Below are 60,948 nucleotides of genomic sequence, written 5' to 3'. Positions count from 1 at the left end.
TATATATAAATTTATACACTTTATTTCTGGTAAGTAATTACATATACCAATATATCTAATTTTACGTCTTAAATTAGATGAAAAACATGATCAGACATGTGTAATATATTTGTCAATAATTAACTAAGAAAATGTAAATCACAAAATGTATGTGCATTGTCACATTTGCTTGAAAGATCATGATAATTATATTTTCGGTGAAAACATGCAAATCATGAATATTCATGCGATACATTGAACTGGTTTTTCAACTGGTAAATCAACTGGTATTCGTACTGGTTTTCAACTGGTAAATCAACTGGTAATTATCTACTGGTTTTCAACTGGTAAATCAACTGGTAATCTTACTGGTTTTCAACTAGTAAATCAACTGGTACTCATCTACTGGTTTTCAACTGGTATTCATCTACTGGTTTTCAACTGGTAATCATCTACTGGTTTTCAATTGGTAAATCAACTGGTGATCATCTAGTGGTTTTCAACTGGTAAATCAACTGGTAATCATACTGGTTTTCAACTGGTAAATCAACTGGTAATCATCTACTGGTTTCAACTGGTAAATCAACTGGTAATATCAACTGGTCTCAGATGTCAACTGGTATTTCTATTGGTTTCCAAATTGTATCAACTGGTATCAACTGGTACCAGTTGAGACCAGTTGAGACCAGTTCAAACCAGTAGATACCAGTTGGAAATCCTTACTGGTTTCAACTGGTATCAACTGGAATTTCGACCTGGGAAACTATCACTTCCTCGGTGATCTGAATACGCTTTCTTTCCTCAGCTTCGCTTTGCTACATCCATATCGCCTCGGAGGTGATAGTTTGTCCCATCACCTTAACCAACGGTAATTATTTGCTTAATAAAAATAAAACATGCACATCATTTCTGATGAAGAAATTTCTTACTTTTTCTTACTAATCATTTGATTTTGTTTAAGGCGCCACCATGAGGCAAAGAATAAACAGTATTTCTTTAAACTTATTCTGAAACCAATCTTGTCCCCTTTTTCTTTTGGTACATTCTTTATATCATTCGCATTAATTTGTAAAAAAACTTATAAACAAATTTGCCCTACGACGACGTTACTTAACTTTTGTCCAACGAAATGCTAGTCCGGCTTTTTTTTTCCGGCAGAAATTTTTAATGAGAGATTCACTTTCATCAAGCATTTTAACTCAATAAAAAAACATTTTTTTTTCATTTTTATTAAAAATTTACACGACCGTAAAGACTTACGAAAAATCAACCCAAGCTAGGCCGTTGGAAGGGGAAGTCCTGTGTATTACAATTACATATAATGCAATCCGGACGCGATTTCTGTAAGATATGGTATTGAAATCGTCCTTGAGTTGAATTCTCCCAAGTCTTTATGATCATATTTACAAGAGTATATGGACTTTCATTAAACTGTGTATGTAATCCTACTGCCATGCTGCTCACACTGAGATCGAGGTTCGCCCATATGGAAACGTGTATCATCCGCTCAATTTGACTTGCGTGAATAGAACAAAATTTGGCCTAAGCATTTATGCATGAAAAAGTGAAGTTTTTTATTTAAAAAAGTGCGTTTCTTTCCAGCATTGCATGGGGTGCCCGTAAGTTACTTGGGTAGGCCTAACCTTTAAAAAATATAATATAACAAAATATTATGAACTTTCTTACTTTTGTCGGAAAAAAACATAGTAATCCAGCACAATGTCGTGTATTTTTTGCGTTGGAGATGAGCAAAATACCCGCCCCCAACCCCAATCAGTGTCATTTAGGGTACGCATATGCGTGTTCCCTCCTTTTGAAAACACCCCCTAGGGGGTCGGGGGCCGGGGCAAAATAGCGAGTTTCATCTGCGCTTCGGCCGCTCTCGCAAGCCCTCACTCGTTCCATTGTGGTCAGGACGCTTTGGGTGAGCGGCTAATGAATATACTAATCGTTAGCTTTCTTCTGGTATTAAACTTGTTTTGACTGGTTGTATATTGTTGTCGGACTTTACCCATTCACATAAACATAATGGAACTACATGCGCGATGAAGCCGTCCGTGACCCCTGCACTCAATGCTATGTGGTAGTTAGTTTTAAGTCACATTCTTTTATATGAGACAATCCAAGCAAACTTTTCCATATTATGTAATGCTAGGAGTCCACTGGGCCGGCGCCAGTTGGCGCCAGTTTGCGCCAATGCAATTTACTGTGGCGCCTAGTGTCGCCAATAAGGTGCCTAGTGGCGTGTAGTGGCTCAAACTGCCTCCCAACTGGCTCGTGGTGGCCCGTAACGGCACCAAATTTGAATTTGGCGGCAAGAAAATTTCAAAATGTTTGAAATTTTCGTCGCGCCACTCAGTGCATCGAGCAATCAGCGCCAAGTGTCCGCCAAGTGGCACCAAATGGCGCGAACATATCGCCCTTTGGCGCAAACAATCCGCCTATTGGAATCCACTGGAGTGTAATGGCGCGCGCCAAGTTGCGCCAATGAGATTTCGCGCCACATGGCGCCACTTGGCGCCAAGGGGCACCTTGTTTGCGCCACTACGCGAGCCAAACGGCACCCGATTGGTGACTAATTCGCGCCAAATGCCACCTGATTGCCCGCCATTCGGCGCCACTTGCCGCCTATAAAAGCAGGGCGGCATCGCAGGACTTTCTCCTATGCTTTTGGTGGAAGTTTTACCTATTATATTTCTATATCAATACAATATTAGTTTTATTAGTAGTTCTATATCAATACAATATTATTATATTATCATAATTCAATATATTAAATAGAAGGAACAACTTTTGAGAGCTGACACTCTTTCTAAGGGACCTTCTTTTTGTTTTGCCTTGGGGTGACCTCTTTCCTTATATTTTTTCAATTATATTTCGATAAACAATATAATACTATAATAGAATCATAGTAATCGTAATCACTGCCTTCAACACTGGTCGTATTAGATAATAACTAATTATAGCTTATGAGAGCGGGCATGCTTTCCGAAGGTACTTCTCTGTTTTGGGTTTTGGTTACATTGCCTACACATTTATGTTTCTATATCGATATTATAGTAATATCATCGAAATAGATACTACTGGTTCATATCAAGATAATGACGAGGATAAGCTTTTGAGAACTGATATTCTGTACATGGGTACTTTATATATATATATATCTTTTTCTTTTTGTTATGCTTTGGGTATAATTATATAACTTATATCAACTCTATACCTGTATAATACCAAGATCATCAAATTCGATGATACTGGTTAAAATGTGGGTTTATTTTTAGAAAAGGGGAAACATCTCACGAGAGCTGGAAACCCTTTCATAGTTACTGCACTATTTAACCCATGGTTAATCTCTTTCCTAGTAAATTTTCTATATCACGGCATTGATCTTTTTTGAATAGTCGGCAAAGACTAACTCAACGTTATTTGATGTTAATCATTTTATTAACAGTATAAGAATTTAACAAATGCACCTCCCAATGTACACCTATTGTTTTGATGTTTATGTTATGTGTCACCGTTTTACGTCTACTTGTTCCCCATTTTGTTTTCTCTTATCCAAAAGAGCTGCATAATTGTATCGAGTCACGGCTCTTATAAAAGAGTGTACCACATCATTTAATTTCGAATTCCAAATATATAACAAAACAAAAAAATGAGCACAAAAAAAAAAAAATAATAATAATAAAAAAATATTATATATATATATGAATATATTCAAATAAATACCGCTTTTTTTAGCTGGCATAAATAGTCATTTCTGACTGCAATGCCAAAACAAATTTTAAATTAACAACAACAGGACTTTCTCACAGTGATGGCGGCAGTTCTCCAAGCTCCAGGGATGAGGTTGTGCTGGGCATCCTCCTGGTCCAACATGCGGACGTCCACTGCCTGATAGCGCTTCCTGATGAGGTTGTGCAGCATGACGGCAGCTTCAATGAGCAGGCGGACTGTGTCTGGTTCCTGTCTCATCTGGCCAAGGAAGCACTGGAACCGCAGAGCCAGAATACCAAAGGCATTTTCAACCACACGCCTTGCCCTGGACAGCCTGTAGTTGAAGATCTTCTGCTGTTGGTCCATGTTACGACGGCCTTAGGGCTTCATCATGTACGTCCTCATGGCAAAGGCATCGTCTCCCACGAAGAAGTACGGCATAGGGTGCTCTTCATCATCATGGGGAAGAGGAGCTGGATCTGGGATGCCTAAAGTGCCAGCTTCAATGCACTCCTTCAGTTCACTGTTGTTGTAGATCTGGGCATCAGACTGATGGCCAACCCCACCCACATCGATCCACAGGAACTGGTACTTTGAATCTACCAGAGCCATCAGGACAACTATCGCTCTGGCTACATCAGGGACAAACTTCTGGATGGTTTCCTTGCCCACTCGGAAGTGGTAAGACAGCTCGGCATTGGTGGCCCCAGTCGCGAGATGACAGACAACTTGAGACCAGGGAATGGACCAGTAGCGCCAAGCGGCGGCGAGTTCAAACCAATTCGGCGACCTTTGGCACAAACTAATCACCAAGTGGCGCAAAGTAGCCGTCTATTGGCGCGAATGGCGCCAACAGGGTGAATTTTGGAATCAAATGGCCGTGTAATGGCGCGAACTGGCTCGAACTGGCGCAACATTTTGGAGCAAGCCGGGTGGCATTTGGCGCACGCCATATGGCACCCAGTGTATTCCACTTGGCGACACATGCCGAGCGGACATTAATTCGGCGCCACTGCGAGCCACTACGCGCCAATCACATAATCTTTGGCGCGAACTGGCACCAACTGGCGCCGGCCCAGTGGACTCCTAGCATTATATGCTGTGTCAGACTTGACAAGCAGTATATGCACCCAAAGTCTACGTTCACCCACTCGAGGTAAACCGAGGAGATTTACCGCGACATATACGTAGTAAGCCAGAAGGGCATAAACTGCCATGTCATGAGTATATGTGGTATACACCTAGCCCGTCTGGCTCTCAACAGAACTTGGGGATTTCCCCCTTGAAAATTATTTTATAGGTTCTCGGAAGATCTCACGGATGTGTTGTTTTAAAGCCTGATTTATCTGGCAGGGGAATGTTAAAAATACATTTGCATGAGAAAGTCAAAACTGAAAATGTCTTCCTGTGCGTTTCACTGTTTCAGGACAAATACCCCCTGGAAACCCCCGAGGACGACTAAAAAATTAGTTTGTAATCAACACACTAGACATGATTTAAAGTACTCTATCTGGGCACCTCGCCGCCGAATGTATACATCAATGACCTAGTTTGAGGGTATTCGGGCCAATTGTTGCCCTTATTTATCATGTTTCTATAATGAGTGTGGTCAAATTTCGAAATAAAAGATATAATATATATTCGGGCGCCTTGCTGTCAGGATATTTTCAGCGAACGAGGAAGAAAGACACTTTATTTTCTTTAACATTTTATTTTCTCATGTAATTACATACTCTAACCGCTTCTGGTATTTGTTTTTCACAAAATCAACGTTTTCCGCTGCTCAGTTACAAAATCAACTGAGATGAATGTACCAGAGAGCGGATATTTATTATATTTTGACATGGCACCGTAGATATAACTTGAAGGCAATTTCTATTTCAAAATAAATTACAGTACAAGAAAACAAATTTTACTTCAGCATGACAACAGAAATAGAATGTGAAGAAAAACATAATTTTGGATCATGGATGAGGGTCCATTATACATACAATGACATACACGATCAGCTGATTAGAAAAGTTACAGAAGATGCATAAATTAAATCTTACATCCTAATTTCATTGTCGGGCCTTTGTTGGGGAGACAGACTAAAACTCGCAAATAAGCACAGTCCGTCATTGAATGTTAGTTTCTTTTAAAACATAACAATCATTGTTTATGAAAGCTTTCACTTTATAATGTATAAGTTTCATCAGCTGTTTTTTAATCTTGCGCCCCTATAAGATACATTCGGATAAAATAGCAAAGGCGCAGCGCTCGGGGGGGGGGGGGGAGCAAGGGGGCATAGTGCCCCCACTTTTTTAAGTTCCCCCCAAATGCCCCCTTTTAAGTGGGAAAAGAAAATATATTTTTGTCACACCCCCACCCCCGACCCGTCTCCCCTGAAACAACAGAATTCGCATAGCCTTCCTAATATTATGTGCTCCGTAATCTAAAGCGAATGAGGGTATTTTCCCCTCCAATTTCTCACAAGCTCGCCCGCTACGCTCATTTGCATTTTAGTTTATATAATAATGTAATTTTATAAGGGTCTTATTCATTCTTTCGTTAAGAGATTATACGTATTAAAAACGAGAGCATGACGGTTTTTTTTTCTATCAATAAGAACTAATCTGTCGCAATGCGACATCATACATCTATACATCATACATTTATCATACATGTATCTTCAGACCATCACACACACAACTGCAAAATATAATGCTCAATCAGTATCTTGTCCACGTAAAGAGAAACTATATCAATAGCATAATTGTATTTCCTTTAATTTAAGATAAAACTTCGTAGGTGCCCCTCCCCCCCCCCCCCCCCCCCGAAAATGCCCTTTTTTTGTTGGTGCCCCGGCCAACTTTGAAAGACGTTCCGCCGCCCCGATTAACTGTGTGCATTTACAAAGGTTCAACATTGAAAGAAATCTTAACTGTCGGTTGCTTACTGTACAAGATATCCCCCGAGTTTTCGTTCCTTTGCGCTCCATTCGGGAAAAATGAAAAGAAGGCCCACGTCGCTTATGGTTCAAAATTTAACAAAAAATGTAAACTTCGATTTTAGTATTACCTTTTGGATTTGTGCGTTAGGTAGCATGCATCTTTTTTTAAAAGGCGTAATCCTACTGTTAGTCCGCTTTGCTCTCTCGCTTGTAAATTACGTAGATAACTTTTGGAAGGGGGGAGGGGGGCAATTTCATTGTTTGACCCGGGCACCATAATCCCTAGATCAGTAGAAGGCCCTCGGTCTCGCGAAGCCTCTAATAACTTCCCAGAACCCGTGAGACCGACATTATCTGTCTCGTTGACTGTAACCATTCACTTTAACCAGGAAGCCACAACCATGAAAACTCCCTGCTTAAACAAAACCAACATCTTAAATTAACATTCTACATAATCTTCAAACTTTCATTTTTCTTTCTTTGAACTTTCAAGGCTATTTTCGTAAACATCTATAGATCATTCGAGGATAGTTTCCTTTTTAAGCAGAGAGAGAGAGAGAGAGAAAGAAAGAAAGAAGAGAAAGAGAGGAAATAGAGAGACAACAGGCGCTCATTGGCTGAAGGTATAGGGCCTATGCATAATTGTATCGAGTCGCTCCAGTTTGTAATCGGTGATTGTTTCCCCGTGAAAAACATGACAACATGCTTTAACAAAACCAACAGCTTAAATCAGGAGGTTTGTTAACATTCTTCAAACTTTCATTTTTCCTTCTTTGTACTTTCAAGGCTATAATTTCCGTAAACAGCTTGGTTATTCGAGGATGGTTTCGGCTTTATAGCAGATAGAGAGAAAGAAAGGAGGGAGTGAGAGAGAGAGAGAGAGAGAGAGAGAGAGAGAGAGAGAGCAGGGGTGGTATTCTGAACATTGTTGTAAGTTTTGTGTTATCTTTTGTTGTATCTTCCAGAGATAACAAAGCGCTAATATTGTTGTAAGTTGGTATTCTGAACATCATTTTATCCCTGTGTTATCTCTCGAAGAACCGCCTCTATCTTATCTTTGACCACTATTGACACGCCCATTTGTATGGACCCTACGAATCAAAATCTGTTTTATATAAGCATTATAAGTAGGTCAACCAATAGGAATAATTTAGGCCATATCTAAAGATGCGCCTAGCGCATACTAATCTTGAGCGTAATTAGTTATTTGAGCGCTTATTACGCGCGTCATCATTATGCGCTGTTAAGTTGAATGTGGATCATGAAGACAAATCACGCTTTCACCATATCGGTTAAGATGAGAGCATTAAAATCGTCATATCCTATCATGTAATTTCGTAGAAAGTTCTCATCTGTGATGTTTCCGGTCAACACACAATTTTCTTTTAACTCGTCTATTGGCACGAAGTTGGTTCTGGGCAAGAAATATTGCCGCCATTATATCACAATGAAAGATACAACAACCCCCTATCTGTTGTAAATATTGTTGTAAATACCATGCAAGATAAGATAAGATAAAAGATACAACAACTTTCAGAATACCAATTATCTCGACATAAATTATCTCTCGTGCGCATATGCAAATGAGGATTAAACGCCACTTTATTAATAATACGCACAATTACAAGCGCACCAAACTATGAGCGCAGGCGCGGCCAATGAGATGAGAGAAAAGAATATACAACAAAAGATAACACAAAAGTTACAACAGTGTTCAGAATACTTTATCTTATCTTCAAAGATACAACAATATTAGAGATAACACAGGGTTCAGAATACCGCCCCAGCAGGTGCTCATTGGCTGAATGTAGGGCCTATATATAATTATAGTAAGTTGCTCCAGTTCGTAATCGGTGATTGTTTCTGCTCTACAAAATGTTCTCCTGAATGGGGTTTGTCGTGATCATGGCATGGAAGAAGATCTCTTTGAGCTTTGCAGGTGTCTTTTTTGTTTTGGCGAGTCTTGCTTCTGGCTTCCCTGGTAAGAAACATTCTAGGGCATAAGGGATTCGTTTATATCGCTCATGATGGCAATAATATGAACAAACTTAAGCCTCCGGGTGAGAGAGTACCAAAATAACCAGGTATGTTTATGCCTAAGTCACATTTGCCGCGGCGGCCGTGCGGTCTAAAATATCTACGGCCAATAGCAAGTATAGGGCCGCCGCAGCATTCCCACGGTCACATACGGTAGCGGTCACACTATGTTAGGGTAGCCGCACAGCGTATTTTGAATTTGTGGAGACAGAAAATCTGTCATTTGAAGTGATGACGCATGGTCGCCTTAGGGCGTCGCTGCTGCGGCCGTAGCTTTTTGACAAATCCTAAGGCAGACACAAGGTAGCCGCAAGGTGGCCGAAGGGGGACCATACGGCGACCGTGCGACCAGACTGATGTTACCGCTTCACCCCTAGAGTATATAAAACGCAAGGCTACCGTACGATCTATTAATATCATGAATATCTATAGCACCAGGAGGCAAAGATAATGTTGCGCAAAACTACCGTTTTAATTATACAGCGCGTATCAATTAAAGTGTACTCTGGTAGCTCCTTATTGAAAAGTCGTAACCATATTATGATGAATAGTAATTCATTTTCTGTCGAATTATACCGTATTCATAATAGTTTGCATATATGAGCACCAGGGTCAATATAGAGTGTTTTAAAAAACGCCTTGTTCCAAGTTAGGGACCAACGTAGGACAGGCCATATGCATGTGCTTCTTTGGTCTTAAATCCTTTTAAAAGTTAAATTGTGCCTCGTGTTTCAGTGCTTCATTGTTTAAAATGAAGCACTGTAACTAGACTTTCACAGAACCTTGTTTCAATCTACAGGGTAACCTCTATTTTAAACGGCCTACTAACTTCTTGTCTTCTGATATCTAAGTTCTCTCTGCTCCAGGCCCGTAGCCACGGGTGGGAGGGGGGGCACGTGCCCCCCAAAAATGTCCAAGATCGGTTGAACTTTTTTTAGACCCCTCCCCAGGATGTCGATCACTTACATGTATGCGCCCCCCCCCCCCCCCCCAACATCAAACTCTGGCTACGGCCCTGCTCTGCTCACTGTCTTGCCCACGGTGACAGATCACATGCACTCGTAAGGATAAGGTGTTTATCTCGGATAGCGATCGAAAACTCCAAGGTTACTATTAAAACACAAATGCAAGAAAAAACATTTATGATGATAAATATTTGAAAAAGTGACAACAGACTTTCATTTAAAAAAGTATAACATCCCTGATTAACCTCCATTTTGTATCACTCAATCAGAAGGTCACAAGGGTTGCGAATGAAGTTAAGATTGTAATCACCATAACGAAGAGAATGTCATAAATGTTGCTTGTATTAAGCATTTCTTTGAGTTTGAGTTAATGTTAACGATTTTTTTTCTTCGACTGCCTAATATTTAATTTAAATAAAGAAGTAATTGTTTTGGAATGAGATAATGCACAAGTAATGACTTTTGACCCGCATTCATTGCTTCTACCCAAACTTGGTATACAGGAGGATTTCGACACTACCTTATGAAAAGCCTGCTGTTCAGTCCAACTTGGCAGCACAATTATGAAAATGGTATCAATAAACAGGGTATTAGTTCTTCTTTACAATAACATATGATTAAAGGTCACACACGTTATAACTTTTTAATTAGAAGCTACTAAAGTTGGGTACACATTTTGTGATACACACTGTAGTATGCATGTTAAAGCCGGCGCACACTACACGATCTGACTACAATCCGATTTTTGAAGAATTTGTGATAGCAATTTATATGAACATTTAAACATCTAAAATCGTAATGACCGAGGATCATTATTTTGATTGATAACATTTTAATTTCAAGATATTTATGCCCACTAGGTGTGGGAAAGTTAAATCGGCTCCGAATCGTTGTGATCTAGTGGATAAGTCACGAATGCAGATCCCAAATTCCGGTTGTTAATATTGAATTAAATATTATACCTAAATCAGAAGGATAAAGGTTGTTTAGATTTCCATATATATATACCGCCCTTAATAAAAATCGGATCGCACGAGAATCGGGAAGACAGTGTGCGCTTGGCTTAAAGTGGCACGTTCCCGCCAGTGTAGTTATCGCTGCTCTAGTCATCGCCATCTTGGTTCCGAAGATCGACTTCTAATTTGCATACAGCTGTCAATCAAAGTACGCGCGGCCTGGCCTGCCTTCGCCAAGCCAGCTGATCGCTGACGATCGCGACGTCACGAAAGTGGGCGGAAACAGCAGCCGAATCTTAGAGCCGAACTGCGATTGGCATTACTTCGGCACATGTATGCGATAATCGGTATTGTCCGGGCATTCGGAACATGCCATCTGCGTAAGAGCCGTATTCTGTTGGTGTCAATAGGCAGCTAGCACCGTCCGCCAGCGGGTACGTATTTTGAACGCCCTCTGGAATACGGGGAACATGCCTCTTTAAAGCACGAGGCGTCATTTGATTGCATAGGCAGGCCCGTAGCCAGACTTTTTTTTTTTTTTTTTTTATTTATTTTTTTTATTTATTTATTTATTTATTTATTTATTTATTTATTTATTTTTTTTTTTTGGGGGGGGGGGCACATACATGACAATCGATCGACGTCCTGGGGAGGGGTCTAAAAAAGTTCAACCGATCATGAAGATTTTTTTAGGGGGCACGTGCACCCCCCCCCCCCCTGTATATAGGAAGACAAATATCCCATAGGCCAGTAGTTCAATGCAATCTTTACACTGTGCATTTCACATTCACTTTGAAGGACCGTGTACGGTCGTTTGTTGACGCAGCCCTACGTCATCAATGACGCATTTTGCATGTGCAACATTCGTTGGGCCACTTAAAATTGATTCTTAGTTTCTCTTCCGGAATGATTGAAAATAAAGATAGGTTCTATTTTATGTTATATTTGTATGTACATACAAAGCCATTTTTTGTAATTTTCAAATAAAAAATAACACATAATGCACAATACAGAGGCAGGTGTAGTTGCTTATTATTGTGTAAATCCGTTGCCTAGATGTCCTCAGATTTCTCTTTTCAATTCTCAGATTTCAATTTAAAAAAGGAAAAAAGAGACTTGCCGATATTTAATTTGACCTTTTCATAAATCATTAGACCTATCCTTGCTCTAACGTTATCAGTTCACAGAGGATGGAGTGATTGGAGCGAATGGCCCGACTATTTCCAAACATTGCTACCGGCATTAGCTGATGCTCTCATAGGAGTTGGACCAACAGATCCGGTAGGTAGAAACTTTAAGTTCTTTTCATTTATTTATTTCACTCTCTTTTAAAAAACATTAAAAGTATATACATGTTTGTTCATTATCAACATAAGATAAAAGGAAGTGGGGAATCATGAAAGCCCAAATTGGCTCGATGAAAAGGATCCCCAACTCGTTATTTTGTTTGTAAGTATACACAGGGACGGAGCCAGGGGGCACAGGGGGCACGTGCCCCCCCCCCCCCCCGGCCCAATAAACAGAACACTAAAACACTTTTGGGAGTGTATTTTAAGTGATTTTAAAGTATGGTGACTTTTGAACTAGATTTATACGTTATCGACCCGTGCCTTCACATAAACAAAAAACGTACTCCTGTTCACGTTTTCATCTAACCTAAAAACCACCAATTTATCACGCGACTGGAGTAACGTCATTCCACTTACCTCTGTAACTCAAGTGTTTATGACCAAATAACCACTTAACCAAGCAACGAGTTTTTTGTCCGTTAACCGATGCTGGTGATAAATAAGTAATTATTTGGTCTTTTAAGCACCTATATCGATTGGTTTCACCGGCTAATCGTCTTATTGTTCTGTCCGTGAATCTTTGGTTGTATTAAATTAGTAATTTTGAGGTGTCTTACACACCTCTTTGGAATGGTTTCAAAGTTACCATAACTGTCTTTGTGATGATCACGTGGCTCAAGCTGATTACTAATCTAAGCTGTGAATCCGTGATATTTAGGAGTGAAAAATTAGTAATTATTAGGTGTCTTAAAACACCTTTTTAAATGGTATAGTCAAGGTTGCCATAAGTTCCGCGGTAATGATCTCGTGACTCAAACGGATTATCAATCTAAGCTGGGCATCCGTGATTTTTAGGTGTGAAAAATTGGTCATTATTAGGTGTCTTAAAACACCTTTTTAAATGGTTTCAAAGTTACCATAACTGTCTCGGTGATGATCACGTGGCTCAAGCTGATTACTAATCTAAGCTGTGTATCCGTGATATTTAGGAGTGAAAAATTAGTAATTATTAGGTGTCTTAAAACACCTTTTTAAATGGTTTCAAAGTTACCATAACTTTCTAAGAGGGTAAGAGCACTTTTTTGTTTTACTTTTTTTTTGGGGGGGGGGGAGGGGGGGGTCCCGGTAATTTGAAAATTTGACAGATATTTATTTCAGTTAGGGGGGAGGAGTAAGGTTAATTTTTGGGGCCACCCTGTTGCACCAAAACAAAATTTAAAAAGTTTTTTTTTGTATTATTATACACAAATTTGAGAGGAGGGTTTTCCTCTAAATCACACACATACAAACAAATTGAGGGGGTTCGACCCCCAAAATAACCCCCTGCGTACGCGCCTGGATATAACTGTTTTGGGATTGCAGAAATGGAAATTAGTAGATTGTCTGTAGGGTATGAGTTCACAGTCTAATGCATTATCCATACAGATTTTGATGTAGAATAGAAGAATTTAACAGGTCTAAACGAGTGGAAGTAACGATTCATTCAGTGTACTTTCCTTGTACCGGTATACACTTTATCTTCCGCTGCCCTTTCACAACAGGTCCATGAAGCTAGTCCTTCTTGGAGTTCCCTTGTAGAACCGTCCGAAAAGAGCCCATTCTCTTTCGTTGAATCTAGCTCGTTTGAATCTCACGTACGACCGATAGAAGTCATCCAAACTACCGCAAAGGCACCCGAAGAGAGCCCTGTTCCCATGTTTGAAGATCTTGCACGACTGGTAGAAGTCATCCAAACTCCCGCAGAGGTACTTCCCTTCTTTATGCACAACAATTCTCAATTTAAAAACAAATAAATGTAATGCTTCCTGGGAGAAGTTCTATCCCCTAGAAGAAAGAGTATATCGTAGATCTTTTCCAAATCATACCAAGAAAACTAAAACAGATTTAATACATTTGAACATGTTGTTGTTGTTGCTATTTTAACAACAGTTTTAAAAAATAATATCCACCCAATTTCAGCTGGTTGATGTTTATTCGTAATGCTTTTGCAAGCATGCCATTCAATTGTTTAAAATCAATTTGGCCTTCCTTACACACCTTAAACACAAAGTAGGCCTACTATAGTACTGCATCTTTGTTTGTTTGATCAGCGGTACTTGTTAAAATCACAATTAGGGGTTTTACGATGGTGGAAGGAAAAGATTGTTAAAATTACGATCAGTTTTACTTCTAAATTCTCTCTCTCTCTCTCTTTCCTTTTCCCTCTTTCTCTTTCTCTCTCTCTCTCTTTCTCCCTCTTTCTCTCTCTCTCTTTCTCTCTTCCTTCTTACATCCAGGTCGAAAATCATAGCGGATTATTGGGTTCGGCAGGTGGAAATGGAAATATCACGTATGAGAATGTACCCTACACCATCATAAAACAGCTAATCCACGTTGACTCATCGGGTGGACACACAAGGATATCCACAGCATGATTTAAAGATACTATGTCCCTTTTGCAGCCAACATCAAATTCTGTAGAACTTTGCATACGTCTGGGGCATGTGAATAAAGTCACCAACGGCCTTCCATACCTACACCATCAGAAAACAGCTGATCCATGTTGACTCATCAGGTGGACACACAAGGATATCCAAAGCATGATTTCATGTGGCTATCCCTAATCTTGAAACAAAAGAAAATACAGTTAACACGATCGCAAATACTTGCGAAGCAATTTCCGTAGCCTTGTCCCTCACCTGTTTGCATACCATGACTTTGGCGCAGATGGTTTGGTGTGACTCAAGGGTGACCTTGAGTTCTGGTATAGTTTGGTGCAACTAAAAGATGACCTTGAGTTTTTGTATGGTTAGGTACGACTCAAAGGTGATCTTGAGTTCTGGTATGGTTTTGGTGCGACTCAAGGGTACGTGACCTTGAGTTCTGGTATGGTTTGATGCGAATCAAAGATGACCTTGAGTTTTGGTATGGTTTGGTGCGACTCAAAGGTGACCTTGAGTTTTTGTATGGTTTGGTGCGACTCAATGGTGACCTTGAGTTCTGGTATGGTTTTGGTGCGACTCAAGGGTACGTGACCTTGAGTTCTGGTATGGTTTGATGCGAATCAAAGATGACCTTGAATTTTGGTATGGTTTGGTGCGAATCAAAGGTGACCTTGAGTTCTGGTATAGTTTGGTGCGACTCAAAGATGACCTTGAGTTCTGTTATGGTTTGGTGCGACTCAAATGTGACCTTGAGTTCTGGTATGGTTTTGGTGCGGCATAAAGGTGACCTTGAGTTTTGGTATAGTTTGGTGCAACTCAAAGGTGATCTTGAGTTCTGGTATGGTTTGGTGCGACTCAAAGGTGATCTTGAGTTCTGGTATGGTTTTGGTGCGACTCAAGGGTACGTGACCTTGAGTTCTGGTATGGTTTGATGCGAATCAAAGGTGACCTTGAGTTCTGGTATGGTTTGGTGTGACTCAAGTGTGACCTTGAGTTCATTTTGGTAACACGCATTCGGTCCTTCCGACCCCGGAGTGGGGGCGGGGGGGGGGGGGGGGGGGCCGGGGGCCGGGGCAAAATAGCGAGTTTCAACTGCACTTCAGCCGCTCTCGCAAGCCCTCACTCGTTCCATTATGGTCAGGAGGCTTTGGGTGAGCGGCTAATGAATATACTAATCGTTATCTTCTGGTATTAAACTTGTTTTGATTGGTTGTATATTGTTGTTGGACTTTACCCATTCACATAATGGAACTACATGCCCGATGAAGCCGCCGTGACCCCTGCACTCAATACTATGTGGTCAGGTACGTACGTAGGATTTTGTCAAGGGGGGGGGGGGGGGGGGGGGGTGTTTAACATTTATAAATCGGGCCGAAAATTTCGCAACGACTCAGCCAGCCGCTGAATAAGCGGGGGGGGGGGGGGGGGGGGGGGGGGGGGGGTAAGAGGACATTTTTTTTTTTTTTGGTCCCAAAAAAATCGCAACGACTCAGCCGACCGCTGAATAAGCAGGGGGGGGGGGTAAAAGGACACTTTTTTTTGTCTGACATTTTGCTCCGTTGGGGGGGGGGGGAGGTCAGCTTTTTTAGGACAGCCATGGGAATTTTTTTTTTTTAAATAAATAAAAAAAAAAAAATTGCTGAGGGGGGGGGGGGGGTTTACACACAGAAAAATACCAAAGTCCCCCCCCCCCCCCCCCCCCCCCCCCCCCCCCCCCCCCCCCCCCCCCCTGTGTACGCGCCTGTATGTGGAAGTTAGTTTTCGGTCAACTTCTTTTATATGAGACAAATCCAAGCAAACGTTTCCATATTATGTAGCTGTGTCAGACTTGACAAGCAGTATATGCACCCAAAGTCTACGTTCACCCAGTCGAGGTAAACCGAGGAGATTTACCGCGACATATACGTAGTAAGCCAGAAGGGCATAAACTACCATGTCTGAGTATAATGTGGTATACACCTAGCCCGTCTGGCTCTCAACAGAACTTGGGGATTTCCCCCTTGAAAATTATTTTATAGGTTCTCGGAAGATCTCACGGATGTGTTGTTTTAAAGCCTGATTTATCTGGCGGGGGAATGTTAAAAATACTTTTGCATGAGAAAGTCAAAACTGAAAATGTCTTTCTGTGCGTTTCACTGTTTCAGGACAAATACCCCCCGGGAAACACCGAGGACGACTAAAAAAATTAGTTTGTAATCAACACACTAGACACGATTTAAAGTACTCTATCTGGGCACCTCGCCACCGAATGTATACATCAATAAAAATGATATATTCGGTCATGACCTAGTTTGATACACGAATATGAGGGTATTCGGGCCAATTGTTGCCCTTATTTATCATGTTTCTATAATGAGTGTGGTCAAATTTCGAAATAAAAGATATAATATATATTCGGGCGCCTTGCTGTCGGGATATTTTCAGCGAACGAGGAAGAAAGACACTTTATTTTCTTTAACATTTTATTTTCTCATGTAATTACATACTCTAACCGCTTCTGGTATTTGTTTTTTTACAAAATCAACGTTTTCCGCTGCTCAGTTACAAAATCAACTGAGATGAATGTACCAGAGAGCGGATATTTATTATCTGTTGACATGGCACCGTAGATATAACTTGAAGGCAATTTCTATTTCAAAATAAATTACAGTACAAGAAGACAAATTTTACTTCAGCATGACAAAAGAAATAGAATGTGAAGAAAAACATAATTTTGGATCATGGATGAGGGTCCATTATACATACAATGACATACACGATCAGCTGATTAGAAAAGTTACAGAAGATGCATAAATTAAATCTTACATCCTAATTTCATTGTCGGGCCTTTGTTGGGGAGACAGACTAAAACTCGCAAATAAGCACAGTCCGTCATTGGATGTTAGTTTCTTTTAAAACATAACAATCATTGTTTATGAAAGCTTTCACTTTATAATGTATAAGTTTCATCAGCTGTTTTTTAATCTTGCGCCCTTATAAGATACATTCGGATAAAATAGCAAAGGCGCGGCGCTCGGGGGGGGGGGAGCAAGGGGGCATAGTGCCCCCATTTTTTAAGTTTCCCCCAAATTCCCCCTTTTAAGTGGGAAAAGACAATATATTTTTGTCACACCCCCATCCCGACCCGTCTCCCCTGAAACAACAGAATTCGCATAGCCTTCCTTATATTATGTGCACCGTAATCTAAAGCGAATGAGGGCATTTTCCCCTCCAATTTCTCAAAAAGCTCGCCCGCTACGCTCATTTGCATTTTAGTTTATATAATAATGTAATTTTATAAGGGTCTTATTCATTCTTTTGTTAAGAGATTATACGTATTAAAAACGAGAGCATGACGGTTTTTTTTTTCTATCAATAAGAACTAATTTGTCGCAATGCGACCTCATACATCTATACATCATACATTTATCATACATGTATCTTCAGACCATCACACACACAACTGCAAAAATATGATGCTCACCATGTATCTTGTCCACGTAAAGAGAAACTATATCAATAGCATAATTGTATTTCCTTTAATTTAAGGTAAAACTTCGTAGGTTCCCCTCCCCCCCCCCCCCAGAAAGTGCCCTTTTTTGTTGGTGCCCCGGCCCACTTTGAAAGACGTTCCGCCGCCCCGATTAACTCTGTGCATTTACAAAGGTTCAACATTTGAAAGAAATCTTAACTGTCGGTTGCTTACTATACAAGATATCCCCCGAGTTTTCGTTCCTTTGCGCTCCATTCGGGAAAAATGAAAAGAAGGCCCACATCGCTTATGGTCAGGCGCGTACGCAGGGGGATGTTTGGAGGGTTAAACCCCCCCCCCCCCTTGGTATTTTTATGTATACACTTTGATTTCAGTATTCCCTTTTAGATTTGTGCGTTAGGTACAATGCATTTTTTTTTAAGGCGTAATCCTACCGTTAGTCCGCTTTGTTACGTAGTTACGTAGTTACTTTTGGAAGGGGGGAAGGGGGCAATTTCATTGTTGGACCCGGGCACCATAATCCCTAGATCAGTAGATGGCCCTCGGTCTCGCGAAGCCTCTAATAACTTCCCAGAACCCGTGAGACCGACATTATCTGTCTCGTGGACTGTAACCATTCACTTTAACCAGGAAGCCACAACCATGAAAACTCCCTGCTTAAACAAAACCAACATGTTAAATTAACATTCTACGTAATCTTCAAACTTTCATTTTTCTCTCTTCGAAATTTCAAGGCTATTTTCGTGAACATCTATAGATCATTCGAGGATAGTTTCCTTTTTAAAGCAGAGAGAGAGAGAGAGAGAAAGAAAAAAAGAGAAAGAGAGGAAATAGTGAGACCACAGGCGCTCATTGGCTGAAGGTATAGGGCCTATGCATAATTGTATCGAGTCGCTCCAGTTTGTAATCGGTGATTGTTTCCCCGTGAAAAACATGACAACATGCTTTAACAAAACCAACAGCTTAAATCAGGAAGTTTGTTAATATTCTTCAAACTTTCATTTTTCCTTCTTTGTACTTTCAAGGCTATAATTTCCGTAAACAGCTTGGTTATTCGAGGATGGTTTCGGTTTTAAAGCAGATAGAGAGAAAGAAAGGAGGGAGTGAGAGAGAGAGAGAGAGAGAGAGAGAGAGAGAGAGAGAGAAAGAGAGAGAGAGAGAGAGCAGGGGTGGTATTCTGAACATTGTTGTAAGTTTTGCTCATTGGCTGAATGTAGGGCCTATATATAATTATAGTAAGTTGCTCCAGTTCGTAATCGGTGATTGTTTCTGCTCGACAAATGTTCTCCTGAATGGGGTTTGTCGTGATCATGGCATGGAAGAAGATCTCTTTGAGCTTTGCAGGTGTCCTTTTTGTTTTGGCGAGTCTTGCTTCTGGCTTCCCTGGTAAGAAACATTCTAGGGCCTAAAGGGCCTATCTCACTGAGCGGCGAATGCTTGCGAACGTAGCGAATTTGGGGTTTCGCCAGAGTTTGTAAAGTGTTGTAAAAGGTTGCAAGAAAGATCGCAAACAGTTTTCTTTGTTGTAAACAGTTTTTCTTGTCGCAAAGAAATTTTGATCATGTTCAAAATTTCTTTGCGAATTTATTTTTCCGCAAACAGTTGCAGGCGTTTGCAAAACAGTCGTTAGCGTTTGCAAAACAGTCGTAAGCCTTTGCAAACGGTTGTTAAACGGTTTTGCTCTTTGTTTTCGTCAGTTCTCTGTGTTTCGCCAAAGCTAGCGACCACGTTACCATATGGTTCCTTTATAAAATCGACCCATTTAGTACCAGTAGTTAGCAAAAGGTCTCAAACGTTCACAAATAGTGGCAAAGGATTGGCAAATAGTTGCTAATCTTCGCAAAAGTTGTCACTAACATTTGTTTACAGTCGCTAATAGTCGCCAACTGCCTTTCGCAAACACTTTCGGAGACATTCGCTCAAATGTTGCTAATTGTCGCTAAACTTCACTTAATGTCGCTGATTTTCGCCAACATTCGTCAGAAAAGTTGGCGAATCCAAATTCGCAACGTTCGCAAGCATTCGCTGCTCAGTGAGATAGGCCCTTAAATAGGGATTCGTTTATATCGCTCATGATGGCAATAATATGAACAAACTTAAGCCTCCGGGTGAGAGAGTACCAAAATAACCAGGTTTGTTTATGCCTAGGTTACATTTGCCGCGGCGGCCGTGCGGTCTAAAATATCTACGGCCAATAGCAATAATAATAGGACCGCCGCAGCATTCCCACACGGTCACATACGGTAGCGGTCACAATATGTTAGGGTAGCCGCACGGCGTATTTTGAATTTGTGGAGACAGAAAATCTGTCATTTGAAGTGATGACGCATGGTCGCCTTAGGGCGTCGCTGCTGCGGCCGTAGCTTTTTGACAAATCCTAAGGCAGACACAAGGTAGCCGCAAGGTGGCCGAAGGGGGACCATACGGCGACCGTGCGACCAGACTGATGCCACCGCTTCAACCCTAGAGTATATAAAACGCAAGGCTACCGTACGATCTATTAATATCATGAATATCTATAGCACCAGGAGGCAAAGATAATGTTGCGCAAAACTACCGTTTTAATTATACAGTGCGTATCAATTAAAGTGTACTCTGGTAGCTCCTTATTGAAAAGTCGTAACCATATTATGATGAATAGTAATTAATTTTCTGTCGAATTATACCGTATTCATAATAGTTTGCATATATGAGCACCAGGGTCTATAAAGAGTGTTTTAAAAAAACGCCTTGTTCCAAGTTAGGGACCAAAGTAGGAGAGGCCATACGCATGTGCTTCTTTGGTCTTAAATCCTTTTAAAAGTTAAATTGTGCTTCGTGTTTCAGTGCTTCGTTGTTTAAAATGAAGCACTGTAACTAGACTTTCACAGAACCTTGTTTCAATCTACAGGGTAACCTCTAAGGATTTTAAACAGCCTACTAACTTCTTGTCTCATGATATCTAAGTTCTCTCTGCTCCAGGCCCGTAGCCAAGGGGGTGGGGGGGGGGGGGGGGGCACGTGCCCCCCAAAAAAATTTCCAAGATCGGTTGAACTTTTTTTAGACCCCTCCCCAGGACGTCGATCACTTACATGTATGTGCCCCCCCCCCCCAACATCAAACTCTGGCTACGGCCCTGCTCTGCTCACTTATTGTCCACTGTGACAGATCACATGCACGCGTAAGGACAAGGTGTTTATCTTGGATAGCGATCGAAAACTCCAATGTTACTATTAAAACACAAATGCATAAATAAATGATGATAAATATTTAAAAAAGTGACAACAGACTTTCATTTTAAAAAAAAATGTAAAAACATCCCTGATTAACCTCCATTTTGTATCACTCAATCAAAAGGTTACAAGGGTTGCGAATGAAGTTAAGATTGTAATCACCATAACGAAGAGAAGGTCATAAATGTTGCTTGTATTAAGCATTTCTTTGAGTTTGAGTTGATGTTAACGATTTTTTTTTCTTCGACTGCCTAATATTCAATTTAAATAAAGAAGCAATTGTTTTGGAATGAGATAATGCACAAGTAATGACTTTTGACCCGCATTCATTGCTTCTACCCAAACTTGGTATACAGGATTTCGACACTACCTTATGAAAAGCCTGCTGTTCAGTCCAACTTGGCAGCACAATTATGAAAAAGGTATCATTAAACAGGGTGTTAGTTCTTCTTTACAATAACATATGATTAAAGGTCACACACGTTATAACTTTTTAATTAGAAGCTACTAAAGTTGGGTACACATTTTGTGATACGCACTGTAGTATGCATGTTAAAGCCGGCGCACACTACACGATCTGACTACAATCCGATTTTTGAAGAATTTGTGATAGCAATTTATATGAACATTTAAACATCTAAAATCTTAATGACCAAGGATCATTTGATTGATATCATTTTAATGTCAAGATATTTCATGCTCCCTTGGTGTGGGAAAGCTAAATCGGATCGGAATCGTTGTGGTCTTGTGGAGCACATTTTGTATTTTTTTTTTTCAAAAAAAAAAATCGCAACGTCTCAGCCATGCAGCCGCTGAATAAGCGGGGGAGGGGGTAAGAGCACATTTTGTGTGTGTGTGTGTGTGTGTGTGTGGGGGGGGGGGTCTCGGTAATTTGAAAATTTGACAGATATTTTTTTCAGTTGGGGGGGGGGGGGTAAGGTCAAATTTTTTGGGTCACCCTTTTGCACCAATTTTTATAAAAAAAATCTTCCTCATGTTATCAATTACGAGCCACTAGAATTACGTTCAGTTTTACTTCTCTTTCTTCTCTTACTCCAGTAAAAATAACCGAAGAGACCCTATTCTCTTCCGTTAGCTCCGAGACCTCGTTTGAATCTCCCGTACGACCGACAGACGTCATCCAAACTCCAGTAAACGCACCCGTAGAGACCTCATGCTCTTCCGTTAGCTCCGAGACCTCGTTTGAATCTCACGTACGACCGACAGACGTCATCCAAACTCCAGTAAAGGCACCCGTAGATACCTCATTCTCTTCCGTTAGCTCCGAGACCTCGTTTGAATCTCACGTACGACCGACAGACGTCATCCGAACTCCAGTAAAGGCACCCGTAGATACCTCATTTTCTTCCGTTAGCTCCGAGACCTCGTTTGAATCTCACGTACGACCGACAGACGTCATCCAAACTCCAGTAAAGACACCCGTAGAGACCTCAATCTCTTCTGTTAGCTCCGAGACCTCGTCTGAATCTCATTACGACCGATAGAAGTCATCCAAACTCCAGGAAAGGCACCCGAAGAGACCCCATTCTCTTCCGTTTGCATAAAAAGGTAATACAAAGTTTTGGGAAATTTTGAAAATTGGGTGAATAGTAATTCTTTACAATTTTTATATATTTGGATGCCCCTGTGGATGTTTTGTAAGCACTCGAAAATTTAGCCCCTAAAACACTTCTGCTTTCAAAAAAAATTGAATATAAAAGTGCACCGGTGCTACCAGGTAAATGTTGATAAATTTCAAATAGCGCCTACGGCCGTACAATGGTAGCTGCGACCATGAGAATCTCAGAATATGTAGTTGTGATATATAATTTCGAAACAGGAATAGCTAATCTGTCGATTTTTGTCAAGAAACATTGTTTTTAAGCTTAATTAATATCTTGACCTTCAGAGGGAACTAAATAACACAAAGAGTTTATTATTTACAATATCATAATCAGTTTTGTAATTATAGACCGGTGTCACTCTTGCCCGTTTTCTCCAAAATCTTGGAAAAATTATTTTACTCTCGATTATTGTCTTACATTGAGAAACGAGGGATTCTGTCAAATTTTCAATATGGCTTCAGATCTGGTCATTCAACTATATTGGCCTTGACATATTTTTTGGACCAAATACATACTTCCCTTGACGATAGCAAACATTCACTTTGTTTGTCATTGGATATTTCAAAGGCTTTTGACTCAATTAATCATCAAGCCTTATTATCCAAATTGGAGTACTATGGTGTGAGGGGTCTGCCATTACAGTGGATAAAGGATTATTTAAAGGAAAGAAAACAATATGTTGTTTATGATAATGCAACTTCATTTGAAAAAGAACTTGTATGCGAAGTGTCCCAAGGGTCAATAATCGGGCCACCGTTGTTTATTCTATATATATAAACGATTTGCCAAATGTTTCCTAAACTTTGTCATACATTATTTTTGCAGACGATACCAATGTCTCTTTAAGCGAGAAGAAACTAGATACTCTTGTCCATAATATGAATAAAGAAATACAAAAGGTTATTATTTGGTACAAAGTGAATGGGTTAAGGATAAACACTGAGAAAACAAATTTTATGCATTTTGCACCATTGAATAAACAATATAAGAACTTACTTACTCTTAAGTTTGTTGATTCACTACAGCCCTTAAAGCAAGTGCATAGTGCCCGCTTCTTGGGAGTTAATATTGATGACAAGTTATCATGGTCTTTACATATTAATGATATTGCATTGAAGATCTCGAGAATTACTGGAGTTATGTCAAACTGAAATTTTTATTACCGTCAAAAGTACTGCTTTTACTATACAATTCATTATTTCTACCCCATTTGCAATATGGGAATATGCCAGGGATAAATGCATCAAATACCTTGTTAAATCGTTTACATTTGTTGCAAAAACGTGTAATACGCATAGTTGCCATGTCTCATTATTTGGCCCATACCAACAATATATTTAAACAATTAAGGGTTTTGACTGTATATGAATTAGGTAGATTACAACTGGGAGAATTTATGTACAGGTCTGAAAAGGGAATATTACCAAACTCTCTTCAAAACTGGTTTAGATGCAACAATTATGTACATTGTTATAACACCCGAAACTCCAAGAATTTGCATAGCATTTATTACAGAACTGCTACTGGCCAAAGAAGTGTCAAGTACCAGGGTTACCTTACATGGTCTGCTTTAGATGACAGTCTCAAACAATCCGCATCATTACGACAATTTAAATTTAAATATAAAAAATACCTCTGCAATTCTAAATAGTCATATCAATCTAAAAAATAATTATTATTATGTTTCATATCGCAATTATGTTTTTATCGGGTCAATTTAATCTAATCATAAAACCAGACATTTGAAGGGAGAGTCCACCCTGAGGATGGGTTTACTCCGCCTTTACTTGGCCACACACATTCTCAGGGTGGACTTCCCCTTCATTGCTACCGGGGCTAGACTCGATAAGCTTCGCTTTTTCTAGCCCCATCTACATTACTCACCTTTTTATGTTGATGTTTGTTAACTGATGTAGATTTTCATTGTTCTTTTATGCTTATGTATGTTTTTCATTTGCTATATGTGTCATATGTATAAAATGTATTTTCTTACCTTGTATATCCTTCTGGTTTTAATGTGGAAAATAAATGAAATGAATGAAATGAATAACTAAAGACTCGATTTCAACCGCGACAGCGATCACTGAGTATTGTAGGACCGCATATGCTTCCAATATGTTCATTTGAACCAAATTCATGACCATATATACCAAAACTTTGTATTACCTTTAGGAAAATATAAAACTTGGTAAGGGTATGAATAATTTGGTTGTTAGCTGTACATATATAAAGTAATTTAATCATACCAAACACAAAATGACAGGTCCAAGCAAAATAAGAGAACATACAGATTTCAATACTCAATATATACATCATTGGTTTAATGTTGTCTTTTCATAAATGCATTAGTAAACCAATGGTAGAGTTATTCATTTCAATTGCACTTTCTGTACACAGTAACAGATACATGCACTCCCACAAAATAAAATGCATTGATAAAAGAAATATGCCATTACCTGCGCCCTGTTTCATAAAAACATGTTAATAATAAAATAAGGTACAATAACTGTTATAAACTACTGAGATTGTGGCATTTGATTGGCTGAGAGCAAATTTGTCATAGATATTTAGCATTTAGTATTGATAACAGGTTTTATGAAACAGAGCCCTGCTACATGCATTGGTTCACATTTGGGTTTAAGATTAAAGAGATACTTGAAGTGGAACAGAAGGACAAATAATTGGTGTTGTTAGAAATAACTGAAGAAATTGCACATGTAAATAACTCGAGGAGCCAGGGGTGTTTCACAAAGATTCTAAGTCGAACTTAACTCTAAGTTGGACTTCAATGTTGTGGAGAGCCATTTGTAGCCTAATAATGAAATACATTCAAAAAGCAAAATTCAAGTATTTTAGACTTTTCATAAATTCCACATCAAGAACATGAAATCTCCCAAGATCATATAAAACATGAATGATTTGAATTAACATTTTATGCCTTTTAAAATAATGTTTACAAAATATTTTCAATTATGCTAATGGCTTTCCATAATTGTTAAGTCTAACTTAGAGATAAGTTCAACTTAGGATCTTTGTGAAACACCCCCCATGATACTTAGAAACATCGATATGACATAGTTCATATCTTCTGGATTCTGTTTTTTAATTCATAAATTTCATAAATTATTTCTCTGCTAAAAAATTCAAATTAATTATAATTTTCCATTTAGTCAGTGTTTAACAATGCCTCTTCGAAATCCCAGGTTATAATAATTGCAGTGAAACAGGAATTCATGAACCTACAAGTCAAAAGATGCTCATGGTGCTTACAATAAAAGCAATGAATATAAGAAAATACTTGTCATTACGGGTACTGATTGTTCTTGAAGTCTGATTAATGTCTTCATTGACTTTGAAGGTTCAGAGGTGAATCCAGAAATGTTTTAAAAAAAGGGTAGAGCTACCTTTTGAAGTGCATGTTATAATCCAAGCAGTGTGGTACAGTGTCAGTTCCCACAAACATGTAACACTCAAGCTGAGGAGAGAGTGCTCAGTGTTTAAATTGGAATCAATACCTCAATAGGCCTGTCTTCATCAGCTCGAGATTGCAAAATATCCCGCTATTTGAACTATCCCGCTTGCAAATTATCCACTTGCATCCTCATCAGCCCGAAGTTGCAATTAGCGGGATATTTGGTCGAGATAATCATCCCAAGATATCTTGGGCTAGTTTGCAAATGATACCGCCATTTGTCCGGTACGTCCTCACCAGCCCAAAGACTCGCACTACGCCCGAACGCTGAGCAAAATATCTCGAGCTAACTTCTCAAGCTTGAGTTTCAAGTTTCGAGGTCAAGTCTCGAGGTCAAGTCTCGAGCTGATGAAGCCGCGATTTGTAACTTCGGGATTATTTCCCAAATCAGAAATAGCGAGCTATTTGGCAATCTCGAGTTGATAAAGACAGGCCTAAATATTGTCTTCTTACAAAAAGGAAAAATAAATAAAAACAAGACAAGATAAAAACAACAACAACCAAAAATATAATTAATTTCTTAGGCAAATAAACATTCTATTTCTATTGAATCCAATAACTGGGGGAATGATAATTATAATGTAAAGCACTTAGAAACGTAGTAATATTATTAAGCACTATACAAATGTGAGTATTATTGTCATACATGTAGATTCTATGTACATGTATATGAGACCCTGAATAACGGTTTACACTGCACCCTTAGACAAGGGTATGTACAGTTTACATACTCTACACATACACATGAATATACAAACGATAAACAAACAATTTTAGATTCCCAACTCTAAAAACAAATAAATAACAACACGCCATGTGGCATCTCATTAAAAACAAATTTGGATATCATCACAATAACTGATTATATAAGAAACATGCACATCATTTCTGAAGTCACCTATAAATACAGCATTTTATACAGGTTTCTTAAAAATCAATAAAAAGCATATGATTTTAAATGAGCTGAATACAGGTAAACATTTTTTTCTTTTTCTAATGTTTTCCTTACAGCACATGGTATGATCATAAAATGCAAGCAAAATGTAAAAATAGCAAATCTAATTTAAACCTGTATGCAGCACATGTCTGTCACTTTGTCTGTCACTCTGTTATTCCATACCGGTAGCTCATATATACATGTTCCTTTAGTCTGTTTGGAGCCAAGCTCTTTAAATGTGTATGTCTTTCTGGCTAGGAACAGACATAACGATAATGGTTTTAAAGGGCAATCCAACCCTTGAAATAAATTCATTTGCATGAACGCAGAAAAATAAGATAAACAAAATGGCGAAAGTTTGGAATACATCGGACCAATTTATTGAGTGTTTCAACCATCCCAAAGCACTGTCATAATTCATAATTCATTTGTGGAATCTATTAAACATGATCATATAAACTGTAAAAGAAATGTAACATCGTTATCGTGAACACTCTTAATTAGCCTTTTAGCCTTTAAGATATTCTTCCAGTCAAATAACCTGAATGTAACACACAGCACATGTGCCAAGAACACACACCATGCGTGTGCAGTGCTACAAACAACATGCAATAATAGATTAAAGAACTACATGTACTACGCTTTCTCCAGTGACTACACCTCAGATTTCAGGTGACAATTCTTTTACAGTCAAACCTGTTTATAGCAGTGAAAAAAATACACGGGGGCTCGGGGCGAATTAGCCCCCAAAATGCCTAAAAGAGCCCCCGAAAATCAGAAAAGCGCCCCTGTAAATTTGCATACAGTTCAATGCAAAACAAATTTTAGAATGGTATTTTCATGCAGGCAAGCTTGAAAAGTAGCCCCTGAAAAATAAATATTAATTTTTTCCCTGGTTTATAGCGACCGCCCAAAGGGAGAACACAAAAAGTGGTCTTTGTAGACAGGTTCCTTTAGTACATGTTTCAATGAGGAACCATTTTCAAGGGAAACACAGATGTGGTTGTTGTAGACAGGTGGTCACTAAAGCAGGTTTGACTGTATTATACAATATTTGAGTTTATTATACACAGCACTTTGATTCAGGTATTCAATTTAAGGCAGTATACTACCACCTACTGCACACAATGAGTGATTTCGAGTTGGGTGTTTAGGGCTGGTGTTGATGTTTAATAAACACTAACACCAGCCCTAAACACCGAAATGGAAATTGGCTGATGTTAAGGCTTTGACCTCTGAATATCGTCAACTTCCGGTAGCTAGTGTTATCGATTTTGCAAAATTGTTGTCTGCTGAACCGACCTTTGTGGCTGGTGTTAATATTTTATGTACAAATGTCCTATCCACTAACAACAGCCCCTAGGGCCTAGGGATTAAGCAAATGTTGATTTCCAGTTCGGTGATAGCGTTGCACCCGCACAGCAGTCAACACGGGAAAGATGCTAATTTATTGTCTGACGATCAAATAAAAATATGTGAAACAGGTCCTTTACTGTGTGATTCATGTATTCTTTTGTGAAAAATAAGTATAAATTTATTCTGTGCTTTTCATGATATCTTTAGTTTTGATGTACTATTTTTAAATCATCGTGGTAAAATCAAGTCTGTGTGGCGATGTCACAATGGTGTTAAGCTATCGATATTTATATCGGTATCGGGCTCTTATTTCATCAGCAAAATTTTACCTCGTTCGAAGAGCTCTTGACTGCTCTTAACACTAACACCTAACTTGAAATTACTCAATGTCCCATCCCACAATGCATCACCAACTGCATGACGGGTGCATGATGATGCTTCAGTACAGGAGTTGCTCTACACGTATGGATGCCTTCACCGAAAGATGGCCAAATTGATAATGCATTACAGCAGTGAGTGGTAGCAATGGCCGAAAAATACTCTGCCTTTAAAGGCCCACTGTACTACTTGTAGCTACTTGTTCCCTCTATAAAGAAAACAATGCCTAATCGGTGACCATTGGTCCCCCATGATCCTCTTTTTCTTATGTTAATTGAGAGCTGAGTTGATGAGATAGCCACCTGTCAGTGACCTTCCTGGGTGGTCTAATCCCTCCTAGCCAAACTAGTACAGATGGCCTTTAAAATATAATTGGCTTTCACCCATGGAAGAATCAAATATCTGCAAACATATGGTAACAACCCACAAACCAAATCAGACTTTCGTAGTCAGGATACCATTATTTTTTAAGCAAAGAATTTTAAAAATGGCCACAAAGCATGAAAACATAATTTGTCCTCATGCCCAGTGAGTGGGAACCTTAAAATGGAGTAATGCAACTACAAATTGTTCATCGAAATTCAATTTGTTTCATGATGATGTATGGCTCTTCCATGTAAGCATAAAAGAAGACACAAAGAGGGTTATGACCCCATGCTACATATTAAAAACCACTGCCTTGTAACTAAATATTGAAGCCTTATTTAATGGTCTCCTATACCGAAGAGAATAGGAATACAGATAGAAAACCTGATATAAATATGGGTAATTCTTTCATGTTGGTTAGGAGACATACATGTGCATCAAGGGTTCAGTGACACAAAGACGTACAATAACTCCATATTTTGCCAAAATGAGTATTTGATATAAAAATGTTCAGACAAATGTGGGCTTTCTGGGAAACACAAAGACTGAACTCCACCCAACACCCCATTGAAGTCAATGGCTAGTGAAACATAGACTTGACTCCTTAAGGCCCAAGTGGACCTCTATCTTTAAACCACTTTTTCTCAAAATGGCCAAAGAGATTTACGTCTTTGTGTCACTGACCCCTTGACATGTACTCAGAACACTTTCAGTCAGTGTATATCACTTTGTATTCAAGTATTCAATTCAATGACTGTCAAGTGACTCAATAGGCACTAACATTAAGAGTGGGGTTTATCATTAAATAACCTGCATGTAATGCTTTCATTATGAAAACATTACAAGCAGCTTCATTGCATATACATGTATGTACAACACCTGGATAAGATGAGCCGATTATAAAATATATATTTGTGTAATGCCTGGCATTGGCCAAGAAACCAAAGCCTGTATTACATTAGGCTTTTAATACCTTATTAATGCAATGTAGATTTTTTGTAGTTGTAAAGACATATTCATTTCCATTACAAATTAAAAACTGAATCAAACTAATATTGTATTCATAAGCATTTGACAGTGCTGGAAATATCCCTAATGCACTCATAAGCCTACTCTGGCATCATCATCATGAGGCCGTGCCCCTAACATAAAGAATAGGGGGTTATAATGATTGAGTCGTTTCTCCCCAATAATGAATCGTAGATATCTTTCAATAAATCAAATCTTTACAATCAATAATAACTTACATTCAATTTTATGTTTCAGAAAGATGAAATTCATAGAGAGATACAATCAACTGTGGCAGAAATGAGGGAGAAATAGAATTTTATGATTAATTGCAAGTCAATTTTTTATGGAACAGGCCCTGTAAGCACAAAAATGGCAAGTCCACTCCAAAAATAACTTACTTTCAATAGAAGCAGAAAAATCAGACAAACCAATAAAAAAAAGTTGATTTTGTAATTGTAACTAAGTTATTTTTGGAGTGGACTTTTAAGTTCAACTTAGGATCTTTGTGAAGCACCCCCCAGGGCGTTAATGTACACACGATTTATCTGGTTACGTTGTGTTAAACATGACAATTAGAGACAAACAATGACAAATAGCATGTGACCTTGCTAGGTGGTAGAGGCGCTCTTGGTGAACATGGAAGCAGGCCTTGGAACGACGAGATTTGACGAAAACTCAAGGACTCTATCTTGCCCTCGCACCTCGTGCTCAAACAATGGCAGCTTAGTGATGTGAAAGTCTTCATAAAGGTCCTCAATCTGGGGATGAAATGACAGGAGGAATGTTTTAATAATAGTCTAAAGCTACCTCTGTTGTGTTTCTGGTCCTGATCCTTGTCGGCTATTGATGAACAATTAAAGAATGTTAGCCTTCTAGACTTCTAGAGAGAGTGCTTACAGGTAGTATCCCTTTTGCAGCCAACATCAAATTCTGTAGAACTATGCAGGAATTCTGAATATGTCACGTATGTCCTATCTGTAAAATTAAAACATCAGCAGTGTCCCAGTATTCAAATTGCACCAGGAAACCTGTTTACTATCTAGACTTCACTGTCAGACAGTATTGAGTGACAGTGCTGGAGTTTTCTCTTCTTCGGAGAGTAATATTTCATTAAATATTTATAAATGTGGGCTTTCTCAATGTCTGTATCAAGTTGCACATATTTTTTTTGTTCTAACCCTAAACTATAGCAGTGTCTGATCCAGGATTCTTTGACCATCAGGAGTGAGGGGGGGGGGAGCATTGGTATATGCCAAAATCTCTGACAATTGGAACATAACAAAAGGTGCCTGGGTTATATCCCCCCCCCCCCTTCTCTCCCCTATTTTGCAGTTCCTTTTGTAGTTAATTTAATTACTCATTATTCCTAAGTATCATTTGAGGTGTTCACACTTATACAAGCATTGTTTTTTTAGTGGACCCCTCTGTTTCCAATAGGTATTTCTACATTTGTTGTAAATGTTTATAATTGATTTGTAATGGTTTGTTGGAAAATATTATTTACCGGTACAAGGACTAAAAAAAGTTATTGAAAACATTAAGAAATAGATAGATGAGGAAGTGGGGAGGCAGGCAATGGGTTAACTCAACCAGCAAAATTGATATTGAAAATTGAAAATATTACTTAAAAGGATTACAAAAAATGTTGAAAACATTAGAACATCAGCAACTTCCCCTCCCACATTGCCATGGTATATACATGTACAGGGGGGTGTTTCACAAAGATCTTAAGCTGAACTTAACTCTAAGTTGGACTTAAATATTATGGAAAGCCATTTGTAGACTTAAAAAATATATATTGAGAATTAAAAATTCAAGTTTATTAGACTTTTCATCAATTCCACATCAAGAACATTAAATTTCCTTGATAATAGAAAATATGAATGATTTGAATCAACATTTTATGCCTTTCAAAATAACTTTTACAAAAATATTTCAAAGATGCTAACGGCTTTCCATACTTATAGAGAGAAGTTCAATTTAATTAGGATCTTTGTGAAACACCCCCAGGGCTTTAATGTACTCACAATTTATCCGGTTACGTTGTTTTAAATGTATAGACCAGTTTTGGAAATGCCCCCTTCTAAAAAAAACTAGAAATATCGCAATCTGTATTGCCGCGCAATGCAAATGTATCCCCCGGCAGTGGCAGTGATTTTGTGTCATCCTTATTTATGTTCAAAGGAGGGACAAAGATCCCCTCTCCCCTCCCTGCAACAAAAGGATGATGTAGAGATTGCCACTAGTGGCTCGGGACTATTGTCAAGACTAGGAGCAGCTTCACCAAATCAATATGTGTGCAGATTAGAGATGAACAATTACCTGTTCTAGATATTTATGCTGCAGCTTGTATCTTGACTGACACATCTTGCATTGGGATGCGCTCCGGACATCGTCTGGGAACAGGAGCTGATTGACGATGATATTATGACTGTCGATTCCAAACTTGGCTAGCTCCTGGACTAATCTCTCTGTCTCGTACAGAGACAAGAACTCTGCTATACATACGCACACGAATGTAGTTTGATCCTACAAGTGGGGAAGGAAACATCTTGTCATAACATGTTCCATAATATATTTAACCTTACAGAATGGGGGTCACCCCCCTCCATATATACAGCGATAACTATCTTCTTTTTAACCATCCATCCTACAATGTTTTATACCAAGTTTATTGAGTTTAGAATGTCGGCTACAGCACACTATGATAATATTATGACTATCAATTTCAAACTTGGCTAGCTCCTGGACTAATCTCTCTGTCTCGTACAGGGACAAGAACTCTGCTGTACATACGCACACAAATGTAGTTTGATTCACAAGTGGGAAGAGATGGCAAAGAAACGCCTTGTCATGCCATAATCAGGCATGAGAATGGAGTTTGTTGAAAAAAAACAGGAAATTATAAATATCAATACAAATACAATCAAATGAAGCCAAAGGTATACAGGCGCCGTAATTAAAGATAAACTTGAGTTCTGGTAAAAAAAAAAGAATATAAATTCTCACAGAATCAAACAAAACTTACACTAAATGTTCAAGATTACAAATAAATGTCATTTGCCAAACAATTTTGGTAGAAAATGTATACTGGCTGAGTAATAGCATAGAAAAATTAGGAAATCAAGGTAAGTGGGCCAGACACCATTTGTGTAGTCCCATATTCATCTTTCTGTGTACAGTGCTTGTTACTTTACCAAGACTGGGCCAAATTTATTTTGATTTTGATGACCCCAGAACCTTGCAGTACAAACCAACACTGTAACATTTCATGGGCTTATGACAGCTTCTGAACCATTGGTGGACTGTAACACGATATTCCACATCATAACTAGGTAATTACCGGTATAATTTTTTGTACAATCTTGCTTACCGGTACATGATACCAACTGTAATTGAAAATACAAAACGCTGTTTCAACAGGCCATCATATAGAGAGTATACTTACAGCATTTTTGAAAGCCTCGTTGACACTCCTTATAACAGGCACAGTCTCCTCTAGTTTAGATAACATGTCGTTTGCACTGAAGTCTGCCATCCCTAACATACCACCAATCTATAATAATTAAAATAAGAGAATTCAATTAATAATCATCATTAAAGCCCATCTGTACTAGTTTACAGGAGGGATTAGACCACCCTGCAAGGTCACCAACAGGTGGTTACATGTATCTCATCAAATCAGCTCTCACTTAACATAAGAAAAAGAGAATCCTGGGGGACCAATGGTCACCGATCAGGCATTGTTTGTTATATATAGGGCGCAAGTAGCTGCAAGTAGTGCAGTGGGGCTTAACATGCTTGTTTCAAAAGTCAGCTTTTGCATTCGTGAATCACACCCAGTTAGGAAAATCAGTAATGCTGTAGCACGCTTTAAAAGGAATGATAACTATTTTTTATGAATAACACTTAAAAATAATGCTCATAGGCCACTGTTATTACTTCAAGCATTTAGGGAACCAAAATTAAAACATGCTCTAGCCTAAACCAACCCTTCTCGAATCAAGATCTCTTTACACAGCTTATCCAAATGTATGTGCTTTTATACTGCATGTCTAATCTTTTTCATGCAATACATTATGTATGTATTTAGGGAAACAGCTTGTAAAAAATTTGATGGGCAATAAGCAAGTGTAGGCTAGTTGACTAATGCTAGATGAGCGAACTAGGTGAGCAAACCAAGGGACTCGATTATGAATTATAATACATGTATTAATAAGGGTAATAATAATAATAACAATAATTTGAGATTTGAAAGGGCATCGTGAATGTATCATCTACTTGGTCTCAAACCTGTGAGCTCCCAGTTATGAAAGCACTGCTCTACCAGCACTGAGCTATCACGCCTCTGCCCGTTCATTAATAATAATAATAATAATAGCTTGTTCTTATTAAGCGCTTTTCAGGACCGCAGGTGCTCTCAAAGTGCTTTACAGATATATATTACTACACCGGTCATCAAATTCAGGTTTACCTGCACAAAATGTAAGCGCATTCTCCACTCCCTGAGGAGCATTCCAGCCAGGCGTCATATTTACAAGTGCACACTTGCTTATCTAAGCAAATTAGTGCCGCGGCGGGACTTGAACCGCGGACCTTGTGATCCACAGTCCGGTAACATATCCACTCGACAGACACCTCCACGACCCAACATTAACCAATGATTCCTCAAGCTACCATAGCAACATAAAGCAATTGGATTAATTCTTCAGTTATCTAGAAACCCACCTGTTGAATGAAAGGGTTGAACTGTGCTTTGAGTTTGAGAAGTTTGGTAAGTCCTTTCTCGGCCAATGATGGGAAGGATAGGAGCCTGAGTGTGTGACCGGTCGGTGCCGTGTCAAACACTACGATTGAGAAGTTCATGTTTTTCACCAATCTGAACAACAAAGAGTAATAAATGATTAGCTGGCTACAGCATAGATGTTAAGCGATATGATTGATTCTGAACTACTATTACCATTTATTGTCATTTACTAACATTCAGAGAGGATCTAAAGTCTTCAGTCCTCTGGTTGCTTACTAACAAGCATTTATGATTTCTTAGCAGTCGGGTAAAATAACCACCACTACTACTACTAAAGAAGAGGAATAAAAAGTAATACACAATTGTTAAGAATTAAGGATGACAAATAGTTGGTAATCGTCTAAATAATCATCAACCCACAGAATTTCATGCGCTTCAAGATGAATTAGAAAGAGTACATCAAGGAATTATTGTTTGTAGTCAAAGATGGGTATACATAGGTTTCTCTTGTTATATGAAGTTTTTCTCCTTTAAATTAATTGCAGCGAGCTAATGTCATGAAATAATTCATGAAATAAAGGTGGACTGGTTGAATTGAGGATTTTGTTGAATACTTTTAGATGTAAGCTTTAGTATGTCACATTCTCAAGAAATATAAATCGGGACAAATCAATTTTTTCCACATACTTGAAAAACTACAATCTTGGTACAACTCAGGGGTGATAGTGAGCACTAAAAAAAAAGTAACAGTAGGTTTTTTTTCCCCCTCTACCACGCCCCCCTTGGGTAAAAAACAGAAAAGAAGAGAATTCGCGGGGAAAAAATGGCATCGAACAACATTCCCCTTTTTTGAGTAAATAAATTGGGGAAAAATAGCGAAGAATAAAGAAAATAAGGGAAAAATCAGGAAAATTGGGATAAAATCAGGAAGAAAAAAAAAATTGGAAAAAAAGAAGAAAAAGAAATCAAGAAGAAAAAGAAATCAGGAAGAAATCAGGAAAAAATATTTTAAAAATCGGGAAACCGATTTAAATCGGATAATTATCAGGCCTGATAACTATAGGGTATGAATAATTTAGTTGTTAACTACATGTATATTTGTAAGGAAAGCTAAAAAATTGGACACGAGAGCTTACTTCATGACTTCAGCAAAGCTGACGGCTTCGTCGATACCAGGAAAGGCACCCAGTAATTCCTGCATGACATGCTTACCTACAGATAAGGGATCTGCAACAGACACAAGAAATGAAGTAATTAATATTTACAAAGACAAAACTCAACCCCAACCTGGAGAGTGGCTAGTGAGAATGAAAGGCTTGAATGGTGCTTTTATCTGACCTGGGGGTGTTTCACCAAGATTCAAAGTCGAACTTAACTCTAAGTTGGACTTAAATATTATGGAGAGCCATCTGTAGCCTTATTTTGAAATATATTCAAAAGCAAAAATCCAAGTATTTTAGACTTTTCAAAAAGTCCACATCAAGAACATGAAATCTCTCATTATAATAGACAATATGAATGATTTGAACCAACATTTTATGCTTTTTAAAATAATTTTTACAAAATGTTTTCAAGGATGCTAATGGCCTTCCATAACTGTTAAGTCCAACTTAGGATCTTTGTGAAACACCCCCCCCCCCCCCCAGAAGTGCAAAGTGATTGTTTGAGGAGATGAAAGAGAAATGCAGGGAGGTGTTTCACAAACCTTGTCATCAGTGACAAATGACATTTTTTGTTATAAGCTACTGAAATCCTTGTTTCTGATTGGTTATCAGCAGATTTGTCACTGATTTTTGTCAATTGTCATTGTAAAAAGGCTTTGTGAAACAGGTCCCTGCTCTTGTCTTTCATTGTTTTTAAGGGGTCACTTAAATATCTTTACGCATCGAAAACAATCCGGTGAACTTACAGCGTCTTCTGTATAGGAAGTCTCACCCGTATGCTTTTTATCCATAAACACTTCAATATCTTATATATTTTTTTCTAATCTTTATTCTTAGGGAAGGGGGAGGGGGCTGGTTTTATGTCTTTTAACAATTTCCTGCAAGCCCACTTTGTTTGATTACCAGAGTAAACAAATTGGCAAGAAATAGAAACAGAACTGAGCACATAATCGAAGCCAAAAAGCATTGAATCTCACCTTTATTATCATATTTTGGAGAAAAAAGGATAAAATTTTGAGACTTACTGTCTTCTTCAAAGTAATCGTCTGGAAGATCACCTATACCGAGGTTAGGGTCGATCTCCATTGCATAGAGATTCTGGAAACCTGTGACCTTGGTAGGGACTTTGGAGAACTTCTGATCAAAGGCATCGGAGATGTTGTGGGCGGGGTCAGTGGAGATGATCAGGACCGACTCCCTGTGTTTGGATAGCTGGACGGCCAGGCTACAACTGGAGAAGAAAAAAATTATGATGTGGTTAATTATTGGATTTAAAGGGAAGGGCTCAGGGAGGATACTAAGATTTGGTTTGGACGAGGGTGTGCCGCCCAAGCCTCAAATGTCAAAACCCCTACCCATTTTTAGGGATCATTTTCTTGAAAAAAGACAAATTTTCCACAATTTTCGGGTGTTTTTCTGGGTTTTTTCCGGTTGTTTTTGGGGGTGTTGCTGTAATGTCTCAGATCCTCATTACGATAGATAACTTCACACAGCGCGCGCCTGCGCAATCTGTGAAAAAGTGTATACAAATATCAAAGTTTATCTGAAAAATACTCCAAAAATCAAGAAAACTGACACGAAACAGGTAATAAACATAACGACTTTTAACTCATAAACTTTATTTGGACATTTGAATATTTACACATTTACTGAATATTTACTTCATTTTGGGTATTGTTTAGTAGGGTATCTCCACGCCGGAGTTAAGGGTCAAATTTTGGATAGGCTTCTGAACAAGCGCCCAAATGTCAAGGGTCAATGAGACACTAGCCTAATAGTAATACTTAGCAGGCTTAGCGCCCAGTTCATATGAATTATGATTCTGTCACACTATACACTCACATGCATTCAGCATCGGCATACTCTCTAAAGACAAGCTTGTGCATGTGCACGAATAGACTAAGTGGTTTAAGAATCCATGATAAAGCCGGGGGTCGAGAGAAGAAGAGATATGTCATGTCATAAATCACCGAGCCCGATTATAAGGCTAGCGCGCTACGCGCTAGGTCATTCATGGCTGCGGGCACCCATACACGAACCCTCCTCCGCCGCGAAGAGCGTGGGCCCTGACTTCGCTTCGCACACCTGCTCCGGCGGCCGACAGGCGCAGGCTGGCTGTGTTGACAAATGAATATCAAAACATTGTCATTAGTCGTAACGAAAAATACGTAAATTCAAACTTCAAAGTCAACGAATTTGATTAAAAAATAAAATCACCTGCATGTCGTTTTACCAACACCACCTTTGCCTCCGACAAAGACCCACTTCAGTGATTTCTGGTCAATTATATTTCGAAGAGAAGGTTCCATCGATTCGAACTCTTCATCTGCCGTGGAAGTGGCCATCTTGAACGTGATTCCGGTTCGGGTTTTCGGACACGAATCGAATATGATACCGGATCGATGGCAAGTGGCAAACTGCTAGTCTGATGAAGATTTTTAATTCCTCATTTAAAAAGGCAAGCTGTTTGTTGTTGTTGTTGTTTTAGTTTTAACGGCGTGTGTCATTCAATGATGAATATTTACGCCGAATTCAAGTTTTTTAATAATTTTAAATAATTCTAAACGGAAGCAAAACAAAAAGGAGGGGGGAAAAAAAAAATCGACGCTATTATTAAGCTAAGCTACGTGTACTTATAGTCGCAAGCACCGGTCGCAACCAGTCCAAGCGGAAAGGAATTGAGCTGGTCTGAGAGAATCGAGTCTTTTTATTGCTTCATTCGGTCTGAAGCCCAATCTTTATCATAATATAGCTTGATTTCGTATAAGAACTGCCCCTCTTTACATATAGAAAAAGTGCCCATTTTACTTTCTTTGAAAAGTGCCCTATTACTTTTCACCTATGACGTTCCCCTTTTCCTTCGACAAGGTTTCCATTTTCGATTCTCATAAGTGCCCTTAGTTTAATCTCAGTAGCCTAAGTGTCCCTTTAAGTGCCCCTTTTACTTTGACAAGTGCCCATTTTTCTGTGTAAGATGTGCCCCTTCCCCTTTTAATTACTACCCCTTTTTAAGTTCGATAAGTGCACCTTTTATTTTGACATGAGCCCTTTTCCTTTCTAATAAGTCCTTATGATAATCCATTAAAAAAAGAGCTCCTTCCCTTTTCATAAATGCCCCTTTTCACCAGCTATGAAAAGTGTCCCTTTTCATCCTCATAAATCATAAGTACCCCTTTCCATATCTGGTCAGTGCCCCTGTAGAGATATGAGTGTGAGGTATTGTGAATGGATATTTGAAAGCGTGTTCACTCGTCACGCAACATAACTCTTATTTTTATTTAGCTACGAGGAAACAAGGTTGCACTGACAATAAAATACATGAAAGAAAGTATTCCCTTTTCGTTAGTTTATTGGGTACTGATGAGGCTGGCCGTACACTTGCAAAGTGTAGCCAAGCACAAGCCGAAGAATCGGAATGAGTATGCATAAATGAGAAATGTGAATATTGCACGGAGTTACATAATGATCAATGATGATAATGAACATGAATAAATGCGATGTACATAAATAGAGCTTACGACAATAGTAGAAATGAAGCCGAAAGTCCAATGAAGATGAAGAGAGTTGAGAACGAAGGAAGGGGCTCACGCGATGAAATGTGCGGAGGCTTGATGGCGGAAACGCGACTTCGTTGACGTGGTTGAAGAACCGTGAAGAACGCTATGTCGTCGCCGACGCTCGTGATGATGATGAATGTAGATGGAGCTCTCGGGCGAGAATAGAAGAGAAAAGAAGAGATGTGTGGCGCTCGATGACGAAAGCAGTGAGTCGCTTGATGTCGGAGGCCAAAGAAGAAAATGCAGACATCAAAGCCGGTAGTGGTGCTGAGCAGTGAGTCGCTCGATTGATGAGCCGAACTTTGATGGTGAATGTTTAGATGAGCTGCGGTGAGTCGAGCTCATGTGAGTGAAAGACTACCGGTAAAGAAACTGGCAGCTCCCAGCGGATAACCAAGCACCATGTATGTCGGAACTAGATTTAACTGTTCCACTGGAAGACTGCAGCCCGATGAACACGGCAGAGAAAGTGAAGATGTGCCGATAGAAGTGATAGGCACAGTAGAAACAAGCCCGGAGAAGAAATCATGCAGAAACGTGTTGACTCAACTGAGATGTAAGCAGGAGTTGTTGACTCGACCGAGGTGTAAGCGGGAGTGAAGAAAACCTCGTGGTGATGAAAATACGCGGGTGAAGGAATGCGCGGAACTACGGTGCTCGATTGGAAGGAAAAACACACGTGGTCCGAATAATGAATATAAATAAGTACCGTGATGGAAAAATACAGGAGACATGAATATACGGTGAAAGTAGGGCGAATGTAAGAGCCGCTACACCCCTTTTGAAGTGCGATAAGTGCCCCTTTTCACCTCTTATAAATGCCCCTATCAACATCCACTGGGTGCCCCATTTCGATCGTCAATGTCCATACCCATTAGTGCCTTGTTTCATCCCTGGTGAGTGCCTCTTCTCATGTATAAGAAATGCCCCATTTTCACCTCCAATGATTACCCTTTGTACTCATCTATTGCTTCTGTAACAAATCAGGGTTTTAGTATTGGATGAAGGTTAAGCATTTTCTGTTGTACGAGCATGCGCTATAGCAATATGGAGCATCGTTGATTTAGCAATTACCAAACTGAAGGAAAATGAGCATAAATTACATATTTTGATCATGTTGGTGCAATTATCATGTTTCTTTTGGGGATATTACTTGTATAGTAGTGATCTAATCAGGAATAAGGGGTTATACTGAAGATTATATGTGAAGATTTTATGGGATTAGCAGAAATATTGTGTTGAAGTGTTGTTTTACCAACGAGGACATAATTGTTCTTTTACACGTTTATGTATAGGGAAATTGTTACGATGGTCAGGGTTGTGCATCTAGGGCTTTCCACTGCACTGTATCCGATACAGGCCAGCCTCACCGAGGCTGGCCTGATAGTTGGCCTGATAATTGGCCTGATAGTTGGCCTGGCCTAAGCCTCTAAGCTAAGTCTCACATAGTTTGCACTGTACTTGTACTGAGTTTACCCGATTGTTGAATGGATCGCAATAAAGACTTTCAACCTACACATCATGATTGGTTTGATTTCTTGGAGCAGTGAAACTAAGGGACGAGAACCTGTGACAAGTGTTGACAAGGGAAATTGATTGTTCGAAGGATGCTCAATTGATTGATGCTGTGAACGAGACGTTTAGGTGACCGATTGTAGTCGATGGACGAATGATTGTTGAGATACGTGTGAGCAGTTAATGACTCCAGCCATTAAGCTACGGGCATATATTTTGTCCAAACGGACGGAGAGCGCCTGGCCAGATACGGGGCATCCTGACAAATATTCCGTGTCAAGCCAAGGGGACGAAATCGTGTCCGTCACACTTCTTTCTTTTTATAACAGTCTTATTCCTTTCGATAAGTGTCCCCTTTTCCTCTTATCAATAAACGTACCCTTAATTTAAAGCGACTAAGAGCAATTTTTCCCAAAACTCGCTCGGTACATTAGTACTCGCATTTTTTGTATATACTTATCAAAGGTCAATTCTGTCTTCCGTCATGAGAATGTGCTTATAACCCCCATCAGGATTGGGCTTTTCATCTTTATAAGATGTAATTTTTCGTACTGCAACCTCACACATCTCGCTCGCAAATGTAAATAAAGCCCATTACACCGACTGCAAAATGTGATGCTTAAGCAAATTATTATCTTGTATGATGTACAAAGAAAAACATAATATATTGAAAGCATCCCAAATAATTAAATCGCAATGTAGGTATCTAAAATATTGTATATTTTCGCCTTGAGATTTCCTTTTGTAGGTGCTCTTTTTGTCTCCAGGAAGTGATTTTTTTGTTGTTGACGCGCCCCCCCCCCCCCCCACACTTTTGAAGTCTCCAGCACCACCCCTGCCTAAATCACATTTTGTGGCGTAATGAGAAAAAACATTGGGAAGGCAAGGAAAGAAAAAAAATTACAACAAAAAGTTAAACAAATAAACCCCGGAAAGTCATGTCATTTCAGCAACATTTGTAAATCACTTGTATCGAATTAGAAATAAACTACGGTTGATTTTTATTGTTGGGGAGGCAACTGCCCCCAAGCCCCGCTTCCCCATCAATACGCCAGTGACTACTAGGTTACTGATCAATTATGAGATATAAAGAAACATATATCCAAGCTCGCTGACGACACCCCCTCCATTTTCAGCACCGTCCATCACTGTCTGATGATAGTCCAGTGGCGTGTTAATGGTAGGCCTATAGACCAGTTTTGACGTTTCATTACAAATTATCAGAGAGAACGAAGAGGCCGTTCTCTACTCTCAATCCTTGTCTGAATTCACTTTTCCCCTTTGACGTTTCATTAAATTATTGGAGAAAGAAGACGATTCGTTCCAGGCGCGGAACCAGGGGGGGGGGGCGATTGGGCCTTGCCCCCCCCCCCCCTGGCGAAAAAAGAGCCCTCCCTCGTGGCGAGAAAAAAATTGTGATCAGAAATTTACCGTTTTTTTTTCTGCTCAAGGGGAGGGGGGGGGGGGGGGTGTCGAGCGAAATTTCGACCGGCACGATTTTCAAATTTCAGCACACTAAATTTCAAATCTATTTCAAATTTGGGCCTCCCCCCTAAGAAATCCTGGATCCGCTCCTGCGTTGTACCGACTCTTAATCATTGTCTGCATTTTCAAAAAAGTTTCTTTGTCCGATAAAAGTATACAGTTCATAGGGAAAAAATTGCCAGCCGAACGACCTGATGTAAAATATACGTGATAGATATGATTAAAGGTTTTTGTCGTAAGGATGAAAGAATTTTACACCAATTCCGTCTTGGTAAGTGTAGACTTAATTACTAAAATTACTCAATTAATAGGCATGATACGGGTCTTTGCGACAATTGTCACATTTTATGTTTAATCATGCCCTAAATATGAAAGACAGAGGAATCGTATGTATCGCAGACTTCATGACTTGTGACGAATCCTAACCTAAAAAATCTACTTGGAAAAGCAGAAAACTGCTCAATCATTTTAGCTTTTATAAAAGGTACGGGAAGATACAGTGCGTCCCAGATAAAACGAAACCGAGAATAATTTATTATCGATGTTTTATCATAACTTAATCACAATTATAATTGATAAATGACACATATTTGGAAAGCTTAGATCCTCTTCTTTAATTTGATGCAACTCATTATGATGCATATTTCACGCATGAGTGATTAAAATCAATTTGAAGAGAGGAAACCGAAAAGTCGTTTGGCGGGTGGTATTTGAATTTCAAAGAGAAAATCACATTTCTAGAAAGTTAAGTTTTTGCCCATTATGACACCTCATTCAGGAAAAATGAGCTAGGAATAACAAAGTTCTGTTTGATTAAAGTAGTGCTTGCATTTTCATAATTTTATTAAACGAATTCGTTTTCACTGGCTGCCTACCGTATCAACAAACGAAATTAACAAAAGACTTAGCTCCGTTTCGTTGACAATCAGCCGTAGACGAAAGACTTCATGCATGGCTGATTGTCAAAGAAACGGAGTTAGGTTTTTTGTCAATTCTGCTTTTTGCTACGGCAGATAGCAAGTGAAAACGAATTTGTTTGCTAAAATTATGTAAGGGCTACTTTAAACAAACAGAACTTTGTCATTCCTTGCTCATTTTTCCTGATTGAGGTGTCATTATGAAAGGGCAGAGACTCAACTTTCTAGAAATGTGATTTTCTCTTTGAAATTCAGATACCGCCCGCCAAACGACTTTTTGGTTTCCTCTCTTCAAATTGATTTTAATCACTCATGCGTGAAATATGCATCATAATGAGTTGCATCAAATGAAAGAGGAGGATCTAAGCTTTCCAAATAATGTGTCATTTATGAATTATAAATGTCACTAAGTTATGATAAAACATCGATAATTATCGGTTTCGTTTTTTCTGGGACGCACTGTATAGAGAATTATAGCATTGTGTTGTTATCATTCTTGTGCTTTTCATGTTGTTTTTTTCTCCATAAACAGAGTAACGGATGAAATGATGGACATACGAAAGCCTAAATAAATGGCAGCCGATTATTAAATGCGCATACTATTAAACATAAGACACATTATTTATCATTAACTCTATGACACCGAAACTTCATGATATTAATTCCAACCAGCTCTAACATTAATGACTAAAAAATAATGAGTAACGTATAATCTTGCACTTCGCCAAAAACAAAGGCCAAGATAAATCTTTATCTCACACACTGGGCAAGTATCAGAATCACAGAAACGTAGAGCAGCAGAAGTGAGAGCAAGACGCCCTCACACACAGCCTGGCGGAAATCATCGGAATCGATGGATAGCGCCGATAAACCCAACAACAACAACAACAACAACAACAACAACAACAACAACAACAACAACATCTCACCGACCTCGGACTTCTACCTTGATAACAGTACACGAGGATCGAGCAAGTTAGAATACCGACACAGCGGACCCGACACAGCATCTATGCATATCTTCTTGCCCCCTCGACGTGGTGACTCCACCCAACATCCCCCTCTTTCTCCCTTACTCCCATCCCTCTTCTCTCAGGCTCTTACTCCCCTCTCCCTCCTCTCTTTCACCCCCCGTTTCTTTTGTTTCTTTTTTCTCTTCTTATTTCCTTTTTATTTTTTCCTTTTATTTCTTTTCATTCTTTTCCTTTTTGTGCTCTCCTTCCTCTTTTTCTTTTTTCTCTTTCTTTTTTCTCTCCTCTTTCCTTTCTTTTCCTAGTCTTTTTTCTTTTCTTCCCTTTCCCTCTCATTTTCCCCTCCCCCTTTCATTATTTTCCCCGACAGTAGCGCAATTTTACCGACAATATCTTGACAGGTGTGGGGGATGTTGCACCCCACACCCCATTTATCGACGCCACTGGTTGTTATCCCTCGCACCTCTTTTCTATCGTTGTTTAATTCTCTTTCCTTTTTTTAAATTTTCCCTTTAACTCACAAAAAATCTCTCTTTCCCCCTTTTTCCATCTCTTTTTGGTTCTTCTTGTGCATTTTTTTTTTTGGGGGGGGGGGGGGAGGGGACTACACGCTTGGCAAGAGGGACCATATTATGCACATTTCAAAATTACGTGCCCCCCCCCCCCCCGCCCCTTTCCCCGTAAAAAAACACCTTCTTATAATATCATCCCCTTTCTTTCTTTTCCCTTCTCATTATTCTCCCTTTTCCCCTTTTCTCTCCTCTCTCTTCCCCTTTCTTCGATTCCCCGGCCTCCTTTTTCTCCTCCCTCTTTTCTTCTCCTTTCTTCCCTTTTTTTCTTTTCCCCTCCTTTTTCTCCTTTTCTCCCTTTCCTTCCCCATTCCCCCCTTTTTTTTTATACGGGGGGGGGGGGGGGGGCACAGGGGGAACGTGCATCCGCCACTGATAATTGCACCAGCTTAACTTAATTATGTACTTATAACCTAAAACACATGAACACACGCCGGTAAACGTGATCATTAGGGCAAGCTGGGAATATTCTTTCTTGCTCTATCAAATTTTGCCCGCTCACCTTGGCACGAATTCCACTGAAGTGGAATAATTGGCGCAGTGGCTTGGCGCCGCGCCCTGATTGTGCGCAGCATCCAACTTGCGAGTGACGTCAACCAATTATCAGCCTTATGTATGGTATGCGAAGTGTAGACATCGGACAAAACAATGTTTGTTTGAGTAAATCATGGCAAAATGTGTTATTTGTTTGTTTTGACGAATGATTACTTCAGATAAATAATTTGAAACTACTGATTATTTCCAGTTGTTATACAGGGGTTTTACGAGTTTCATGATGAAGAGGTTTCAGGCTACAACTCACCTCCCTGATATTAGTGCATCTTTCGCACTCCGTACTTCCTAGATTGACGTGTTGTCGATTTGCGCCACACAGCCAGCTCTGTCTCCGAATTGTTGGTTTTGTTATCGGTAATTAACACATTTTCCTAATAGAAACTACAATATATCATTCCCTATTATACTCTGGTTGACGTTCTGGACTTTTTAATGACATTTCCGATGTAGATGACACCGGGAATTCCTCTTTTGTTCACATCACTTGAGAAATTACGTCAGTGCGAGTGACGCCTAGCCTGACGCGTCACGCGTCGGTGGTAAGACGTAGGACGAGAGCTCCGCTATTGTGTGCAGCTCGAGCTGCTGATACAACACTGTCATATTGACAATACACACAAGTTTACTGAGCTGACTTGTCTTGTGTGTTGTATGTGGCGCTGGCTGGGTCATTCGGATTGCAAGCGAAAGAAACGCAACACAACCACTTGACGTGACTCAAGTCAAAGGACGCCGCGCTGCGTTGCACAAAATGGAGAAGTCTGGTGAGTTATTGCAGACAGCTGTAATTCTACTTCTACTCACTATGAACATGACTAACAATTAAAGCGGACAAAATATACAGTTTCTCAGGTAGACAAAGGAACATCCCTTCACTGCTATTATGTAAAAATGTGTAGAACAGGTGTCACATGCATATTCACCTTTTTACACAATAGCAGTGAAGGGATGTTCCTTTGTCTACCTGAGGAACTGTATATTTTGTCCGCTTTCTTTGTCAGTCATGTTCATAGTGACTAGACCTAGGTCTTGTTTTGTTGTGTTTTTTCATGTGGTTTTCAATAGTAGAAGTTTTAAAGGGAAAGTCCACCCCCAAAATAAGTTTGTTTCGATAGAGGCAGAATAATAAGAAAATCAGGTGAGTGAAAGTTTGAGCAAATTCTGAATGAAAATAAGAAAGTTATGAATTATTGAAGTTGTGATCAATCAAATACAAATTGGCAACTCTGTGACTTATTATACGAGCTCTCCTTCATTTGCTTTGTGCATAATATTCCATAAAATAATGTTTTCTTCGTTATTGATGACGGAATATATATTTGTTCCTTGCAGGGGGAGTATAGAAACATATTTGCAATTAAAGGGTGCATGTATGGTTGAAATTTTTCTTGAGGGAAAATGAAAATTTTAGATTTTTTTAGTACTGAGCAAATGGAAGTTGAGCTCGCATGATACGTCATAGAGTTGCCAATTTGTGTTTGATTGATCACAACTTCAAAAATCCTAACTTCCTTATTTTTAATCGGAATTTGCTCAAACTTTCACTGACTTGTTTCTCTCATTTTTCTACTCCTATTAAAACTAACTTAATTTCAGGGTGGACTTCCCCTTTAAAACATGAAAATTTAAATCCCCTTTTCTTTTTGACTCGCACTTCTGAGTCTGCATGACCCTGTCTTCTGACTTCGACGTGCTAAGTTGGTTAAAACCACAAAAATTTAGTTAAAATGTTTTTCTTTCTATATTTAATGCTGCAACTTCAAATTAAGTTCGATCTTAAAACTAATGCCAATTATAATTGCAGAAGTGTGCTATTTATAAGAACCCCATTGTTATTGATTGAAATTGTTATTGATATTATTTTAATTTCATTATTATTATGATAAATATTATGACAATGATTATGATTATTATTATTATCATCATCATCATCATCATCTTCATTATTATTATTATTGTTGTTGTATTCATGAAACATTATCAATAAATAGATGAAGAAACTAAAACAATTGAGTGAAAATCTGAGTAATTTCTCCTTTCGTTGTCGTTAATTATTTTTGTTTGGCAACCAGTCAAGATTATTTTTGCCACAAATATTCCTTACAATGTTTTAAAATGAGTTATCTAAAGCTGAAAGGCCTAAAAATTAAAATCATATATATTATTTCCAGAAATAAAATTAAAATGTGAAAACACCAGTGCCACCCCATATCATGAGTATCAACAATGTTTTTTAATCAAGTCTTTATTTCAAATTAACATAAATGACTGAAAACCTTAATCAGTGACTTCCTGTTTACAAAGATCACATTTTCCTTTTCCCCTGGGGAAAAACAAAAGGCGGCGGCATCACCTATTTCTTTATATTATTTTAATTGTGTTGTTTTTATTTTTCTTAGGGCAAGATGAAATCGACAAAGAGCAAGAGTCTTCAGAAGAAAATCCCATAAGCTTCACCAAGGAAGGCAACTCCATGAAACTCAACTTCATTAAAGAAGAATCTGAGACAGAGGGTTGGAGTGCTGTTCTTTCATCCCCCAAACATGTTGATGGCACCGATGGTTTGATAGATCCATTATTAGAAGATGGAAACAATTGTGGAGATAACTCTGATACCGACGTTGAAGGCTGGATTAATGATGGAATGGGAAATGCTGTCCCCAGCAATCATGTCATGGAAAGAGGTATGGAACTATATGGCACAATTATTAGATCTGTACATACAAAGTTGATATGATGAGCCAGGTCAATACTACCTCAGGAAAATCAACAAGTTTCTGCTGTGTATGTTTTGGCTTTCATGTTATGAGTAGTATCGATCTTCAATTAAAAATACATAAGCTTTTAACATCACTTCTTGAAAATGATTTTACAATTTGTAGATATTGAAATTCAGTTCAGTTCACTCTTTATTGAAGTCTAACAAACTACTAAATTAATCATTAAAAACAAACTGAATTGCACCCTACTGACTTAAGTGAATAGACCAGTCAAGAACTTGACATACATGTACTTGCTTAATCCTTCATTATATGAGGTGAATCAGAATGGTTAATTTGGTTCCCTTAGGTAAGTTTTGATCAGTCATTTTGTTTGTATCAATATGGAACTCATTGTAAGATGTGCTGACTGAGATTGTTCTTTCCAAAGAGGTCCTTTTTCATTGAGAAATGAGATTCTCATAGATTTTGAATGTTAATCATTCTCATTTTTCTTCTGATATATCTGATTTTCTCCATCCTGTTTTTCATAGTATTTTGCTTACACACAAACCAACTCATTACAAGGAGAATTTGATTATCATTTCAGTTGTCATCTCATAAATTTGTTGCAGGTATCAATTCTTCTGACAACAACACTCGGCAGCACTTGCAACAAGTAAATCACGAACACGAGCGGGCAAGTAGACAACTCTTAAAGTGCTTTCATTGCGACAGTACCTTTTCCAGAGAGCCCAATCTCCTTGAACATATGAAAGTTCATGCACAAGAACATCAGGTATTTCCATCACAGTCCCAACTGAGGAGGCATGCACGAACACACACACCTGGGAAGTATAGTCAGGGCCAGAAGACGAGAGGTAGACAGGGACCTAAGACGACGTTCCCTTGGACGGATCAGCAAGAGGAGGAGCTTGTTGAGTGGTGGAGGCAGAATGAGAGTCTGTATAACAGCAACAGTCAGGGATATCTTGACCGGTCACTGAGGGAGAGGTTGTTTACATCCAAAGCAGAGGAGATAGGGGATGGTTGTATGGGTGAGTTTCATTTGTTTGTCATCATCCTTTGTTGTATTAAAGGGATCCGGTAACTTTGTCTCAGATCCCTTAAAAAAAATCCTTGGTTTAGCTCATGCTGCAATGATAAGTATAAACCTTTAGGTCAGTCAGGAACCCCATGACTTATATAGCCGATCCCTGTCTGATTATCAAGATATTTATGATTGAAAATCGAAATCAAATTTTGCGTTTGGCAAATGGTTTTCATAATGCTACAGTCTATTGGGGGAAATGAGTATGGTAAAACCGGTCACTCAAAGGTTTTTACTTTTTTGAGGCACTTCTTAATCATTTTTAAGCGCAAAGTTTTTAGGGCTTCAATATAACACCACATTACAGACACTGATAACAGACACTGATAACAAACGATCCCTTTAATTATTGTTATGTATTTGTACAATGGACCTTGTGGCAGATTACCATTATTTCTACTACTTGGTAGGAGTCCTCGAAAAGAAGCCTTAGAGGTGTTTAAACTGGAGGGATGTACAACTGTATTTATAGCAAACAAATTTGACATGATCCAAAGTAAAAAACTTGCACAACATGAAGTAGTAGTACTACTACTAGTACTATTACTACTCTCCTTACAACTGTTTTGTTAGCTTGTTTTTCCTTTTTCATTCTTTTTAACCAGAGCTAAAGGGTATTTTAAGTTTACCAGTCCATTGTTCTTTTTTCATGCTGTGCAAGTTTTATACTGTGGATCAGCTATGTCAAATTTGTTTGCTATGTACATCCAGCACGAAACCCCAAACCCCAAATATCACATCTTTACATATTTTCATCTTTAAGAACTCTCTGATTTCATTCAATTTGTCCTGACCTACACGTATTTTAGTTTCCCTTTGATTTCTAAATCTTGTTTCTTCTCTTCTTATTATTTCCATGGCAGCTGAAGATGTACAGACACATCTGCGAAGTTTAAGGACCAAGATGAATCACATCCTTAAGGAGGGCCAGGCACTCGGGGCGACGCCCATCGGAGAGGGGTGGACACCAAGAACGCCTCGGTGTAAATGGGTGTGGGAAAGACTAGACTTCCTAATACCGTTCATCATTCATCGCAATATCAAGTCCGGTAGCAAGGTAATTGTTTGGTTTCTATTCTTATCTCTTGTATGACATGTAGAGGTGTCATGGGGGGTGTTTCACAAAGATCCTAAGTTTAACTTAACTCTAAGTTGGACTTAAAAACTATGGAGAGCCATTTGTAGCCTTAAAATAAAATATATTAAAAAGCGAAAATTCTAGTATTTTAGACTTTTCATAAATTCTACATCAAGAACATGAAATCTCCCATGATAATAGAAAATATGAATGATTTGAATCAACATTTTGTGCCTTTTAAAATAACTTCTACAAACTATTTTCAGAGACACTAACAGCTTTCGCAAATTGTTAAGTTCAACTTAGGATCTTTGTGAAACACCCCCATAGTCTAGTGGGATCATGGGATACGTCGCTCGACTGTGGATGACATGTTTGGCGGTTATAGAGTCCTGCCGTGGCACTAGCATCCTTTGGCAAGACATTAATATACATTTGCCACTCTCCACCCAGGTGAGATAAATGGGTACCTGGTAGGAAGAAATTGCTTGAATGCATTAGCCCTTTATCGTGGCACCAAGGTCATCACAGGAGACTGACAGACGATGAGATTGGCATTGACAAAGGCAGTCAGGCCTGATAAAAACCAGATTTAAATCTGTTTCCTGATTTAAAAAAAAAAAAAAAATCACGATTTTTTCCCAACTTTTTTTTCTTTTTTTTTCTTACTCAAAAGGGGGGAAATGTTGTTAGATGCCATTTTTTCCCCCAAGTCCTCTTCTTTTTTTTTTACTCAAGGGGGGCGTGGTTGAGGGGGGAAAAAAGTGCTCACTATCACCCCTGCCAAAGGCTGATGGCTCATGAGAGCAACATCTCTTAAGACTGACTAAAGAAAGAGTACGTATACATGTATATTTTGTTTGTGCCTTCGTTAAGAAGTAGCCGGAGGCATTATGTTTTCTGGTTGTCCGTCCGTACGTCCCGTTCTTGTGATCACGTTATCTCAAGAACCGATTGATGGATACCTGCCAAACTTCGGTCATGTATGTATCTTGCAGAGCTAATAACTGTGACACCTTTACTTTGCATGACTCTATGCAGTTTCCCAAGGGAAGCTCCGGTGAGGACTCTCCGTCTGGGGGGTCTGATGTCAGTATGGGGGTGGAGATAGTACCAGGGACTAGCAGCAGCAGCAACGATCTGGTAGGACCAGTACCCATTCCGCTCAGGGACAGCTATGTATCAAGCCCGGCCAGGTCTCGTGGGAAGACCAAGACTGCAAGGCAGGATGTCTCTTCGAAGAAGGTTAGGATGGATGTACATGTAGCCGCCCAGGAGCAAGAACTGCGCACAAAGGTAGACTATCAACTGCATTTCTTTTTTTATTAATGTATTACATAACTAAGAAGGACATGGGTTATTCAATGGGTTTTTTCTTCATGTACACACAAATGTAAATACCTTTAATTTTTAGTTAAGTTAGATGTTTACTGGTATAAAGTCCAAATTTTGACAGATTCATTTATTTCGTCTAAATTCAAGATCCTTGTCTCCAAAATAGATTTGTTCATTGAAGACCAAAGAGGAATAAGATTGTGTTCTACCAGAGAAAATATGAACTCCTTGCTATTTGAAAGAAGACAAAAAAACTAAAATAGAAAATCAAGGAATCCAGTTTGTTCCATCCCACTGACCAGCAACTTTACCATTGACTTTCACCAGTATTCATCACCATGTAAATAAATGGCTGTCGGCTGAGACACAATGATAAAATATAAGTTTTTCAGTGTGGATTTATTATTCCTGTTTTTTTTAGGGAAGGGAAGGGTAGGGAAGGGGGGGGGGGGGGGGGGGGGGGGGGGATTCCCAAAATTGTCTACTAAAATCCTGCTGATATGAATTTGACATGGAACATACAAGCAAAACAACAACACAAAATATACTTTAGGTCCTTACCATTGACATACATTGTAGACCTCTCTTCTTTAAAGTAGATATTCATTGATTTTAAAAACTAACTTTATTTTCATTATTGCAAAGTTGAAACATTGATTCGACAAGGTTACCAAAATTCAATGCTTGGAAACATTCGAAGTAATGATTATTATAAATTACAAAACGCTTAAATACTGCGCCGGCGTAGCAACTGAAGAGCTCTCCGAACGCTGCAGAGATGTGTGAGATCACTGTATGGACATGAGTTGCACAAGCAGACGATGTCCCATGATATCTCACACATTTTCAGTGCCTGTATTTTCATCTTCTCTTGAGTTCTTTCTCTTACTTCACTACCGTCAGGCTAAATATATAATCTATTGCCTCACTCTAAACCCCACGCATGGTTTTATTTTGATGACAAATGGAGCGATACAAAAATAAAGGAATCTGTCGCTTGTAAACAAAATAAGACGCCATTGTATATTCAGCTGCACACACCGGGGTATGTTCGGCGTTTCAAGAGGGAACACATGCCGTCCTTACTATCATTCCGGGGGGTTTTCAATTTGAAATTCTGGTTTCTTTGATTGTTAATTAACCCCTAGCCTGTGTATTTACAAGCAAAAGATTTTAGTCATTAGAATCAGGTCATATCCCTTTTTGAATGATTTGACATGCCATTACATTTATATACACTAACCTCATTATAATTTGAGAAATAATAGCTTTGCAATTATGTTCATTCTCTATGGGATGTCGTCTGCTTGGGCAGTGTTGGTCCATATAGTGACGTCATTAAAACATCATTATTTTTCCGGCGAATCTTTCGTATATCCAAGCTGCTATGGAGGTGGTTGTATTTGTATTTTTATAAATCACCCGATATGTAGTTGACCTAAAACTTGTCAGATGGCCATCTATTAGCTTACCAGTTTCTAGTGATAAACTAGTTGACATATTTGTGATTTTCTTTGAATTTCACCTTTAAGATTATAAACATAACTTGCTTTAAAGCCCCTATAAAGTGTTTGGAGCCCCAAACTTCACTTGAATTGTATCATAATGTGAAAGAGGATGTCATTTAAGACTCATTTCTGCAAGGATTTTCAAAACAATTTGGTTTAGAGGAATAGACAAATATTGATGAAAGAATACAAAATTAAGGTTTTCTGAGTACAACAGAAAACAAAAATTATGTAATCTTTTATCAATATTTTTCTTCAAACAATTATTTTCAGGAAAATCTTTGCAAAAGTGTGTCTTAGATTACATCCTCTTTCACATTATGATACAATAGAAGTGAAATTTTGCCATCACATTTTAAAATAGGGCTCCCAACACTTTAGAGGGGCTTTAAAGAGAAGGTTGAGTTCTGGGAAGAGGTGGAAAATAATTTGTGAGTGTTATCATTGTTATTATGCAAGTGTGGAAGTACATCAGATAAAACATGTGTTCCCTGAAAAGGATGGCTCTTCAAATGCCTTCATATTCTAAATATGTCATGTACCATCGTAAAAATTGGGACAGATTTTTACGCCACGTGTTCGTGTAGTCCCATATACATCTTTATGTGTACAGTGTTTGTAACTTTACCAAGACTGGGCCAAAGTTCTTCTCATTTTGATGATTCCAGAACCTTGCAATACACACGAATACTTATATGCTATATGATCAACCTTTTCTGGTCGATCCACACCAATTCTTTCACAATGCAATCGCATGACAATAACTCAACTGTATCTAATTTAAACTTGAAATGAATAAAATATAAATGTTATTCTTGTACCTTTTTTCCTGTCTTTGCAGTCAAGAACGACCGAATTGGATCAGAGTTTAAGAACTTATGTCCCGCATACCACCGTTCATCATCAGCCTCAACATTCCATTGATGTCCAAGAGGCCCCGACAACCAGCATCCCAACTACCACCAGCACCACCTCGCATCATCAGCCTGTCGTTTCCAGCGATGAGGAGGAGGTGAAAGCGTTCTTGGGACACCTTAAGTGTACCCTTCTACGGATTCCGGCTGACCTACGGATGGAAGTGCAGGCTGAAATACTGGCCATGGTGTACGCCCGCCACAAGGAACATAGGCAGTCTTGCATGCAACCCTGATGTAAGACACCCTGAGAAAATGGACAGTCTTCCTGACTTCTTTCAATGCAAGATATAATATGCCTTTGCAGAGGTGTTGTGGTCGAGCGGATACGTCACCGGACTGTCGATCACAAGGTCCGCTGTTCGAGTCCCGCTGCGGCACTAGTGTCCTTTGGCAAGACATTGATCTACATTTGCCACACTCAACCCAGGTGAGGTAAATGGGTACCTGGTAGGATTATTCCTTGTAATGCACTGTGCACAGATAAGGCTGCCGGAGCTAGGGTAATAAAAGTCCAAAGCTCTTTGGAAGCGCATAGAGATGTCATTTCATAACGTATTATGCGCTATACAAGAACTGAACTATTATTATTATTATTATTATTATTATTTGCCAATGGACTCACTGCTGCATCAATGAATGAAAGTCATGATCACAGATGAGCATTGAATCGTCACAGGACACTGGATCGTAGCATCACAGTGACAGAGGCAGAGCATGTTCTGAGTTCACGAGTGTGTTGTTGTGGTTTAGTGGATAAGTCTCAGGACTGTGAACCACAAGGTACAGGATTCAAATCCCCGCCATAGCACATTCCCCCTTTGGCAAGACATTAAAATCTACATTTGCCACTCTCGACCCAGGTGTAGTAAGTGGGTACCTTGTAGGATCTATTCCTTGAATGCACTGAGCGCCACGGTTGCCTGAGATGAAGATAGGGTAATACTATCCGAAATCCTGTTGAAGCTACTACTACTAGGTCGAGCATACTTGCACTGATTTGACAAGCTTATTCCATTCAGTTCTATTCTCCATGATCTTTGGGAGCTCCTGCCTTAGTAGACAGGTGTCTTTTCTAACTGGTCAATGTAAGTCATTGATGGGCGCCCTCTGGTGCGTTTGCCTCTTGAGGGCTCCCAGAAGAGCATTTGTGAAATGATTTCACTCTTGCTCCTCCAGCAGTGCCCACTGAAACGGAGGCGACGGTCTCTCAGTCTGGCTGAGATCGGTGTAATGTCCCTGTACAATTCTATATTGATATGCACTTTACAAGAAAGGACTATTATTATTATTATTGTTATTATGTTTAGTAACATCACTTACTCTCATAACTATGCATCATTATCATACTGCTTTACATACAGTCAGTGAAACAGTGTTGGGTCAACGGTGTCACTAGAAAAGACCTCAACTTATGCAACTCTTGTGACTTCAAAGTCTTTGGTCAATTTTAATGAGGCTTTCTGTCATGTTATTGGCAAATCCAAACTACTGTATCTGCCACAGAGTCTTGTAGGCAAGGCGGCAAGCCCAAGGTATTTCGTCCCATATGTTGCGGAAATCATCAACATTTTTAGTATGTATACACAATGATTCTGTCAAGTTCTCACCGACAGCCCCACTAGAGCTTGAATATGCTAAAATATTTTTTTTTAAATAAACTAAGATTAAAACAAATTATTGTTTAGTTTCCTTTATTTAGGGTAATAGGACAATAATTGACCATCTATATTAGACTTGTACAAGCCCTTTACATCTGACAACCTTGTTCATTATGTCTCTAATGTTGAATTCTTTTGATTGGTGCATCAATGGCTGAATAAATGGCTAAGACAATGCTTGGTTAATATCAATGCATCCCAATCATGGTCTATGTCAACAAATGATAGTTTGTTCGGAGCCGGTATTAGTCTAAACACTCAGTACAGAATGTAAACTCGCAGAAGAGTCTTTCGCTCATCTCGAATCCCCCTAAAATCCATGTTTTGTATAGTTTTATGTCTTTGAATTATCAAGAAGTAGTTATTTAGTAACTATTTTACACATTCCTATAAAATGTACTTAAACATTCATGTTTTAATACCTGTGTACTAAATGAAAAATTTGCCTGGCAAAGTTGGTCTCAGTTTTTTCACAGAATCTGAGTTGTCCCTTACACCAAGTTACCTGGAATCTGTGAAGTTGTATGGCAACCTCATCCATAGTTACATAAATATCTCTGATCTTTCTGTGCTCAATTAATTCTTTATTTTCTTCCTATCAAAATCATGTGACAAAATTAATTTGTATTTTATTAAACGTTGAATGTACTAGGTCCTTTGATAATGAAAATACCACATCTCATAAATAATAATCAATAATAATAATCATCTTTTAAAGTCCACTCCAAATTTTATATAGTTAAACCAAAAATGGAAATTCTTTTTGCCCAATTGATCGTGAGCCCGGCAGCCACTGAGCAGCGCCAGATCGACGTTGCTCTATCCCTTATTGTTGAATGCCAAACAAGGTAGCAGCAACTCCCGTCTTTTAACGTCTTTTGGTATGACGCAGCCAGGGTTCAAACCCACGACCTCCCGGTTGTGAGGCGGACGCTTTACTGACTGAGCCAACACACCGGTGCATCTTGGAAGGAATTAAAATACATCTCTTGATTCACAGAAAATGTGAAGAAAGTTTAGTGTACAATTGAACAAGACAGCCTTTTTCTATTCAGGAATATGCTCCACAAAGTCTACGTCTGGCTCCAGAGAGATGAGCAACAAAATTAAGAAGAAAAAAATCGTTATCAAACTTTTCAAACCACAGATATTTTTCTGTCTAGCCAAGTATGGTACAAAACGTATTAAAGCACGAAGATAATAACTGCTTTACGAAAGGGAAATAGATGTTAGCTGGCATATTATCACTCCTAGGCCCATCGACACTCTGCAAACCTAACTTAAGTCGTAAGGAATCGATTCTCAATTAAGTTAACGCTGACTTGTATCTTATCTTAAGAGTTACGTCTAATCACCATTTATTGTTGCCCCTTTGGATGTCTGTACTCAATTAGCCCCCTGACAGAATAACAAAAAATCAGAAGAGATCTTTAAATCTCTACAGATGGAAACAGTGGTACTGAAATTCAATCTGATGTTTTAATACTTTCAGAACCAACCTAACAAATCCTGAAAGACTTGCATGTAATTCTTTCTTGAATAAATTTATCTTGCTAACAAGCCTTGGAAAAAATTGACAGGGGTAAGGTGTGTCGAAGTACCCCGCAGCAACAAATTGTTGAGATATATTCATTCCAATAAGTTAATAAAATGGTAGTTGATTAGACTATTTAAAGGCTACAATTGAAGGCTGAACTTTTTTGTGTTTTCCCCCTTTTTTTTAATTTGTGAGTCTGTGAATTACAGCTCCAAACTTGAATTAGGATTAGGCTATTTTTGTAATGTATCAAGTGCCTCGTTACAAATTATTTCATTCACCTGTTACGAATAATTGTATTTGTAATTGCATTAGTCAGAATGTGAATTGCATACATTTTGTGTTGTAAGGTAGGTAAGGCAAGCCATAATGCTTGTCCTACCTAGCAACATTTTATAGAATAGGGTTGAAAATTCGAAATTGTTTCTAGACTTTGATTCCAATATATACAAGTGATAGGAAATTTACTGTATCTGCTTCAAAATACTGGAATGGTCTCCATCGGTCATTACCTTCAGAAAGGCCTTAAAAACACATCTTTTTTGCAGTTTGTAGAAATAAGATATTATTTATGTTAATCTAATATTTATTCACTGTAAGCGCTTTTGGCCTTATGGGGAAAGCGCTGTATAAGTAATAATAATAATAATAATGATAATAATAATAATAATAATAATAATAATAATAATAATAATAATAATAATAATGATAATAATAATAATAATAATAATAATAATAATAATAATAATGATAATAATGTGCCGAGTGTATAGGTGGTGTGAAAATATGAAAGAATAAATGAAAACGTTTGTGTCCTTTTTTACCACCTGTCACTATTCTTCGGACTCGGTCAAGATTATTCTCTATGAACTATGGATTTATTTATTTTGCATGTTTCAGTTAGCATACAATACAATTGACTGTATACATTTTTGATGATGCATATTACCCAAAACCAATTCATCTCTACTCTATCGACACATTGATCATGTAGATTATTTGATGTCAAATTATTTTTCAATAAAAAAAAGCTCTTTACACTACATGAATATTCTTTCTCAATGCCCATCGTTGTGTTACATGTACTTGTGTTTAATGTAGGAAAATGTTGATTCAAATATATTGTTAGGGCATGTTTGAGAATATATTACCTTTCCAGTATGTCTTTTGATAGTTTACAGCATCTTAATGTACAACTCTTCTTTAACTTTTATAAAATAAAATAAAATAAAAGTCCCCCGTTTTAGCTCTGCCACAGAGCCTCGTTTGTATCGGTTAGATAAGAAGAAAACTTGATTAAGAAGAAAACGACAAGAAAGGCCAACATCTCCAGAACAATGTCGCCCACCTGCCACTGTAGGATATCTGAAATTAAAACGGCGTGTGTGGGTGTGTGTGTGGGAGGGGGGCTCAAGGTAAGAGTCTGTGACCGATTGGGGTTTGGGGGTAACCAGGGGACATAAATGGTGGGGCCGGGGTCAGCAGTTAAGGGGCAATAGTTTATGGCCCTTGTCTCCTCCCCTCCCCCCCCCCCCCCCCCCCCCCTCTTTAAAAAAAAAAAATAATGTCTGATCCGCCACTGAAACCAAGCGCACTAATAATGACAGGTATTAAATGCAAGTTATTTACACTTTGTCACAATATTAATTCAAGGTGTGTGGATGGTGTGGAAAATGATGGAAGATGGCACATTATTTGGAGAATGACCACCTCTTATTGTAAAAGGATAGCAATACTTGGGGCAAAAGGAATTTAGAAAAGAATTTGGCAAAATAATGAAAGACAAAAAATAGAGATTACAAAAGGATGATGTATAAGTTTCGTGGTCGAGTGGTTTCATCACTCTCCTGGAGACACGATGCTCTTGGGATCTTGGGTTTGATCCCCGGCACGGCTTTTATGTCCTGAAGCAAGGCTTTTATCTTCATTGCTCCATTCTCTGCTCTGAGGTGTTGAATGGGTACCCAGTATTTATGATGCGAAAGCGTTGTAGTTGTGAGCGTCTTGTGATGGATCCAGGAATTTCTTACCGGAGGGGAGGGGGGGGGGGCACAAATTCGCATGAGGTGAAATATATGAAAAATAATGGAGCGAGGCGTCAGCGGGGAGGGAACGTAGCAACCAAGTGGGGTGGGTCTGGAAGGGGGTAAGAACCCCCTCCCTGAGAAGGAAGCATTCGCAGATTCCCCTGCGCGGAAGCTTTGACGTTTCATTAAATCATTAGAGAGAAAGAAGAAGATTCGTTGTACCATTTTTTACTCTTAATCCTTGTCTGAATACGCCACTGATTACATGTCCAAGCAAGCCTGAATTTGAATACTGGGTAATGATATTTCTCAAAAATTCTCGAAGACATCGTTCACGTATTATCAAGCTTTATAAAGTTAGCCCATATTGTTATTATTAATCTTCTCCTTCTTCTTCTTCTCCTTCTTCTTCTTCTTCTTCTTCTTCTTCTTCTTCTTCTTCTTCTCTTCTTCTTCTTCTTCTTCTTCTTCTTCTTCTTCTTCTTCTTCTTCTTCTTCTTCTTCTTCTTCTTCTTCTTCTTCTTCTTCGTCTTCTTCTTCTTCTTCGTCTTTTTCTTCCTTTTCTTCTTCTTCTTCTTCTTCTTCTTCTTCTTCTTCTTCTTTTTCTTCTTCTTCTTCTTCTTCTTCTTCTTCTTCTTCTTCTTCTTCTTCTTCTACATCCTCTTCTTCTTCTGGTAAAAACGCGTCGAAACGCGTCATATAATGACGCACGAAAACCTAGGTTGGTCGACAAACCTCCTTTGTGAATTCGGGCCAAGAGTTCATGCAGGAGGCTGTTCACACCGGCAGAGATAGCGCGCGCTAGGCCGCGCTATCTCTCCGGTTTGGAAGGTACAACGTCGTTTCGGTCCGCCCAACAGCGAGCCACGGCGAGCCAAAACGGCGTGCAACTGGAGCACCTCTCGGGGGTGGTCCACGAGAGAAAGCGCGGTCTAGCGCGCGCTAGAAAAAAGGGGGTGCTACGATAGACCGCGCTATCTCATTGCGGTGTGAACAGCCTCCAGGAGTGCTTCGCTGGTGGTACGACTACCTCGGCTCATAGCCCTAACACCTGCCATGCACCCCTTGATGATTGACACATTGGGGGCGTGGCATAGTGCGGGTCTTATCCTTAAGGGGGAGGGGCACCTGTCTAATTCGAGAGAAAGGTATTGTCTCGTCTTCTTTGACGCTGTTTTTCCCCCTCGTCGCCCCCTCTTTCTTTTTATTTCTCGGCATGAGGTACACCCGAAGCTACCCCGCTACTTTGGGGGCAGTAACCCATAGCATGACACCCCCACCTGTTACAAATTGCATCATTGCATGATATTTGGACATGACTCTTATAGCTAGAAAAGATAAATTAGCTTTCTTGCGAATTCTTGCTACTACGACAGTATATTCAACGAATAATTACCCTTTTCCCGTTTATAGGTATTACGTAAAAACATATAATATGTAATGCAATTAATTGACAAGTGACGTCAGCTTTC

The 60,948-nt window shown here is 39.0% G+C and overlaps 5 protein-coding genes across 5 annotated transcripts; 3 read left to right on the top strand and 2 right to left on the bottom strand.

The window, feature by feature from the left end:
* Window positions 1–2,565: 2,565 nt before the first annotated feature.
* Window positions 2,566–4,311, bottom strand: LOC115928717. Its single transcript, XM_030996548.1, has 3 exons — window positions 3,793–4,311; window positions 3,273–3,274; window positions 2,566–2,641 (listed from the first exon to the last, which is right to left on the bottom strand). Exons 1-3 carry the CDS (start codon window positions 4,060–4,062, stop codon window positions 2,608–2,610), a joined length of 306 nt encoding a protein of 101 aa, XP_030852408.1. The 5' UTR covers window positions 4,063–4,311; the 3' UTR covers window positions 2,566–2,607.
* Window positions 4,312–8,533: 4,222 nt separating this feature from the next.
* On the top strand, window positions 8,534–14,539 carry LOC115928560. Its single transcript, XM_030995880.1, has 4 exons — window positions 8,534–8,609; window positions 11,767–11,867; window positions 13,417–13,620; window positions 14,152–14,539. The coding sequence occupies exons 1-4, from the start codon at window positions 8,534–8,536 to the stop codon at window positions 14,287–14,289; spliced, it is 519 nt and encodes a 172-aa protein (XP_030851740.1). The 3' UTR covers window positions 14,290–14,539.
* Window positions 14,540–18,971: 4,432 nt separating this feature from the next.
* Window positions 18,972–22,614, top strand: LOC592308. Its single transcript, XM_795602.5, has 2 exons — window positions 18,972–19,156; window positions 22,042–22,614. The coding sequence occupies exons 1-2, from the start codon at window positions 19,063–19,065 to the stop codon at window positions 22,485–22,487; spliced, it is 540 nt and encodes a 179-aa protein (XP_800695.3). The 5' UTR covers window positions 18,972–19,062; the 3' UTR covers window positions 22,488–22,614.
* A 7,115-nt stretch (window positions 22,615–29,729) lies between these two features.
* Window positions 29,730–38,438, bottom strand: LOC592269 (ATPase ASNA1 homolog). The gene is made up of 7 exons (XM_791801.4): window positions 38,255–38,438; window positions 37,063–37,268; window positions 36,011–36,101; window positions 34,856–35,006; window positions 33,576–33,683; window positions 32,450–32,656; window positions 29,730–30,885 (listed from the first exon to the last, which is right to left on the bottom strand). The coding sequence occupies exons 1-7, from the start codon at window positions 38,380–38,382 to the stop codon at window positions 30,736–30,738; spliced, it is 1,041 nt and encodes a 346-aa protein (XP_796894.1). The 5' UTR covers window positions 38,383–38,438; the 3' UTR covers window positions 29,730–30,735.
* A 7,440-nt stretch (window positions 38,439–45,878) lies between these two features.
* Window positions 45,879–55,894, top strand: LOC100889756. The gene is made up of 6 exons (XM_003723475.3): window positions 45,879–46,370; window positions 48,006–48,290; window positions 48,941–49,363; window positions 50,280–50,473; window positions 51,536–51,790; window positions 54,179–55,894. The coding sequence occupies exons 1-6, from the start codon at window positions 46,358–46,360 to the stop codon at window positions 54,485–54,487; spliced, it is 1,479 nt and encodes a 492-aa protein (XP_003723523.2). The 5' UTR covers window positions 45,879–46,357; the 3' UTR covers window positions 54,488–55,894.
* The last annotated feature ends 5,054 nt before the right edge of the window (window positions 55,895–60,948 follow it).

Source organism: Strongylocentrotus purpuratus, unplaced genomic scaffold (assembly GCF_000002235.5).
Source record: "Strongylocentrotus purpuratus isolate Spur 01 unplaced genomic scaffold, Spur_5.0 spur5_scaffold_3, whole genome shotgun sequence".
NCBI classification, from domain to species: domain Eukaryota; kingdom Metazoa; phylum Echinodermata; class Echinoidea; order Camarodonta; family Strongylocentrotidae; genus Strongylocentrotus; species Strongylocentrotus purpuratus.
The sequence above is the reverse complement of the archived record's forward strand: the minus strand, read 5'-3'. Positions and strand labels throughout refer to the sequence as shown.

What these genes read in the sequence shown, in the direction of transcription:
- LOC592269 (XM_791801.4), bottom strand. Translation starts at nt 38,382, where the DNA reads ATGGCCACTTCCACGGCAGATGAAGAGTTCGAATCGATGGAACCTTCT. An exon ending in AGCTTTGCTGAAGTCATGAA is followed by an intron (nt 35,007 to 36,010) that starts GTAAGCTCTCGT and finishes TTTGTTGTTCAG; the next exon opens with ATTGGTGAAAAACATGAACT. An exon ending in ACGAGGCTTTCAAAAATGCT is followed by an intron (nt 32,657 to 33,575) that starts GTAAGTATACTC and finishes CCCCACTTGTAG; the next exon opens with GATCAAACTACATTCGTGTG.
- LOC115928560 (XM_030995880.1), top strand. Translation starts at nt 8,534, where the DNA reads ATGGCATGGAAGAAGATCTCTTTGAGCTTTGCAGGTGTCTTTTTTGTT. An exon ending in GAGTTGGACCAACAGATCCG is followed by an intron (nt 11,868 to 13,416) that starts GTAGGTAGAAAC and finishes CTTTCACAACAG; the next exon opens with GTCCATGAAGCTAGTCCTTC. An exon ending in TCATCCAAACTCCCGCAGAG is followed by an intron (nt 13,621 to 14,151) that starts GTACTTCCCTTC and finishes TCTTACATCCAG; the next exon opens with GTCGAAAATCATAGCGGATT.
- LOC592308 (XM_795602.5), top strand. Translation starts at nt 19,063, where the DNA reads ATGGGGTTTGTCGTGATCATGGCATGGAAGAAGATCTCTTTGAGCTTT. An exon ending in TCTTGCTTCTGGCTTCCCTG is followed by an intron (nt 19,157 to 22,041) that starts GTAAGAAACATT and finishes CTCTTACTCCAG; the next exon opens with TAAAAATAACCGAAGAGACC.
- LOC115928717 (XM_030996548.1), bottom strand. Translation starts at nt 4,062, where the DNA reads ATGGACCAACAGCAGAAGATCTTCAACTACAGGCTGTCCAGGGCAAGG.
- LOC100889756 (XM_003723475.3), top strand. An exon ending in ATATCAAGTCCGGTAGCAAG is followed by an intron (nt 50,474 to 51,535) that starts GTAATTGTTTGG and finishes GACTCTATGCAG; the next exon opens with TTTCCCAAGGGAAGCTCCGG. An exon ending in AGCAAGAACTGCGCACAAAG is followed by an intron (nt 51,791 to 54,178) that starts GTAGACTATCAA and finishes CTGTCTTTGCAG; the next exon opens with TCAAGAACGACCGAATTGGA.